General features: G+C 33.6%; 1 long non-coding RNA gene across 1 annotated transcript; it reads right to left on the reverse strand.

Moving 5' to 3' along the window:
• Positions 1-23,860: 23,860 nt before the first annotated feature.
• LOC146999354 (uncharacterized) lies at positions 23,861-41,796 on the reverse strand. Its single transcript, XR_015042729.1, has 2 exons — positions 41,642-41,796; positions 23,861-27,108 (listed from the first exon to the last, which is right to left on the reverse strand). It is a non-coding gene; the product is annotated as an uncharacterized LOC146999354 (long non-coding RNA).
• Between the last annotated feature and the right edge of the window lie 12,824 nt (positions 41,797-54,620).

Here is a 54,620-nt window from a genome sequence, read left to right on the forward strand (position 1 = left end):
CTCTAATGCAACCATCTATATAAGTGGCTTAAAAATTGCTTGAAGCCGCCGTTAGTGGTCGTATTAGTCTCGTTATATTTGCATTTTTGTGGCATTTAATAATTTCAGTTACATGTTCGCCTTATAAATTATAATATTGATTTTTCAAGGTCGTGTAACAACTTTCAATATAAATTAGAATAGTAATAATCTTTTACATTCCATTCGGATTATTGTATTCGTATGAAAGCCTTGAATCAATTGTTGATCATTATTTTGTACGTATGCTATTGCAAAAATTTAAAAATTCTTAATTATGATATTTTCCAATATTCGGGCTTTAAATGCCCAAGTTATTTAATTTTATGCCAAGATTTAAACTTTGTGCATTTACAGTAAGATCTTAATTATGGAACTTTTTAACATCTGAAGCTGGTTAAAACTGGTGTTGCAGTCTTAGTTCGTAAACCATTCTCGCGCTGGTATGTTTTATGCTTAATTTATAGCAATTTCCCTAAGTAACCAAATTTTAGATTTATATCATTTTAATTTTAAATTGTGAAAATAAACAAAAAGAAAGGAGAAAATTTTTCTTTCTTACATTAAAATTATTTTCTGTTTATCTTTTATGATAATTAAAACGTATTTTTCAATTTTCCTCAACTGTCAAATCTTGCTGTATTTCTAAATATCTTTAGATTATTTACAGTCCCAGCAATTTTAGAGTTTTTATGTTAATTATTAGAAGCGTTTGATGTAATCACGCACGTCGCCCATAAATTCGCAAATTTTGAATTTTCAAAATTATTGCAAGCACTTGAGCAGAAGATTCGTCTTTCTTAGCAATTTGCAAATTTTAAAATTCAAAAAATTCAACTCCATCATTCCAATTTTCAGACTCAATTAAAGGCACTGAAGTTATTTAACATTTAAGAACTCTCGGTGATTTAGAACTTCCCGGAATTGGTACAAGAAATGATTTCAAAAATGCTCTTCTACATCTATTATTAATTGTTCTATCCCTTGAATAGCTAGTATCTACTGCATTTTCTCCTCATTTTTGCTTTGGTTATTTGAATCATGGCAGAGCACGTGAACTGTCTGTCTAAGAGAAGGGATGCCTTCGTGGAGGTTTTCACGAAGTATGAGAAAGGGAAACTTGATCGTATTTACTTTGCACATGAAGAAATAACTACATTATCTTGCAACCAGTTTGTTTGCTGGGATTTGAGCCCCTGTCGAACTAAGTGTTAAGCGACCGCTGGAGCGCTGATGAGCTGCATTACGTATTATAGAAATGACTGTCAATCAAATGACTACGTATTAAACAACTACGTATTACGTATTAAACAAATGACTGTCAATCTTATTATATCATCGGTGTTTGGTAACTTTCCCTGTGAAAATAAAATTGCTAGAAATATGAGTGAAAAGACATGCAAATATTTTGAATTTGGATTCAATTTAATCCCCTTCATGTAACATATAATGCTGTAATTTACGTAATAGCCCTTTAAATTTTTGAATATATTAACACAAAAGGATCGCAAAAAATACGATGATGGGAACATCGTATAAATAAACCGACACTGTGCTACGGCAGTGCTACGGCATTCGACAAATATGTCTCGTTTATATACCAATCTCTGCAGAAGGAAGAAAATTATAGCCAATGCAGAAAATTTCTAAATTCAATTTCGCCAGATAAATTTTGCATAAAATGAAAAAACAATTTTCAGTACACATAAATAATTAATTGAATGAATGTAAATTTTTACTGCAGAATACATAAACTTATTTCCAGTTCAATGTAAAACTGTTCCCACGCAAAATTTATATTATAAGAAAAAGTTAAATGCCTGTTATGTCGAATATTTCTTTACTTCTATGTAGAGACATTCGATATTTTATGGAAGCAGGAGACTTGAAAAATGAGCAACGCCCTGGCCGGAAATCGAACCTAGGACCTCTGGAATACACGCCCAGCGTGCAGACCATTACACCACGAAAGCACGTCAAGAAGGCGGGAGCCTTCTTGGCGTGAATATTATCTTATAATTGTCCTTGACCTTATAACATAATTAAAATAAAATCAAGTCTAAAATTTATGTATATTTAGTACTAATTCTATATTTTGCATAATAACATTAAAAAAAAAAATACCTGACTACATTACTCCTGGACGGTTGTGTATAAGCCTATGGTTTGTTTGATCAAGTGCGACTCATTTGCAAAGTACTGAATGGTGTACTCGCTCACAAAACCTTGTGAATTTTGTGTTTCTTGAAAAATCGGCAATACTAAGTATGATTGCTAAATATTACATTCTTTTTAAGGGAAAATTATATAATAATATGAATATTTTCTCCTGGGATATACTTTTATCAATGATATGTTACTACTTTAGCTAAAGTCCTATAAATCAGTTCTAATTATTCTAAGGGGTGTATTCCATAATAATTTTTGCTTTTCATTGCTTATTTTTCCCTCTCTAGTGGTCTCCCGTTCTCTGGGCAGGTTTTATAGCAATCACTGAATATTTGCCGAAAAGTCTAAACTCGGTCTAAATATTTTGATCACCAAATGACATAAGATGATTAACAAAATGCCACTGATGAAAAAGAAATATGAAAATAATAATAAGCAGCATTTATGCGATGGCTTTGTCAAATAAATTTTGTTGTAGAAAACATTTCAGAATAACTTGAAATTTGATTGATTTTTCAGAAATCATTTTGTTCTACATATGATTTCTGAGAAGCGACATTGTATAACATTTCTTTTGATTCATGGAGTTCTCACTTATTTGTAAATTATACCTTTAATCAATGGGTCAACCAGCGGCCGAGCGGTAAAGTCGCTGAACACTGGGTAGTTCGGTCCGAGGTTCGAATCCCGCGAACGGGCTGGCTGCATGGGCGTTTTCGTGGAACTCCCCATGTGTAACGTGTATACGAGCCAGTTTCCCTTAGAAAGTCCTCCACGAAGGCATCCCTTCTCTTAGGCAGATAGCCCTCGAGGCTTTGCCATAACCACATACCTTTAATCAAATATTTACCTAATGCAACACTTTCGTATTTGTATTAAAATACAAAAGCGGGCAATGCTACGAAATCTGCTTATTAGGATTTATTTCATTCATAATAAATAAGTGCCACGAATGTTTTATCATTGAAAATATTCCACCATAAACGGCTAAAATTTTAAACCATGAAAATAGATAGGACTAGGATATTTTCAGCTAAGTTTCGCATCATGAATCTTGTCTTGCCAGTGAACGTTATTAATGATGCAACTTTACAAATATATGTTACCTTTAAAGCGTATAATTTAGTTGTTTCATAGAAAAACTTGATTTTTAATGAAATAACTAGCCAATCGGTTAAAGTGTATAATTTCACACTTTACCTACTTATACTATAATTAACAAATGACAGACCGGTAAAGTGAAAAATAAACAAATTGAGATTAAAATAAGTTCGTTATTTGATAAATTAACTAACGGTAAGCGGTGAAATTCTCTCCAAAAATATGTTTCACATTACGGATAGAATAATTTATAAATAATAAAGAAAAACGGAACATATAATATACTATTATTGCTACATTAGTTAGCGGCTTTCGCGTGCAATCTTTATTAACAATTCGTCATTTACTAACGCTTTAACACCATCTTTACTTACGATTAAGCATTTACTAACACTTTGACGAAGGGTGTTTTCTAATTCTTTAACGATTAGGAAATTGTTATTCTATAAAATTACTAGTTAAAGTTTAGAATTCAATAATTTTATGTACTTTATCTGAGGTAATTCATGGAATGCCTAGTTATTTTATGAAATAACGGATTCCACGCTTTAACGCTAACATTTATATATTCAAACATAACATCCATAAAATTCTCTTATTGCTCAGTTATGGGAATATTTCCTAACATCAGCTGAACGTGTGGGGAAAAGTTTGAAATGTGTTCAGTTGTGCTCATTTGTAGGTTCCGGAGGGGTGGGGGATTCATTACTGTCACCTGATGATCTCCAAGTAATGCACTTGAAATTAAAATGTTTCAGAAAGCTAGAACATAAAAGTGGTATATTCTGTCCCTTGAGAAGAGGCTTCCCTCTAACAGCCGATCAGTAATGAAAAGCATAATAGGCCACAGCAGGCTGTCTATTGTTACTAGCATTCAATCGATAACCGGTGGAACATCAGGTCTGTCTTTCATTACTTAAAAAGTGAAATTGGTTAGCCATGATGACAGCGCAGATTAAAGAATTTGTTTTAGCATAAGTTTCTTTAAACTTTTTTAAGCGAAATTCGCAGATTTTCTTCGAATGGGAATTCAGTTCGAGGTTTTCTTTTCTCGAAAACTGACGAAAATCATCTCATCACCCATTTAATTTGTATAAGCTAATCACTCTTATCATTCTATCAGCGTGTGGTTAGTAATTAAAATTACTAGGATTGTTATGAGAAACTACTTTTCTTAGAATATTCGAAATAAATGTTATTAAGAAGCTCACCTTCGATTTTAATGATTCATTTTACTACGCCATTGGGGTAAACAAAAATCTGAAAGTTTTCGGATTTTAAATTACGTTCAAAAGGGCGTTTTTTTAACGTTTTGTGTGTTACCTTTATTTATTAAATATCATGTTCTTTGCACTTAAACCATAAAATTCAGTTCAATAGCAATGTCGCAAAATAATTTTAAAATGAGCCGATCTTTAGAATTTGCGATACACAGTTCCGCACGCTGGAGATATGGTGTTTTTTTTTTTTTTTTTTTTTTTTTTTTTTTTTTTTTTTCCCATATAGTGTTGCCATTCCTAGCTTTTAAATCGTTGAGTTTGTTAATCAAAAATTCGTTAAAGCTTTACAAAATATGAAATAGATAATAAAACAAACTTCAAATTAGGGCTTCCAGATGCCCATAGTCGCAGGAGGATTACGTCTTTCAAAATTCGATGGCTTTATGTACCGTTGTTGCGAGAAATATACATACACTAGCAGCTTCGCTGCCAGCCTTCGTCTGGATTTTAAATGTACCGGAAAAGTGATTGAAGGGAACACCAAACGTTAAATTTAGAAACTGCGCAGAATTTTACTCTGCAGAACAACTTCATTAAAAAAATATTACGTATAACAAAATTACAATGAAATAAGCAATATCCCTTAGTACAAATATTAATTATCCTAATAAATAAATTAACCAACTTCCCGTTGCCTTTTCTCAACAAACGTCCAGTATCCAAGAGAAACATTAAATTTAAAAACTGCACAGATTTATCGCCGTCATTTTTCCAAGTGGCAACAGTGCTGATTTTCAACAGTCAGCATCAAGCAGTCCAGTATACAACTGAATGAAAAACTGTTGCCAAAACCACGTTTCTAAAAGAATGAAACTATTAAAAATGATGCGATAAAATTGAAAAGATAAAATTTAAAAAAATCTGATTCGAATTTTGAAAAAGTCGCTTCGAGGTACACTGGCTCTTGTCCAGATGCACCTATATGCCAAATTTCGTAGCCCTGGGTCTATTAGATTACGCGCAGCATGAACGAAAGACACAGACTCTTTCTTTTATTACATGTAGAGATTTTCAAGAGAAAAAAATCATAATGAAATAAGCTATATCCCTTAATACAAATATTAATTATTCTAATAAAAAAATTAACCAACTTTCCGTTGAAGGAAAAAAATCATGCAAAACTTTTCAATATCTTACAAACAGTGAAATAAGCAAAAACTAACATAAAAAAACTCAAAAAACAAAAAATTCCGCGCAGAATTTTACTCTGCAGAACAACTTTATCAAAAAAAATCAATAAAAATGTATTATATATATAAAAAAATGACAATGGAATATGCCAATCTCTTAAAAACAGCGACATAAGAAATAAGATGAAAAATTGTTGCCAAACCCATATTTCTAAAAGAATGAAACTATTCAAAATGATGCGATTTCATCAAAAATCTATCAACAACAATAAGAAAGGAAAATTGTTGCCAAAATCACATTTTTAAAGATGTGAGATGTGAGAAGTGTACTCGGAAGCTTCTTTTAAAAAATATTTTAAAAATACAAAATATTATCATTTTTCCAAAATTCATTTTGTAAAAGCAGTCGCAAGGATGAAAGTTTAACGTGTCCAAAAATCAAAGAAAAATATACCGTAAATTTTTTTAAATAAACTTTTTTTAAAAAAATCGCGTTGAAAAGGTGTTAAGCTCACTTTGTTAAATAAATTTGTAATTAATCGATTTATTGAAACACGAAATTTATTTTAAGTTTGTAAAATAGGTAAGTGCCTATGTTTCATGACGATTTGAAAATGGAGTGTGTAGAGTAAAATCTCGCTTTCCTATAGCCCATTATGTCTCAAAATGGCGCGATTTCGTCACAAAAAACATAAAATAAAAAATAAAAAAAAAAAATTAGAATTCGAATTTCGAAAAAATCGCTTCGAGGTGCACTGGCTCTTGTCTAGATGCACCTATGTACCAAATTTCGTAGCCATTATTGTCATGGGTCTATTAGCTTACGCGCAAGTGCGAACGAAGACACACAGACAGACTCTTTCTTTTATTATATGTAGAGATTTATGCAGATTTTTCATTAATTTATTTCTTCAAATATCTCTAACATTTGATGGCAACAGTTTGAAAAGTGAAACGGACATTTATAGTGATTCAACGCAAAATCGCAAAATAAAAAGTATAGTCCTTCAGGGACAAAGCCTCTTTGGACTTTAAGAAAAAAAAAAAAAAAAAAAAAAAAAAACTGAAATGTTTCAGATTTTAAATTACGTCCAAAGGGGCGTTTTTTTAACGTTTTGAGTGTTACCTTTATTTATTAAATATCATTTTCTTTGCACTTAAACTATAAAATTCAGTTCAAGAGCAATATCGCAAAGTAATGTTAAATTAAGCATATCTTTAGAATTTCCGATATACACAGTCTCGCGAGCTGGAGATAAAAGTATTTTTTTTCTATATAACGTTGCCATTTCTCGCTTTTAAAGCATTGAGTTTGTAAATCAAAAATTCGTTAAAGTTTTACAAAATATAAAATCTATAATAAAACAAATTCCAAATTTGGGATTTCAGATGCCCATATTCGCAGTAGGATTTCGTCATTCAAAATTCGATGGCTCTATGTACCATTGTTTTATCACAATGCGAGAAATAGACAATCATTTATGCAGATTTTTCATTATTTAATTTCTTCAAATATAATGCAGGACTCTAACATTTTGTGGCAACAATTTGAAAAGTGAACCGACGTGTATGAGTCCGACGCAAAATCGCAAAACGAAAACAATAGTCCTTCAGGGACAAAGCCCCTTTGGACTTTAAGAAAAAAAAAAAAAAAAATCTGAAATGTTTCAGATTTTAAATTACGTCCAAAGGGGCGTTTTTTTAACGTTTTGAGTGTTACCTTTATTTATTAAATATCATGGTCAAAAAAAAAAAAAAAAAAAAACTTTTATACTAGTATGTTTATTAGAAAATTGCGAGAGGTCTGCTTTAGGGGTGGGTTGCATCATGGGAGACTTTCTGAGGGAAGCTGGCTTGTATTCAAATTATACATAAGACAAAATCTTGAAAATATCTATATAACCAGCTCATTCGCAGGGATTGATTCAGACTGAACTACCAGAGTTCAGCTCTCGGTTACAGGTGGCTCACTTTTACAATTGGTAAATAAACGAAAAATGTTATCTCTGTGGACACATAATAGTTCCCTCTAATATTTAAAATCTTTCTTTCGTAACGACGAAAATGACGCCCACGATCGGTAATGTGTACGATCAAAACGACAGCTCGCACCCAGCAGCGGCCGAGAGGTAAAGTCGCTGAACACTGGTAGTTCGGTCCGAGGTTCGAATCCCGCGAACGGGCTGGTTGAATGGGCTTTTTCGTGTTTTTCGATACCACATACATTTTGCCTATATATAATCGGCATTTTCATAATATATATATATGTAATCGGCCTATATATAATCGGCATTTCATAAGTTAGACACGGTTGGCTAACCGTGTCTAACTAAGAAAATAATAATTTGATAAAATCAGCGATTTCCAGGGTAACTGCATAAGGTTAACAACGATGCAAATCGAAACCGGTTATTGAGCTGTTGTTTTGGTTTGGTTTATTTAATTACGGCAAAGAGCTTTAGGCAAAGCACACTACGGCTGTCTGCCTAAGGGGATGGATGCCTTCGTGGAGGACTTTCTAAGGGAAACTGGCTCGTATACACGTTACTCATGGGGAAAATCACGAAAACACCCATGCAGCTAGCCCGTTCGCGGGATTCGAACCTCGAACCGAACTACCAGTGTTCAGCGACTTTACCGCTCGACCGCTGGTGGACCTAATCATAGTAGGAAGATAATCACCAGAAGAAAAACCACTGTTCACATTCAGAAGTACATTATTCTATAAATGAAAATATATTAAGCCGATTCGATTGCGTGTATGCCCGTATCTATATTTATATATAGTAAAAATTATAATATAAAATAAATATAGTGTAAAATATGTTACCGTTAAAACGTATAATGCAGTTATTTCCTCGAATAAAGTGAGTATTTGACTGGGAAAAAACTAGCCAAGCCGGTTAAGCTAATTATTTTAAAATAACTATATTAATTTGTATAGAATATAGTATTCTATCAACTAACTAATGATAAATGCCGCACAGACGGTGTAGTGGTTAGGGGAGCCAGCTGCGATACCTAACGGCCTGGGTTCGAGTCCAAGGGAATGCATAGTTCTAATTGCCCGTCCCTTCATAGGAGGCAAAGGTGGCCCACTTATTAGCTGCATGCATAATAAAGTGACAACTACTTCTGGCTTTAGTCGAAGTCGGCTAAAGGCCCATCATTCATATTAAAAAAAAAAAAAAAAATCTGAAATGTTTCAGATTTTAAATTACGTCCAAAGGGGGCGGTTTTTTAACTTTTGTGTGTTACCTTTATTTATTAAATATCATGTTCTTTGCGCTTAAACCATAAAATTCAGTTCAATGGCAATGTCGCAAAATAATTTTAAAATGAGCATATCTTTAGAATTTCCGATACACAGTTCCGCGCGCTGGAGATAATTTTTTTTCGTATAGTCTTGCCATTCTTCGCTTTTAAATCGTTGAGTTTGTTAATCAAAAATTCATTAAAGTTTTACAAAATATGAAATTGATAATAAAACAAATTTCAAATTTGGGCTTCCAGATGCCCATATTCGCAGGAGGATTACGTCATTCATAATTCGATGGTTCTATGTACTGTTGTTTTATCACAATGCGAAAAATACACATACATTTATGCAGATTTTTCATTATTTAATTTCTTCAAATATAATTCAGGTCTCTAACATTTGGTGGCAACAGTTTGAAAAGTGATTCGCCATTTATAGGGATTCAACGTAAAGTCGCAAAACGAAAAGAATAGTCCTCTAGGAGCAAAGTCTCTTTAGCCCCACCTAATGATAAACCGTTAAAGTGAAAAAGAAATTGACACTAAAAAATATCTATCGTTTTATAAATTAACTGATGATAAATCCTTAGTGTTTAGAAAATTATATTTCATATTACGGATAGATTAAATAATAAAGGAATGCGTAGTATAATATTATTGCTAGATTCATTAAACCGTAATAAAATATAACAGACTATACTACGCCAATAGTTCTGTTTAAATTTTTACAGCTTATCAAATGATTAAGCTATTTAGTCCTGCAAACAAGCAGCTTTCGCGTGCCGTCTTTACTGACGATTCCTCATTTATCAACACTTTAATGTGACACAAACTGTTAACTTCCAGTTAGGGATGGATGAAATTTAGTTTTAAGGGCGGCAATCATTAATATAACAGAGAAGAAACATTTGCTCCCCATGGATTCTTTCCTTCCGGGTGATGTGGGTCGATTTCCTAAATGAAACGGATGAAGCAAACGCGGGAGAGAACATACCATTTTCCCTCAGGCAAGTTGGAAAAACCTCCCATCGAAATGACCTTGCTCGGCTGCAGCCAGCTCAACATCTTACCCTTAAAACCTCCCTCAAGAGAATCCGCTATAACCCTGCCGGTTAAATTAGAATTTGGCCGGTTTACCCAACTAAGATTGGCGACATTATTTGGCGAGATTTTAGAGTTCCTTTTTTTCCGTTCCTTATTTTCCAGGTGACATTTTTTCCGGTCCTTATTTTCCGGGGACATTCTTTCCGTTTCCCTTTTTTCCGAGTGTCATTTTTTCCGCACACCATGTACACTTATTGTAAGCAATTCTAGTATTATTCTGTTATTTCTAGCGAAATTAAAAATTGCAGCAAGAAGCAGTAGCTTTTGCTGTGATGGTTGTTTTGTTATTCAGCCCAGTTAATGTTCTCTTGCCTGTATGCAGCGTGGTGTGGGTGTGATGTGGCTATTCTCATTCTTGATTGTAAGGTAAAATTAAAATTTATAATCCATTATTTGCTTAAATGAATAGGTTTTCAATTGTAATTATTTATGTTAATTCATTTTTTTAAAGCAAACTGGTAAATGCGATCTTTTTTCCCTGAATTTCTGCATGTATAGGTTAGTAAAAACTACATTTGTAATTATTTAATTTCGGTACAAAATGTGTATTAAATGTATATAATTTGTGTGTATTATTAAATTTCAAAATGTAGTTGCAGATTAAATAATTACATGGTTCTGCTCGATTCAGGATAAGAAATGAATATGGTGTACTTCAAAGGTATTCTTTCAATGCTGTGCGCATAACTCTGTTTTCTTATTCAAACGTAATTGTATGGTGTGGCAGTGATATTGATGTGCCTTTTGTTGTTGTTGTTGCTTATGTACTTATTTACACAAATTTCTTATTACATTCTGTGAACAAATTTATAATTTTGTTGTTGTTATTGGATGAGCATTGGTGCTAAATGTCTAGCTGAACAAATTAATATTTTTCTTAATATCAGCAAATATTTCAGTTATGTGTTCATTTGGCAGCATTTACTGCAAACCAGTTTTAATGTTGCTTCTACTTAACCAGAAACATTAACATCGAAGTTGAGCCAAAGTATGTTTTGCCAAGAAGCTAATGTGTGCTATTTTTTATGAGATTCTGGCCATGTCTAACCATATGCTTTTGCAGTGCCTTTCTTATTTTTTTGTCTGCCATGGTCCATATGATTTGTTTTTAGGATTACAGTATTTTTAAATTGTTAAACTTGTACTCATCTTCAAACATGTCTTTTCACAACAGCAATATAATAAAACTAGATATTACGGTCCAGATTGGCGAGTTTTAAAAAAATTGCCAAGTCGCCAAATCGGTTGTTTTCATGTGTTTTAGAAAATCGCTAACTCATCGCCGGTTACAAATTTGAATTAATTTTGTAAACATGCAAAAATATCTAGAACAGGACTTTAAGAAAAACAATGAAAAATCACCGACTGCTTGGTGCGTTTTTAAGAATTACTTATCCTCGGTATCCATGTACACATCGACCAATTTTTTACTTGAAGAAACATCTTAGAATTGCACAACTGCAGAGTCGTAGGCGAGAAGTTGAGTATGCAGCTGAAATCACAGAATGAATGTCAGTTTGTGTTTGCTTCACTGTGTTTCAACAGTTCTTGTGTTAAGTTGGCATTAAGGTAAAAAATTACAAGAAGAAAGGTTCAATGTAACCTTTGTATGTATTTATGGGATTTTGTCTTTGTAAGTAAGACAATGATTACCACATCAACAAATACATTTTAAACTATAGGAAAGCTCGTTCTAATTAATTTATTGAAAAAAGTGGAAAATGAGGGAAATATTTTTAATAAATTTCAGCACTGTAAAGTGGGGTGGAAATATAGTAGTAATCCATCATTGGCAGGTCTTCGATAAAGCAACATGCATCATAATAATCATCTTTATGACTAAAGGTAAGAATCAGCCACAGTGCAAAAAAAAGTTGCCAGCTGGAATGTCCTCTGGAGCAGGATTTTTAATTTTCTTTTCTGTTTCAAGGGCAAACTTGCTAGCAAATTCCAATCTGTGTAATTATGGCATATATTAACCCATTAAATGCTGTGGTGCTCATTTGGTTATCATAACCAGTCAAAAGTCTTTAATTTGGACTCTTCAGCGATTTCGGATTATCGGTTTTTTTGTATTATAGCTCATCAGTTTAAATCTTTTAAGATGGCATGCAGAAATTATAAAATTAAAAATATGAAATAAAGAGCAATTATGATCTAAAGGGTATCAAAATTTACAAAAAAAAGTTTAATATTTATTTGTTTACTTTAATAAACTTTTCTTTCAACGTGCGCATGTGTAAAGCATACATTACGCATAGTTGAAATTAGAAAATTGCAACCAGAAAACTATTTCATGTGTATTCGTGATATTTATAATGATGAATTTGATTTAAATCATATCAAATACGGAGTACATCGAGATGAAATACTGCATTTAGTGAGGAATTATAAGCCAAATAAAATAAAAACATCTGCCTTGAAGATGAGGATAGTGCTGACAGATCAACTTCCAGTTCATTGTGCGCTGCAACGTACCCCCTCCTCTCTCGCAGAGCAGCGCGAAATTGATAAACAGATTTCGGAATGGTTAGAGAAACAAATCACCTCTCTGTTACTTTCTTCATGCCTTTAACCATTTTTTGCAGCAATTCCACTTTTTGTTTCATGGACATCAAAACATGCTTTCGCTTGTAAATCCTTTGATATCTCCAGAATCGGAAACTCTTTTTGACATAATCGAAAGTTCAAGCTTACTTTTTATAAAATTGCTCTAACAGTCTGCAAAAAATAATAAGCCGGATCCAATTAGAAGAATAAGGAACAACACGATCCGCAACATTAACTGAAATAGATAATTTTAGCTTAGCTTATACCGTCCATTATACATTCAACGCATATGCGCATGCGTTTAAGCATGTGCAGAAAGTTTGTAGCTTTGAGGTCCGGATTATAGACTTTTGACTGTACTTTAAGCCACCTAGTAACACTATCTAGCTATCTCGGAGGGGAAAAAAGGCAACATTCAACTCATCCACTGAATGTCATTTGTAGAAAACCTAAAGTGATCACTACCTATACGCTCTTATGCTGAGCTCATGTTCATTTCCACATTCCACTCTCCTCTTATCACAAAAGTGAAACGTGTGTTTTGAAAACGGATTAGACATAGTGGATTGAAGCTAATTTTGGTCATTGTGATTTTACTATATTATTAGTGAGTGTTGATTAAAGCGGTTATTTACTTCTATCAACAGTCCCTGCTAGACGGGACTTTCCTGAGAAACAAGTTTTTGGTAGCACTGGTTTAAATGGGAGGATTCTTAGAAAAAAAAGAATCCCACCTAGCTACAGAAACAATGTAGCGGCTATGTGATATTTCTTCAAACCTCGCCAAAAATGTTTCAGCTGAAATTCTGTCCGGGGTAGAAATGAACCAATCAGATGAAAGTTCTGCTTCTGAAGGATCACGTGGTCCCAATCTGAGCGATAATCAATTATTGTTTGGCGTTGTCTTTGTAGTAAGTGAAAATGGTAACCTAGCTACACGGGTTTCCTGGAAATGTGCGGGTTCTGAGAATTGTCCCTTTCGTCATCCAGTTCGGCATAGCCGAAAGATAATGTAATTTTAAAAATTAGATAATGCTTTTTTTTTTTTTTTTTTTTGGTCAGTGTAATTTGTATAGATGATGGACACAAATTCATAAAGCCGCATTTGGAGATTACAGTTGATACTGAGTAGAATTTCAACAAGCATTTTATGATTGCATTGTACAAGAAAAGCCTTGAGAAAAGCTTTGAAAGAATTTAAAGATAATATGGGATTCCCAGAACCTCTGTAATTCTGCCTTTGAAGATGATGGCAATGATTTTATAAACGTGGAGCTTCCTCCACAGCAGGTTGATGGAGTTTTCTGATGATGGACTAGAGGCAGAATGAGGCATTGCTAGGAGTGACAAGTGTTATTTAAGATTCTGTGCTTAGCAATGAATCATTATGGGCATTTCAATAGAGATTAAAAATTGTCTTCAGTTAGTCATTTATCTTCAGTAACATACGAGAGGATGCTGTAGACACACTAATGTTTGTGAAAAATGCAACACCATGAAGGAATTGTCGGAAATGCATGAAATTTATTCCGCATATTACCGGTAGTGATACAAGTAAATGATCACATTTACAAACAAAAAAAAACGAAAGTTGGAAAATCAGTACCTTGGGTTTCTGTCATGCTGAGCGAGAGCCTGTACACATCGTGGCATTGAATTGTATAGATTCTGAATGTAATCCTGGGGAATGGCTTTGACTTGATGTGAAAGTTCAGTTTCAGTGTGTGCCCCACTAGCTGTACATGCGAGTCGCTGACCGATGGCAATCCTGCGTAGAGGAACCCTTGCATGCAGTTCATGTTGCAGCAGACAGCGACGAACACTTGTAACCGTGCTCCAATATTGTACTAACATACGAGAGGATGCTGTACAATCCATCACAGCCATGCAGATGAGGTGTTTGTCATCCTGTGCTGTTGTGTGCCCCATTGCCAGGATTTCACCTTGTTTGGTTCTCGCTGTCCATTTCTTCCAAACATGCATCACTGTTGTGGCATTGTGCTGCGTGCGGGCTGTGATTGTTTGATATGAAAGTCCACCCTCTTGCATACAGACGATGTGGCCTCGTTCAAACTTGTTGGTATGGCATCCTCTGCTGTTGACGAGGCATACTGAGCACAAATTAAATGTTCACTGCAGACGAAGGATGATAAACAGATTTCATCACAACTTTACAGTCCTTTACAACTGCTAGTTCTCGTTTCATGCGTGTATAATCCCTTTGTAATTCTAATCATTTGTATGTCTTAACTCACTTTACATTTCATGTAAGTTTGGTTCAAAGTGCATAATTCCTTCATGGTTGTGATTTTCACAAACATTAGTGTATATTAGGTAGTCCTAACTAAAAAAGCATCTTGAAATAAAAGTATGCAGTTGTCCAGATCAAATGTTTATTTTACAGAAAAACATAAACAGCTTATGCATACATGCATTGTTTTTATAGGATTCTGATCATACCTGAATAATAATTTTTCACTAAGTTGTATTTTACAATAATTCTTTCAAATAAGTAACAGTTACTTATCCATTATTTTAATTAAAAGAATTTTGTATATATTTTTGTTCTTATCAACTAATGAAAGGGATGTATATGTATTAATTTTATAAAATTCATGTGAATGTATGCAAATAAATTGTTTATAAATGTCACATAAGTTTATACCTCCTTAAACCATTTTCATGTGAAACAGAAGCCTTATTCATAACAATATAATTAAACATACCAAGGTATAATTTTATTAAGACCCTGAGTTACATCAGTATGAACTTATGATGGAACTATTGGAACAATACTCATCATGAGTTGAGGATTACTTATAATTTGTCAGTAGGCATGTATGAAAATGGGTTTTGTAATTAATATTGAATGTATAACTTTTTCTTTTCATATAAATACAGAAGGATTTCATGTCTGCAGATAATGTATTACAAGAGGCTGTTGTGTGCCAGTGGACAAGCTGGTGAGAAGCTGAACACTAATAGCTTGAATCCTGGTGAATGGACTGCCTGCATAAGCGTCGTCATGATTTTTCCACGTGTAATATGAATGCAAGCCAGTTTGCCTTAAAGCATCCCTTCTTGGAAAATATCTTCTAATGTTTCATCACAAAAATCAGCCAAAAACTGTTTCTCATGATTTGAAAAATACGTATAAAGGAAGTCAAATTTAATTGATAAATTGTGCATGCTGAGATTGTATACTATATCATATACATTTTTTAAATATATTTTCTGTATCTCTAATGTTGAGAATTTTGATGTTTTAATTTAACCCTGAATAAAATGTTAAGTACTATAAGCAAAGTAAGCAGTTTTGTATTTGATGTCAGAACAATATTTTTTTAATTTTTTTATTTTATACTTGTATATTTTTGCTTATGATTGGAATTTTAGTACAAATTATTTTGGCATGATGTGGCCTGTTCTCATTTAAAATGCATTTTGTATTTTTTTTCTTCTGTTATTTGCATTATAATAGTTTGGCCATAACAACTATAGATGCTAAATCAACATGTATGGGAATAACTGTATTAAATTTTGAGAAAACCTTTAAGTGTCATTTATTATAAAGGTTGAGATGATTGTTTTTATAAATTCATTCATTCTTATCTATTTAAGAATTATCATTTAACATAAAAATATGAAAAAGAATAATATATTATAATACTAAATAAAATATACTTTTATATATATATATATCCAAGCTCACTATATGCGCACTCAAAGAGATACATTTCTTTTTTGTGATGTATGTGATGATAATTTACTGTTAAGTATCATAAATAGTTGTTCATAAATAGTGCTCATTTTTCATAATGCACCAAACAAACCTCACATAATTAATTTAATAAAATATTATTGCAGAGACATATTTTTGAAATTGACATTAGTCCTCTATCCGTCCGTCCCATAGGGATAACTATGGGGCAGATTCCTACTGTCATCTACAATATGCCCAAGCCCTTTGCCAATGACAGTTGCTTCTCAATACCCGTATTTTACAATTAAATTCATGAACCTGATCTGGCTTAGTTTCATATCAGGGGAATTAAAAAAGCAAACTAATTCATTACCTAAAACCATTTTTCTCCAACTAGCTGGATGATTATGTGATTGGTGTGCATGGATGGTAATGTGAAAGGATATGATTAGATTTCTTCTAGGTCATAACAGTTTTTAATAATGAAAAGCTCTTGTTCTTTTTTCTTTAAATTCTTTTTTTTTTTTTTTTTATTTCAATGCACACTTTTTTAAAAGCAAACTGAATTAACTGGATGATCACTACAAGTTTCTTGACATATTTAAAAGTAAAATATTGCATCTACATTCATTTTGAATAAATTGTTATTACTATAGTCTGCAATCATTGAGTTCATTTTAAGATTATTTGTCCTTTTTTTGTTTGTGGAATAGGCGGCTGTATTTTTTAGATTTTCTGTTTATTTAGCCAGTTTTCTATATAATGGCTAACATAAAATATAATTTATGTTAGCCATTATATAGAAATTTATGTGCCCTGTTTTAAAAATTATGTATATCTTAATTTAAGTTTGTCTCATGTCAGATGAACAATGCTGCTAGTCTGGTTGAGAAATTAAGAAAGTCTGACCATTCCATGAAAAATCTTTTAGAACAGCTCACTGATTAAAATACATATACACACCAATTAACTGTGCTCATCAAAAGTGCTGTATTATTTAATGCTTCTTCTGATGAGCAAAATTCAAAGCATTATTTCTCTTGTTTCCTGTGTATGAAGTTTGTAGCAAAATGGAATTATTATTTTTTTTAATTTCATTCAATGATATCACTATTTTTATATGTCTGATAATAATCTACTGCATAAGTAATATCTATATGCAAACATAAACCAAAATCTTGCTTTAGAAGAATACCCACCGGTGTCGGTTCTCGAATAGATAAGACCACAGAATACTGGTGATACAATTTAGGTTTGAATTCTATCAAATGGGTTAGCTACATCTCTGTTTTTACAGTTTTCCCTATGTTTAATACGAATACAAGTCAGTTTCATTCAAAAAGTGCTCAAAGAAGGGCATCTCTTCTTTTAAGCAGATAGCCCTCAAGAACTTTGCCATAAAAATTCAACAGCTGAGCATGTACTAAAAGATAACATAGTATACAGATGTGAATTTTATAACTTTCAAATGAAGTGGTCGATTTAAATTTAACATCTGGTGCTATAGCAATATATGAGACTTGGGTAAACAGCCAGTTGATATGGTCTAAAGAACAGGGTTTTTAATTTTATTTTCTTTTCGTATAGCAAACTAGCTTGCCTATGCATATATGCAAGTCTAATTTATTTTTTACAAAAGATTCATATTAAAATACATACACATATGACAAAGAAATGTATGCACATAAGCTATAACTAATAAATCAATTGAGCAATATGTGAACATAGATGCTAATGAATAAAGTGTCGTGTAGCAGGGTATGACTGCAAACCCTATAGTGGTGCTGCAAACAAAAATTAGTGTCTGATTCAAAGCAGGCATAAAAACTAGTATACAGTTTGTCCCCATATGACACAAAACAAAAAGTATGTAATCAGAAAAAATATCATGTAGACATTGATTTACCCAACTTATAAGCTTCGGTAAAGGCCTTATCATTCGCCTTAAATCTGTAGAATGATCAGCACCCTTCTGCTTTGGAAACAGCTCCAGAAAGACATGTTAACCTAATCCACACTACAGTAGAACATGTGCCTCTGAACCATTACCATCGAAACTGCAATTTCAGAGTCACTATGTACACTAATCTCGATATTAAAGCACTGGTAGCTCTATTTGAGATTGTGCTATTGTAGATGAGTGTAGAGCACCACAGAACGGTGATGTATAATATTAGGTTTATTTAGGAGCCAAAAAAAAAAAAAAATTAGAAATGACCTATCCTGGATCCTAATCTGGGATTAAAGACTGCCATCCAGAAGTGCTTCTAATTACATCATGAAAGCATGCGTTGAGAAAAAAGAAAATTCCGTACATTCTTCCCCATTTAAAAGGCAGTTGGGGAGGTGGGAACCTAATCGCCACCTGCTGGTGATGAAGAATTATCGTCTACCACATTTTAGTTTGGGAACCACTTGGTTAGTTGGTTGAGCCTTTAGGTATTTATTTGAAATAGAAAATATCAGCGAATGACCGCCCCAGGATTTGCATTCTGGACTTCCCTATTGCCAGCCGAACGTGCTTCTAATTAGAACACGAAGCCAAGCGGTAAGGAAAGAGAAAATTAGTGACTTAGTATCTTATTTTATTTTGGCTGCACACAGTTCCTATATGTAGCTAAGCGAATTTCCCGGTCAGTAGCATAAATCCCAACCTTCCTAGTGGACAGCGTGCTTCCGCTCCTGTAAAATATTGCGATTTAAGAAGTCATCCACGATAGCTGATCAGTTCTGCAATTATATAAATAATAAAATTTAAGAATGAAAGAGAGAAATTAATGTAACGTTAGTACAAAAAGAAGATGCAACAAAAAGATCAATTAGGAGATCACTTAGGGTCCGGTATTGTACAGCATGCACATATACGTAGCATGACATCTATGGGGTGTAGGAGAGGGTATAAAGCATGGTGTATGCTCAAAACATGAACGGAAGCTACTGCACGGTACATTCGGTTTTAACAACATCGATTTGTAGTCTCAGCGTGACAGTTCTATAGACAATATCTGGACGACTTTGTCTGGAAGTTTGAAAGAATGCCAAAGTGCGACTATACACATCATGTCAGTAGTTTGGATTACATTTCGAACAAAGGGAGCAGCTATCTGAATGTTTAGTAATGCTCATTGCCAAATTAGACTTTTATATGCCCGTAGCACTTCAAAGATTTTGCTGCCTCCACATACATCTATAGTATAACGCCTCTTTCTCGGGCTTGGATTAAGTGCACTAGGTATCTTCTAAAATCTGCAGTGAGAATTTTATTTTTGTGGACCCTTTGCACTCTTTCTTTGAATCTTTAAGCACCTTTTAGTAACGCCGCCTTTACCTGATGCCCTAAGCACGTGCTTACTTTCCTTAATGGCTAATCCAACTCTGGTAGTGGTTTTCCACAAACAACCACGCCAGGATATGAAGAACTGATATCTTCTCTTACAGATGATGAGTTGGGTTCAGTTTATTTAGTTATGGTGAAACATTCGAGGGCTACCTGTCTAAGGGAAGGGATGGCTTCGTGAAAGACTTTCTAAGGGAAATTGGACTGTATATAGGTTACACATATGGAAACCATGAAAACGCTTAGTTAGCAGCCAATCTGCTCGCCGGGATTCGAGCCCCGGCTCGAGTTTATCGGCTTTACTGCTCGGCCACTGGAGAGCCGTCTTTAGATGATGCGATATCTATGCTAATGACTCCCATCATCTGGTGGTGGTGACAGTGGGTGACATCCTAAGATGCATGCAATCTATTACTGGACATCCAATATCGCTAAAGACTTGGCTATAGTTTTCAGCGCCTAAAGACAACTGCAGATTTCATACACCCTTCTGTTTTCTAAGTATGGAAACTGTTTCATTCTAAAACTTTGTCAGTTTGGCATTTTTCGTGACACTACGCCCAGGGACAGTTGTCCACCCTCGCCCGTCTCTAGCTATAACACTGATATCACTACGAAACAATCTCATGGTGTTTTGATCGCTTTGCGGACTTTCATGCCTTCTCGTCGGAGGCAGTGTCTTCTGTAGTGTTGCAAACAAAAGATCTGAGTAGCTCCAGTGGAGTGGCGAGCATAACTGGCGCCCGGGGCAAAATACCTTTTTGGCGCCCCCCTTCCCGAATAAAACACAGTGATATGATGAAAATCTTGTTTGGAGACCATTTGGCGCCCCTCTGCGACGGCGCATCATACACCCCCTTTACGCCACTGAGTAGCTCAGCAATGGAGTTGAGCTTTAAGGATAGCAGCAGTCGCTGGCAAGACTAAACAGGGAAAGGGGGTGTCATCCAGTTTTCTAGGACAATAGATCAGCCGCTGCAATATTATATGAGGCGTTATCATCCCGGTTCAAGAATAAGATAACAGCTTTAATCTTCCGATATTTAGATTATCTAGCCATTCTGGAAGTCTAAATATCTAGATAAAGCAGAGATTACGCAGTCGACCCTCTGAGATCATCGAAAGGAAACAGTTTGCAAGTGCTCAAATTTTCGTTTGTGGAAGTGAAATGCTTGGTCGCTATATGAAGCTCCATACATCTGAAGAAGATTAATTCACTACTGACTGCAGTTGTGCTAATGTTCTTCTCCTCACGTGCATCTTTTCCAAGATTCTTCGCGAACAATAATGCTACACTTCATGGTATACCAACTGTCGCTAGCTTGTTAAGGAGTGAAGATATAGCACCTGTCTTAGCGTAGGCATTCTGAAGGCTGTCGTATGCTCCAACTTAATATATGGTGTATGGTCTGGGGACTTTTGACAGCCCATCGCTAGTGCCTTTCAATGCTTTCATAGCTGTAATCAGCCCTGCAAGAAGAATTGAACATAATTTCTCAGAAATTCGTGGACGATCTCGTACAGAGCATGAATACACAGTAGAGAGACTGCATCACAATTAAGTAGGATTATATCCCCTAGTGATAATTGCGTTTGTGTTACCTTTATCATATGGGCATTCACCTTCTGATTTGAGTAGAATACAGATGTATTTCGAATCTGCTTTTGTATCTTTTGCGTTCCTTTCTTAGTCAGTGTTGTCACATTTCTCACTGTCTAATACGTTGACGATGTTATACTATGCTTTGCACCATTCTAATTACTGCTTGCACATGAGACATAACATGCGAAAATCTATCTGTCTCAACCAATATACACCAATACCTGACAAAGAATCCAAGCACGATATTTCAGTAGGATAAAGAACGCCACTCATAGCTTATTGCCCAAGACTGGCTATGTCATTTACTGACACTTACACTACCTACCTGCTCCAAAAATATGTCCCTTGTTGAGTATAAACCTACCAGTAAATTTGGTGAATACTGTTAGTTCGACTGGTTTGAAATTCCAGCGAACGGACTGGTCGCATGGGAGTTTTTGATGTTTTCTCTTGCGGAATGTGAATGCCAGCTAGTTTTCTTCGAAAAGTCCATCATGAAGCCATCAAGAATCTTTGCTCTTCTTTAGACAAATAGCCCTCAAGTGCTTTTCTAAAATCAAACAAACCAAATCGAACCTTTACAAAGTGCTCCACAAAAGCATCCCTGTTCTTAGGCAGAAAGCCCTTGCGTGTTTTGCAGTGATCAAAATAATGTGACTTAAGCTCTATCTGGCCTGCGTAGGCTCAGTGCTTCGACGTCCTCAATATGAAACACATTATCTAGCAAGTGTGGAATGTTTGTCATAGGATTATACGAGTGCCTGTTCAATTTTATGCCTCAATGCATTGTGGTCAGTACTTAATTTCTAAAAGAAGAAGGACTATGAAAGGTCGTCAACAAAGATAAAAATAAAGAAAAAATAAAAATAAAATGTAAATTAATAAATAAAATTAGATAATTCAATTTAATTAATGAAAATAGTTCAGTAGAAAATTGAAATACCGGAGCTCATCTTAATTTAGACTCCAACAGGAATTATACTTTTGCTCAAATAGTGAGAAGTACTGGGACTGGATTTTAGGTGGATTAAAGACGTGACTATGACTTGAGATCGTACTGAAGATGATTGCACTGCATGCATATCCTTCTTTAATTGACCTGCTGCTCTGTTTTGATGAGCAGATCTCAAAACAAGAGAATAGATAAACAAGAGCTAAGTTCAGAATACAGAAAGCAAACGGAATTAACATTTTTTATGAAGAGCATTGCTTATAGATTATAGGTCACATAATATCATGATAAAAGGTGTTTATTACGCTAACCTGTTGACTCAACTTGTACTAGGCCCACCAGCGGCCGAGAGGTAAATCCGCTGAATGCTAGTAATTCGCTCAGAGTTTTATCTTGATGAATAGGCTGGCTCCAGAGGAGATTTTGCTGTTTTCCTCATGTATAAAGTGAATCAGAGCCAGTTTTCCTTATATTGTTCCTTTGAAAAGGCATATCTTCTCTTAGACAGATAGTTCTCACATTTTTTTGACGTAATAATCCAATACAATTTCTATTAACTATAAAACTGTGTAGCAAACTCAGCAGTAAAATTCCGCTATGCATAAAAACGCTGCAGCACACAAGACTAAAATTTGCCAGATTGCTGTTCCAGGAATAATAATTTCAGCTTATACCCTATGCACAATGTTCACTAGACCTTGTCATCATTCTTTTTTGTTTCAAAAACAGAAGAAGTATTTGTATATTTCATACTGCAGTCTGATGATGATTTGAATGATGTTCAGGAATGATCTGAAGGCTGTGATAAAAAATATTTTTATATTGGAATTCAATGCGTAATTGATTGCTGTACTAAATGCAAATGTAAAAGTCTACATAGGAAACTGAAAATGGAATTTTAGACATTTATCTTCTACAAATTTATTATGCTTAAACTTACTGAATATCTCTATATATGGAATAAAATTAAGCAGAGAGAAGGAATATTTCACAAATGGCATGACATGACAAAACTAAAATGTACATAGGCTGTACAATGAAATTTTCTACCATTATGAAGATGTAAGACACAGAGCTCTTAAGTTGTCTGAATAATTTAAAAATAATACACTTGTTATGAATCCAGGTAAACATTGAAATTTAAAATGGAAGTTAGATTTTGAATGTTGATCATAAGTTTCAAGGCTATTAAGTTAAAATGCAGAAAACTTTTCAAAAGAGAAATTAAAAAACTGAAAACAGCAAATTACAGAATAAATGTATTCAAAAAAAAAAAAAAAAAAAAAAAAAAAAAAAATCACAGGAGTTCACCAGACAAACCAATGAAGAAAAATAATAATTGAACTAAGGAAGTAGCTGTTATTTTGGAAACAAATGAACAAAAACTTTTCATTTGAAAAATAATAAAAAAATATAGAGAGATTTTAAATCATTAGTGAAAAGATCATTAAAAATGCCAGTGTGGTAACTGTATTAGAAATCTCAGCTCTTCTACATATAAATCCATTAGTAACTTTAAATAAATAAATAAAGGTAATACAAGACATTCTGATGAAGTCATACATGTGTGCTGATTCATTGCAGTTAGCAATATTTCTTGAAATGTGTTGGTCCTGAAATCAGTTTCTCATTTATTTCAAGGTTTTGAAAAAAAGTATCAAATTGGTTAAAATTTATTCAAAGGGGTTAAAACAAAAAGAGCGGCATTTATCTCATGTACATATTTTAATTCTTTTAGAACTTGTATTTTAGAACCATCAAAAATTGTTTTCAGATTTTTTCATTAAATAGCTTCACAAAACTCACTTCATTCTCTGACAACTGAAAGTATTAAATTATATTGCTTGTATTATTTGTTACTGTACTAAAAACGGTCTGCCTTAATAGATGTTGTGTATCATTTATTTTTAGATTATTATATTAGATTAAGTTTATTCTTATAGGAAAAAAAAAGTAATAATGTATATATGTGCAAGATAAGTTGATAAAAAGGTTAATTGTTTTGATTGTTTACTTAAAACATCCAACAGAAGTCATACACTTAAAATTTATATGTATAAATTGATTCATATATTTGCATTAAACTGAATATTTTTATTACATTATCTTAGAATAATAATGTACTTATGTAGAATTTACTAATATTTTACTCTATATACATACAAATATATTGCATTATTTCAGACTTCCATATTTACATATTTAGATAAAAAAGGCCAAGCATTTTTAGATGTCACATCTGTAAATAGTATAAAGCAAAACTCTTACAGGAAAAAAAAAAAAAAAAAAAAAGGAAAAGAAAAGGACATTTGAAGTACAGTTCTTATACTAGAAATTCGGTGCTTTAAACCTATAAGTTCTTTTGATAAAGTTAATGATAAGACATAGTGCTGCCATTTATTTTTAAATAGAATATATAAATATGTCATCTATTACTTGAATATAATATATATATATTAATATATAAATATCCTTGAATATAATGTATAATTATCTTCAGGAAAATATTCATAACATAATAATTTTTCTAACCAAAATAATCATCTGTTAACATACTTCAATACCATAAAATATATTTGGAGGTAAAATGACTTTCCTGTATAAAGTTTTATTTCTGAGCTTATGAGGACAGGATATGATAATAAAACAAATACTGCATAAGTCATTTGTAAGCGATTATTTTCTATATTCAGAAGTCACATATATTTATAAAAAATACCTTAGAATTATCTTTATTATAATTTTGTACATATCACCCTCCTTCTTTTCAATATTAAATATAAGAGAGTCAATTGTGTTTTTAATAAATCATCAGGTACACTATCAAAAGGTAAAAAATTTTCACGTCTTTATATTAAAATTTGAGTTCTTCTAAGAGTTTAAAACAAACTCACACACAAAAGTTTGCTGTAGAAACCAAAATTATGATAAAAAATTTCTAAACTTTTCTTTTAAGGAGCTGGGTGGTTTGTTTACATTCTTTTTCAGCAAGACATTTTTCGAGACCAGACTCAAAAATGTATGTATGCATGTATATCTGTGCACACACACACAAACGTATGTACACACATATACATATGCTACATGAACACCTACATCGGTACATACAAGCATATGCACATACATTTCTAATTCATCTCCTGAACACACTCTTTATGTATATAAATGCTTCTGTATGCAATTTTATAGAAATATTTAGCTACGCATGACAGAAAAATTACACAAGGTTTTAAGACGATTTTTCAATTTCCTTTCGTAAGAATGTGATTTTACTGCTTGCATGCGTGATTTATTTAAATCTGTTGATAAGAATTTCAAGAAATTTTGATTATTTGTGTAAACTCCGCATCAGTATAAAATGATCAAACATTAGCAATTTAAAACAAGAATAATATTCAGATATATTCAAAGTTCTTTATTTTATATAATGTTTTAGATATCTATCAAAGAATGATAGTAATTAGTCATCAAACGAAATAAAAAATAACTTTTTCTTGACATTCTAGCACTACACGGAAAAGCAATTCACCCTTCCGATAATCAACACAAATGTAAATAAACATCTCTTTACGACTGGTCGGAATGCACAGAAATCACGAAGGTGTCTCTGCGCAACTAGTCGTACGTTTAGCATTTTTACCAAGGAGGTTAGAATAGAAGGAGGGAGGGTTCGCAGTTTCCTCCACTATCGGGGAATGAAACTCCGCCGAACAAGCGGCGTCCATGTTTGTGACTTCAAAACATTGCATTACGGCAGTGACATGTACGTGTTTCTAAGCTGTTCCGTGCATTTATTTTCCAGTAAAAATATCTTAAATTTATAATGAAATCCTTCGCTATTGTTGAATTTTTGTTTTAAAGTAATAAAGATGATTGTTTAAAAGGATTTTGTTTTAAAGTAATAAAGTTGAATTACAGAAATACACCTATATAAGTTTTTGGATACATCTTTCCACATGTTCAATTGTGTAAATATTTTACTTAATTTTATCACTATACTGCCCAGAAATTTGTAAGTTTATGCAAAAAATTTTTAACAACAGAACAGTTTATCTTAACTTAAAAAATGAATAATAATATATAAAGAAAAGCATTGCTTTATTTAACACCTTTACAATTAATAAAAATAGTAACAATTGATTTCTTACTTTCCATGAAAGTTATAAAACGAATTAACTAAAACGTTCAAATTACACAATTTAAATCCTACCATATAGCATTGTATCTTAAGGAACGAAGATACCAGCTATAAACAGAAGCATTAAACTGTATTTAATATATTTTGATTATAGTTATATTAAATAACCTATTTTAAGTCTTTTTTTTTTCACATCTGGAAAGAAAACCACATGACATTGTGATATTTTTTGACATAGTTGTCATATTACATAAAAAAGAAAATTAATACTTACGTGTGAAAAATAATGCCCGGAATTTTTTTCGAGAATCTATTTGTGCATCCATATGCAATACAAGCCGACATGCTTCAAAAAGAAAAGAAAAAATGTTGCAATGACAGATATCCTTGCACAAGTCACGGTGATAACAGGAAGATGGCCGACAAGCTTCACCGTTTGAGTTGAACTTTCCCTCCTTCTATTCTATATTCTAACCTCCTTGATTTTTACCATGTTTCAGCTAAACGTCCGACGTCGTACAGGTAGACACAGCCCAAAGCTATCAGCTAGTCGTCATCGATGGGGAAAGGAGACTCTTGGCCATCCGAAAAGCATGTTCTTAAAACGTACTCGCTGTACCTCCTGCTGTGAGAGCTGCTTCGCTGCTATTGGTTAGAAGAATTTAGACGTAACATAGAGCTTTCGACGTCATTTGTTTTGTCACGTGGTAAAGCCTCTCGTACTCCAGCCGTACTTGTTCGGATTAGAGCAGTTATGTTTTAATCCTTTAAAAAAATCAGTTAAGTCAGAGGTGATTTTATGTACAACTGAATTAATTCATATGTTAATATATATTTTCACTTTATGCAATACACACTTGAGAAATACCGGATCATTACAAAGGAAGGAAAATGGGTTATTTGCTTGAGAGGGTTATATCCATATAGCATTTTGCTAATGGAATGTTGGAAAAACAATATTTAACATAGTTTATTAATCTTTTATCGTGATACAACCACATTTTTAAGAACAAGATTACAAAGTTTACAATTATACACCTAAATTTATCTCAGTTTTCACTCTGAGATGGAATCTCAGGAAAAATATTGTTAATGATGGACTAGATCAAAGTAGTCATATAGAGAAAGCACACGTGGGATCTTTGCCTTTACTGAATAACATTTGCCAGTCAATTTACAGCAAAATATATATGCCCTGCCTACTGTCCATTAAATTAAATATAACCTTTGAATCGCTCTTAATATTCTTGTTTTAAAAGTAACTTGTCAGTTAATTTTATCAGTAACTTTTAGTATGCATTAGGTAGTAAGGAATATACTTTTTAGACACATAAACATTGCTTGGATTATCCTAAATTTTCATTTATATTTTAAAATACACAGTGTCATTTCCATTATCTATTTCTACTTCATTACTTTTTTTTTTTTTTTTTTTAAAGATGGGGATGATCTAGTGTGACAAATTGCATTTTGAATGTATTTTAAATTTACCATTAATATTTTAAACTACATTTTGCACCAATATTTATGTTTGCTCTCCCATTAAGGGAAACAAATATAATAATATAAGTTATTAAATTAAAATTCCTGTGTTTAATTCCATCTTTAACAACAGCCATAAAATATATGGAATTTACATTCTTACCACAGCTCATTGGCAACTTTGAAGAGCATTTGCAAACTTGTTGGTGAGTTAGGAGAGGGATGTTTGTTTGCATATCTTTAAATTTATTTCAACAATGCATCCACCACCACCTATTGTTTTACATTTTTCTTCTTCAATACAAGACACGCACAATTTTAGGCTTTTTTTCACCGTTGTTTTCCCTATAAATCTTTTTAATAAAAAAAAAAAAAAAAAAAAAAAAAACAGAAAATTGCAAAATTTTGGCACCAGAATCCTAAAATGAGAAAGGAAAGAGAGGCATGTGATGCCTTTTATGTTGAATGCATGCAGAAAGCAACATCGCCAAAGATTTTACCAGAAATTGCAGTATGTGGTCCATCGCAATGCTGAAGTACTGAAATTCCCATAGGAGGGATCATAATCTTCAACCACACTGGTGAAAATATCTGGAGAAGTGCTGTCTGGGAGAATGCTATGTGTATACTTGGGTTGCCACATAAATGATTTTTAGTGACATGTGTAACCACATAAATTTTTCTTAGCAACATGGTTTAGACCATCAATACTTTTTCACAGCATTCTGGTAAGGTTCAGAAAATTAGAAAGTACCAAAATTCATCATTTTAGAATTATTTTGAGTAAGTTATACACTTTGTGAACTGTGATGAACAAAAATTAATAAGCTGTGCTTCCCTCAAACCAATTTCCTTTCTTCCACATAATGATTTATTTGCATATATCAGAACTTTACTATTGCAATATGTTTTTGGAATGATTATTATTTCAATCTATGAGATTTTTATTTTACCACCAAAGAAAACACACAGACATCATTGCTGGGAAATAACTACCTCTAAAAATCTGACATGTATTAATAATAAATACATACCTTTGTCACAATTTGAATTATCATTTTTAAAGCACATATGCTTTATATTTAATTATGTTAAAAAAAAAAAAAAGCACTATCCTACTTGATCTGGTTTTCCTACCTGAGCTGGTGAATGAACTCACTAGTTTGACTCATTGATTAAGATAACATAATCTGTATGTATGGCTGTTACAGTTATATTATTCTTCAGTTCAGAACTAACTAAGTGCTACATAGCAAAACGTTAAAGTAGTTTTTTTTTAAGTGACCATTGTTTCAGCTAACTTTGGTAGAAAAAATAAGCAGCCCTTAGATGCTTTGCCATGTTCAAGTAACCTAACCAAACCCTCGTTAGAACATTATAAGTGACTACAGCTATAGTTGTGCATAGAACTTTGCAAATAGAAGGATAAATAATATAAATGAATTTTTTCCAGATGAATCTTAATACATCAACACCATCAAGGATCACATCCATGGTCTGCATCAAAAAAATGCCACGTTATGTCATGCATTATGCATCCCCATACAGGTCTGAAACCAAGTGTAATCGTATGGTCCATTACATTCCAGTTGCCTTCACGTTTAATGCTTGCAGTTGCTTCACGTTTAATGCTAATTTCACATTAAATGCATTATGTCAATCATTATGCATCCCCATACAGGTATGAAACCAAGTGTAATCGTATGGTCCATTACATTCCAGTTGCCTTCACGTTTAATGCTCGTCGGTGGCCAGGGCAACCTGTATGAGTGCAATGGGCAGCAAGACATAGGAGCGTCAAAATTTTTAGAATTTTGGCAGGAACTGGAAGGCATAATTTGCAAGCAGCAGTTATTCTATTTAGGTGATAAAATTTCTAGCTCTGGCTTCTCTAGCAACCAAGCAGTAAAGTAGTTGAATACTGATAATTCGACCTGGGTTTACATTCTAGCGAACAGGTTGGCTGCACGTGTGTTTTCATAGTTTTCTGCATATATGAAATATGTATAAGCTAACTTCTCTTTGAAAGTACCTCTACCCTTAGCCAAGTTACTATACTGTAATCAAATAAATTAAACACACCCCCAAAAAAACAGCCTCCATGTTTAATGTGCAGTTGAACAGGCGCCATTGTTTAGGGCTACTGTAAATGATTTATCAGATTTAAAAATTCTAATATCAAAAATATTACGCATATTATAATGATTGAATCCAAGTAAAGAATGAGAAATTATCCAAATTTTCTTTACGTACAACAAATGTTTTGCTGTGTATGTTATGTGAGCACCAGCTGCATTATGTACAAAAATACCATGTGAACACCAGGTGCATTTTGTACATAACATATTAACAGTACATTATGTACAAAAATGCACTCCTTAATATTTGCCCAATCGAAGACTTCAAATGTGATAGATGATGCAGTATGGAAACTCGTACAAAAATGACATGTGTACAAAATTTTATTTACAAAATTTATTTATTTACACGCTGGCAGCATGAGATACTGATATAGTTCATTATCAAGAATAATGTATACATGAAATAAAATTACTGAATTTCACAAAACAATATTATCACTATTAAGCACACATACACATAAGTGCCATCTTGATACATTACCTACATGACATAAATCCATGTGTAGCATTCCCATTCCAGATTAATCAGAAGATGATTAATAGTATAATAATAAGATAATAATAAATTCCACACAAAGTTTTGAAAATAACAGCATTAGATGCAGAAAGATTTCAGAATTAAATAAGCAGAATGAGGAATTTCAGAACTGAGTTCGATGAGGTATATACACAATTTTAAACCTATATGCATATAAAGTTAGGCAAAAAAACAAGCTTATTAAGTATAGACCTTAAATATACAGCAGCTAGACATTTTTTACACATATACAACATTAATCAGAATGACATGTGTACAAAATTTTATGGCTGGCAGCGTGAGATACTGATATAGTTCATTATCAAGAATAATGTATACATGAAATAAAATGACAGGTATATACAAAATTTCAAACCTATATGCATATAAAGTTAGGCAAAAAAAAAAAAAAAAAAAAAAAAAAACAAGCTTATTAAGTATAGCCCTTACATATACAGCAGCTAGACATTTTTACACACATACAACATTAATCAGAATGACATGTGTACAAAATTTTATGGCTGGCAGCGTGAGATACTGATATAGTTTATTATCAAGAAAAATGTATACATGAAATAAAATTACTGAATTTCACAAAACAATATTATCACTATTAAGCACACATATACGTGAGTGCCATCTTGATACATTACCTACATGTAACTAGCTGACATAAATCCATGGAGTATTATTCCCATTCCAGATTAATCAGAAGAAAGTTACAAACAAAGTTTTGAAAATAACAGCATTAGATGCACAAAGATTTCAGAATTAAATAAGCAGAATGAGGAATTTCAGAACTGAGTTCAATGATGTATATACACAATTTTAAACCTATATGCATATAAAGTTACGCAAAAAACCCAAGCTCGTTAAGTATAGCCATTAAATATACAGCAGCTAGCCATAAAATACACTTTTTGTTAATAACGAACCACGTTACAAATAGTGAGCGTATAGCAAAATTGTAGCAGAATGCGAGCGCCACCTAGTGATTAATTTTGCGAAAGCCACTGAAAACTGGGAACCGGAATTTCGTTCAGTCTGGCAGGCCTTGAGTATAAGTTGGCCTTGTATAAAGACTAGGTCGCCGCTTTTTCGGATGCATGTTCCTAAAACGTACTCGCCGTACCCCCTGCTGTGACAATGCTGAATCACTATTGGCTGACCGACTTGCTACGTTAAAAACGTCACTTGTTTGGTCACGTGACAAGCCGATTGCATGGATTCTGAACTGTTGTGAAAGTGTAATTTGTAGTTTGCTGTATAAGACGTAATAAATTTTGTATGCATATACAATTCTGAATTAATAATAAACCGCTAAAAGGTACAGCTGGTAAAGAATATAGAACACAAACCTTTTCAGACATAACGCTTGAAGTATTTTATTTGGACGGCATAAGATATGTTTACTAGGAAGACAAATTTCGGCAAACAAAATATATAATTATGCAAAAGAAATTTCGTTACCGGAGCATAAAAGTATTTATTATTGTACTTTAGATTTTCAAATATCAGAGGTTGTGATATAATGTAAGAGAATTTTGATTTAACATTAGGGATTCAATTTTGAGGGAGTTGGAGCTTGGCATGAAGGAATTTTTTATTTTTTATTTTTCAAGAAAACAAGATTGGTTTTGTATTTTTGAAAATTTTTGACAGAAGAACAGTTTAATCTTTTAATATTTCATTGGTATGTTAATATTTTCTGGAACTAAAATTAAAAAATGGAGGACTGTTAATATTTGCAGTAATAACCGATATTCTGAAAAAGAATATAGTTTTCGATTATTTAAAAATATAGAGCAACTTCTGATGATGTCTGTCTTTTAAAAAGGTACAAAAAGGCAAACTAGAACACTACTTTGTCATTGTCACAAGTAATGTATCAAAAAACATTGTTCCAGTTTTGGATGTGGGTATTCAGTTGCATACTAATTTATGTGAATCACAGGAAAAAAAAAAAAAGCATTCAAAAACTTGGAAACAGTCATTATGGTATTTCTAGGCAAAGTTTGGCATGGTGAATTAATAATTTCAAAAAGTTGTGTAGTGGATTTGTCATTCGGAAAGCACTTTGCAAGGTTAGAATGTGCTCAGAATATCATGGTATGCCTTGAATAATAAGAAGAAATGCTTACCAGCAAGGGTCAGAATTCAATAGAGCCAGGATTGTTGCCTATAGAGTGTGTGGATTATCATTCTGTGATATCGCCCGTTGCACTAGTCGACATCCAACCACTGTTAAGCGAATATGGCATGTATGGAATGCTGAGGATTATACTGAACGGCATGCAGGATCTCATTGCCATCCCATGATTAATACCCGAAAGGACAGGCATATTGTGAGGTCAGCCCTCCAAATTTACAACCACATCACAGACCATTAGTCAGAAAACGGGCATATTTGCAGCATGCCCAGTATCTGCTCGTACGGTGTGTCAACATTTGCATCAGCATGGACTGTCAGCACAGTGTCCATTACTTTAGCTTTCCTTAACAATGCAGCACAGAGAAAGATGGCTACTGTGGTGTGTCCAACAACAAAGCTGGATATAGGAGGGGTACAATGTTGTCTTTTCAGACGAGTCCCGTTTCTGTGTGCATTATTCTGATGGTCGTATAAGTGTCTAGAGGCTCCAAGGAGACCACACGTCGCCTGGTTGCATTCAGTATCAGCATAGGAACCCTAATGTGATGGTATAGGCAGCCACTGAGCACATGGCACACACATCTTTAGTTCGGATCGATGGTAATTTGAATGCCAGATCGGTACATTTGTGACATCTTACATCCAGGAGTTGTGCCCTATCTTTGAGGCCTGCCAAATGCAATCTTCCAACAGGATAATTCAAGACCACATGTTGCACATTGTGTTCTGACCTTCCTCGGTATGCAGTGCATTTGATTGCTGCCCTGGCCTGTACGGTCTCCAGATCTGTCACCCATTGAAAATACCTGCTCGTGGTTTGCTGAGGACTGGCCTAGCAACCCTCTCCATCTCATACGATTGATGAAGTGTGGCATGGACTTGAATCAGAATGGAATGAGATGCCGATTTCTGTCATTCAAGTGAAATTCTACTCAGTGCCTAACTGGATAAGGGCCGTTTTTAGCTGCCAGGTGGAGCAGTTGTTTCGACTGATTTCGCACCCTTGTAAACCCCCAAGCTGCTTACAAATTTAATCATTTTGTCTTCATGCCATACTATTTATGCACAACAAATATTTTTTTATTTGCTTTCCTTCATGCTATAGTAATTTTAATGGCTATTAGTGTATTATTGATTAACAGTTATCTAAGAGACTTCAAGAATAAGTACTTTACATAGTTTATAAAACTATTGCATATTTCTGTATAAAAAATTATTGATGCAGGATAGATAGCGCCTAAAGACTTCATGCAGCCATCAATGGAGTTAACAACACATTCATATTAGATGATTTTCTTTTATACTTTTCCCAACCACCAGTAGATTGCAAATAAAAAAAAAAAGTGACTTACAATTACAACATAGCCAAACTGTCCTGAAGTAAACATTAACAATATATACAAAGCCAAAATAATTATATTCACATAATATGTGCATGACACTTTGTTACTAATAAATATCAGAGTGTCTTGGATCAAATTAATATTTGAATATATATTAATTAGGGATATCTTTGAAGATATAATTAATAGCATCATTACAACAAGGTAAAGTATAGTAAAACCACCCACTACTAGACAGTTACAGGATTGCTATATATGTGTACAGTGGTTCTCTGCTTTGAAATCAGGAACTCTCTATTTAATGGGGTATATCTGATAATGTGAAGTGTGCATTGCTGGAGGCTCGACTTACATTATCATCATGTTGGGAAAATATTTTGCATCATGACATAATTTATGTGCATGATAAGATACATAAAACTGTTTTGAGTGATATCAGCTGTAAATTTAGAAAGACACTTGGTACACTCCCTTATTAAAGTGGCTTTTCGATAGGTCTTAGGCATTGTTTAAGATTACATAAAGCAGTCAAGTTGATTCATGATGAATTACTAACTCTATCTCAGATTTTATTATACTTATGAAAGCTACAGATCGTGTTTAATAAAAAACACCAGAAATAATCACTGTCTTATTGACTAGCCATTTAGTCGCTTGCATACCGTTTGCCATTGTGCATAATGATATAAAACTAATGCCTTAGTAGCACTGCTCAGTCAACATCATGATATTCATGAAATTTTCTAAGGGATAAATCAAACAAAAATGTAAGCAAAATTCTTCTAAAAGATTATCTTCCCTAGAAAATACCAGCCAGATTTAAGACAAAAATACAGCATGTCTTCTGAGAAGAATATAATTACTTACAAAATCATGTTTCCAACACTAATAAAGCACCTAATTATATATTAAAATTTCAAAAGATCTACACAATTGATATTCAACTAAGTCTTGTATATCTATTATTTGGCTTCATAAAGTAATATGTTGTCTAAAATGAAGTAGTCATATAAAAACAATATATTTTTCTTAATGATGGTTATGTAAAATTTCTTAATAGAATGGTTTTTCTGAGTAAATGAATTAGAGTTTAAAACAATAAATATAATAGTGCTATAATAAAGCTTCGTAGGACTAAGGCTGGATTTCCTGCTAATTTATAATTTAGATTTTTTTTCTGCTTTGTGAAACTTTTCTCTTCTTCATAACATCATGCTTTTAATGTACCTTTAAAAGCTAATTAATTAATTTTGACAAGTATTTTGCTTGAGAGATGCTCTCATGGAAGCTACTAAATGATATTTGTCTCATACCTGCTTTTCTGATTAGAAAATACATGAAAGACCAAGCCAGCCATGACCTGCCTGAGATCAGTGTACAAATGTTTTGTGTCTTTAAATATGAAGCTAGGTTAAGTGATGTATGTTTAGTAAAACTCGTAATCTTTATAATAAAATATATCATAAATATATTATACCTACATAAATATGTATCTCAGAACATTTGCTTAGATACAGCTAGGATAACTTCTCTTGTTAATGTTATTTTGCACAGATTTTTTAATCAAAATTGTCTCTAAAGTAATGTGCTATAGATTTGTTTTGAGATTTAGAATGATGTCAGACAAAACTGGACAAACTGTATATTTTCCTAGATCCAAATTTTCCAACTTAATGGAAATAATGCTTATTCATCACATGAAGTAAAATTCTGAGAAGGAAAAAAAAACTTCTGAAAGCATTTTAATGAAAAATTAATAACAAACAGCAATACCGGTTTCTAGGAAATGATGATTTAAGTGAAAGAAATATTAATTAGAAAATATATAAACTGACGTTTAACATGTATGTTACAAAAGTGCATAAAAGATAAGTTAAGTAAAATGTGTTTCATCAAAGAGTAAAATCTTCTATTAATGATTTACTATGAATAAATTATGGAACTACTCTGATATGCACCATCAAGGCGGCAAATTTCTCGCCAAATATTTTTGGCAAGAAACTCCACGCTGCCATATTGCTGTCTAAATTTTATGTCTACATTTCGAACTTTAAGCCTAAAATGTCTCCAAAAACACGGTTTTCGCGAATGCAAAAACCACGTTTTGAACACACAATTTAAGCTAAAAATCCGAAACAAAAACAAAAAATTTAGATAGCAAAACTGTGAAGTTTCTAACCAAAATTATTTTACAAGAGTCCATGTACACAGCGATACGTTTTAATTTAAAAAAACATCTACGAATGGCACAATCTAGGCAACGAACGAATTTATGAACTACGCACACCTCGCTTTAATAAATTAACATAACAATAAATTTCAAAGAATACCATTTACACAGCATCCTGTTTCAACTTAAAAAAACATCTACGAATTGCACAATTTAGGCAACAAATGAATTTACGAACTACGCGCACCTCACTTTAATAAATTAACATAACAACAATAAATTTCAAAGAATACCATGTACACAGCGTTCTGTTTCAACTTTAAAAAACATCTACGAATTGCAGAATTCAGATGGTACGCACTAATCAACAAAATAACTAAAATAAATTTCAAACAATTCAAAAAAACAACAATAACGACAGGAATTCATACTAAAAAAAAACAATGAACATTACATTCTACAAAATAAGAACAAGAATAAAATAAAATGCACTTACCATTAATGCTTTTTCGAAGAGCAGATATACCAATTTCATATCGCCTTTAACATGCCGCCACGTAATCACTAGTATCGTATTTATATGACAGCCAGACACACTATCCAGAAAATTCATACTATGGTTCACAAATAAATAAAATAACAAATAATCACAAATCCCTACTTCTATCACGCACAACCACTAAAAATAATCTCCCATACCTTCTTTCCACACATCCAAATACCCATTGCCCCTCAACAGGATGACCACGATGATATTTCCTTATGCCGAACTTCAATTCAACAACTTTCACCATTAAATCTTTCCCCCTTAGCTTCTCAGACACAAAGCATGACGGGAACCAACGAACTCCAGCGAAAGACTTTTCAACGTCAACAGGGTTGCCATACAACACGCAATCGCGCCAAAAACCAGCGCAGAACACATATCGCTACATTTGGTGAAATTAGGGCATATATCAGAGTTGTACCTAAATTATTAGTAGTTATGTGTACATTTGAGAAAGAGTATGAAAATCATCAGTACAGCGAATATGTTCTACTGATATTATCACTTAACGCAGTTACCATTTGACTGTTAATAGACAAAAATATAAAAATTTCCTCAATTTATTTGCAGAATGAGTGTGGATGAATCTAAACAACATAGGAACATTTCTTTAGATCAGGGGTTTTCAACCATGGTATACAAAGAAGCAAAGTATTTTTAACTATTAAATTAAAAAATTAAAACCCAACATCCTGATTGAGTTTTTTTTCTAACACTCATAAATTTATGTGATTTGAGCTTTGTTCAGGAGTGATGGTGATATTAAAGGTTTTCAATTTTTGTTTAGATGGTACGCGTTAGTCAAAAGGTTGAGAACCGTTGCTTTAGATTAAATATTAGAAGAAAATGATAATTGCAGTTTGTCTAATTTGTAGATTTCCACAATGATTTAATATTTTGGGGGGTTAACATTAATATAAATAACTGTTGTAATCTTAAAACACTGATGGCCCTTAAAAGCATAACATTATTGAAGACGGGAGATAAAGCCATATTTATTATACAAATAAATTTTAATACATGGTTTAACTGTACATGTGTAAGCAAATCAGTTAGACTTAAAGTACATGGTTTAAAAAACAGTTAAACTTGGAGTATACCACCTCGTACAGCCATTGCATGAAGATAAACAGATACTGGATGTGCACCTAGAATATGTGAGAAAAGTAGATTTCAGTTATTACCAGTTTTCAGCTGATGTAGCCATCGGTAGACTGTGGTACGTTAGTTTTTTTATAATCATAGGCCTGATATATTCAGTAGATAACAGATCTGATGAAATCATAGATCAAGGGATTAATAGATCAATAAAAAAAATCGTGGGAATTTAGGATTTGTTTTCTGTTATGTACCATACATTCCTTGTTGATCACTAGTTCTAGACAACCTCTAAAGATAGACAGCAGTGAGCTTCAAAAACCTCAGAGTAATAATAAATGATTCATCAGATTTTAAAAACACTGCCTTTTCATAAATGGTATACATACAATAATCAGTTTTTGGAAATGAACTAGAAACTAAAAAATTACCTCGCATGCTACATACATTTTATGAACATTGATCACATAGCACACTTCCAAATGGCTATTGATTTCACATTTTTTGTACGAGTTTCCATACTGCATCATCTATCACATTTGAAGTCTTCGATTGGGCAAATATTAAGGAGTGCATTTTTGTACATAATGTACTGTTAATATGTTATGTACAAAATGCACCTGGTGTTCACATGGTATTTTTGTACATAATGCAGCTGGTGCTCACATAACATACACAGCAAAACATTTGTTGTACGTAAAGAAAATTTGGATAATTTCTCATTCTTTACTTGGATTCAATCATTATAATATGCATAATATTTTTGATATTAGAATTTTTAAATTGATAAATCATTTACAGTAGCCCTAAACAATGGCGCCTGTTCAACTGCACATTAAACATGGAGGCTGTTTTTTTGGGGGGGTGTTTAATTTATTTGATTACAGTATAGTAACTTGGCTAAGGGTAGAGGTACTTTCAAAGAGAAGTTAGCTTATACATATTTCATATATGCAGAAAACTATGAAAACACACGTGCAGCCAACCTGTTCGCTAGAACGTAAACCCAGGTCGAATTATCAGTATTCAACTACTTTACTGCTTGGTTGCTAGAGAAGCCAGAGCTAGAAATTTTATCACCTAAATAGAATAACTGCTGCTTGCAAATTATGCCTTCCAGTTCCTGCCAAAATTCTAAAAATTTTGACGCTCCTATGTCTTGCTGCCCATTGCACTCATACAGGTTGCCCTGGCCACCGACGAGCATTAAACGTGAAGGCAACTGGAATGTAATGGACCATACGATTACACTTGGTTTCATACCTGTATGGGGATGCATAATGATTGACATAATGCATTTAACGTGAAATTAGCATTAAACGTGAAGGCAACTGGAATGTAATGGACCATACGATTACACTTGATTTCAGACCTGTATGGGGATGCATAATGCATGACATAACGTGGCATTTTTTTGATGCAGACCATGGATGTGATCCTTGATGGTGTTGATGTATTAAGATTCATCTGGAAAAAATTCATTTATATTATTTATCCTTCTATTTGCAAAGTTCTATGCACAACTATAGCTGTAGTCACTTATAATGTTCTAACGAGGGTTTGGTTAGGTTACTTGAACATGGCAAAGCATCTAAGGGCTGCTTATTTTTTCTACCAAAGTTAGCTGAAACAATGGTCACTTAAAAAGAACTACTTTAACGTTTTGCTATGTAGCACTTACTTAGTTCTGAACTGAAGAATAATATAACTGTAACAGCCATACATACAGATTATGTTATCTTAATCAATGAGTCAAACTAGTGAGTTCATTCACCAGCTCAGGTAGGAAAACCAGATCAAGTAGGATAGTGCTTCTTTTTTTTTTTAACATAATTAAATATAAAGCATATGTGCTTTAAAAATGATAATTCAAATTGTGACAAAGGTATGTATTTATTATTAATACATGTCAGATTTTTAGAGGTAGTTATTTCCCAGCAATGATGTCTGTGTGTTTTCTTTGGTGGTAAAATAAAAATCTCATAGATTGAAATAATAATCATTCCAAAAACATATTGCAATAGTAAAGTTCTGATATATGCAAATAAATCATTATGTGGAAGAAAGGAAATTGGTTTGAGGGAAGCACAGCTTATTAATTTTTGTTCATCACAGTTCACAAAGTGTATAACTTACTCAAAATAATTCTAAAATGATGAATTTTGGTACTTTCTAATTTTCTGAACCTCACCAGAATGCTGTGAAAAAGTATTGATGGTCTAAACCATGTTGCTAAGAAAAATTTATGTGGTTACACATGTCACTAAAAATCATTTATGTGGCAACCCAAGTATACACATAGCATTCTCCCAGACAGCACTTCTCCAGATATTTTCACCAGTGTGATTGAAGATTATGATCCCTCCTATGGGAATTTCAGTACTTCAGCATTGCGATGGACCACATACTGCAATTTCTGGTAAAATCTTTGGCGATGTTGCTTTCTGCATGCATTCAACATAAAAGGCATCACATGCCTCTCTTTCCTTTCTCATTTTAGGATTCTGGTGCCAAAATTTTGCAATTTTCTGTTTTTTTTTTTTTTTTTTTTTATTAAAAAGATTTATAGGGAAAACAACGGTGAAAAAAAGCCTAAAATTGTGCGTGTCTTGTATTGAAGAAGAAAAATGTAAAACAATAGGTGGTGGTGGATGCATTGTTGAAATAAATTTAAAGATATGCAAACAAACATCCCTCTCCTAACTCACCAACAAGTTTGCAAATGCTCTTCAAAGTTGCCAATGAGCTGTGGTAAGAATGTAAATTCCATATATTTTATGGCTGTTGTTAAAGATGGAATTAAACACAGGAATTTTAATTTAATAACTTATATTATTATATTTGTTTCCCTTAATGGGAGAGCAAACATAAATATTGGTGCAAAATGTAGTTTAAAATATTAATGGTAAATTTAAAATACATTCAAAATGCAATTTGTCACACTAGATCATCCCCATCTTTAAAAAAAAAAAAAAAAAAAAAAAAAAAAAGTAATGAAGTAGAAATAGATAATGGAAATGACACTGTGTATTTTAAAATATAAATGAAAATTTAGGATAATCCAAGCAATGTTTATGTGTCTAAAAAGTATATTCCTTACTACCTAATGCATACCAAAAGTTACTGATAAAATTAACTGACAAGTTACTTTTAAAACAAGAATATTAAGAGCGATTCAAAGGTTATATTTAATTTAATGGACAGTAGGCAAGGCATATATATTTTGCTGTAAATTGACTGGCAAATGTTATTCAGTAAAGGCAAAGATCCCACGTGTGCTTTCTCTATATGACTACTTTGATCTAGTCCATCATTAACAATATTTTTCCTGAGATTCCATCTCAGAGTGAAAACGGAGATAAATTTAGGGTGAGTGAGTGAGTGAGTGAGTGATTATGGCGCAAAACCAGAGATGATTATGACGCGCCAAACAAAAGATAAGATGATTACAATTGATGACATTAAAATTCAATAAATAAAAACAAGTAGATAAATGTACCAAATCCAGAGGATGAAGTCATATAAACACAGGTTAAAAGCACATATTAAAATTCAAGAGACAGTCTTCAAAACAAATTACATTTGGTAATAAAAGCCAATATCTTTTAAATAATAAAATAAATTAGAATTGACCTCTCTTCCGATTAAACGGTCGAGAGGTAAGTCACAGCTATTAAAATATTTCTGGCGAAGACTATTAAAACATGGACACTCAATTAAAATATGACGAACAGATAAACAAACATTACAGTTAAAACAAACAGGCTCATTTTCAGCTTTTAAAAGGTAGTTATGTGTCACTCTAGTGTGACCAATTCTGAGGCGAGTCAAAAGAACTTCCTCCTTACGATTTTTGGTTAATTCCCAGTGCTCAATTCTAGGTTTTACATGTCTTAATTTATTTTGAAGCTGAACATCCCAAAGTTGTTGCCATTTTTTTCGAATCTTTTGTTTCACAACACAACAAATGTCTGCAAAAGGGATGAGACGACTGGACAGTTCAACAGCACATTTTGCTGTGATATCTGCCAGCTCATTCCCTTTTATTCCCACATGCCCGGGAACCCAGCAGTACAGGATATCATACCCACGATTCATTAAGTTTATATGTATTTTGAGAATATCCACTATTACTGGATTTTGAGTATTAGGAAAAGCTTCTATTGATTTAAGAGCACTATACGAATCTGTATAAATTATAAACTTTTTGTAGCAGAGCCTTGAGATGTATAAAAGACTATAATATATCGCAGTTAATTCGGATGTTAAGACAGAGAAAGCATTGTGCAAGCGTCTGCCCTCCATGTGGTCTTTAATTACATATGCCATCCCCACATGATCTTTTGACTTGGACCCATCTGTATAAACTGGAAGATAACTGCTATATTTGTTCCTGTGCTCAGCGAAGAGTTGTCTGTATATAATCTCGTTAGTGCTTGCCTTCACATGATACTTAAAAACATCAAGAAGCTGAATCCGTGCATTTTCCCAAGGTGGGATTTCAAAATTCTGTACTGCTTGGGGGTGCATATCAGAGAGGGAAAGTTCCTCAATGACAGGGCGAACTCTTAAAAGAAATGTAGGAACACAAGATGGACGTGTTTCAAATAACGCGTTACTCACATCATCAAGTAAGCACAGCTTATTGGGATGTTCAGGTTGGGATAGTATATTAAAATATTGCAAAAGGGACAATTGTTCACGCCTCAGATAAAGTGATGGTTCATTACAGTCAACATACAGGCTCTGGACAGGAGAAGTCCTGAAGGCTCCTGAACATATCCTCAAACCTTGATGGTGAACAGGATCCAGTTTTAACAAAACAGATGACCGAGCGGATCCATAAACAACTGAGCCATAGTCCAGTCTAGAGCGGATAAGCGCTCTGTAAATGCGAAGCATGGAGCAACGCTCTGCACCCCAGGAGGTGTTCGCCAACACTTTTAACATATTTAGTGTTTTGAGACACTTCTTTCTCAGGTTTAAAACATGAGAAAGGAAAGTCAATTTCTGGTCGAACGTTACTCCTAAAAATTTTACTTCGGGCGCAACTGGAATAATTGTACCATTTAGATATAACTCAGGTTCAGGATGGAGACCTCGCTTCCTACAAAAGTGCACGCACACAGTTTTCTGTTTCGAAAAAGTAAATCCCTGTTTGTCTGACCATTCTTGGATCTTATTCAGAGCCATCTGCAATTGCCTCTCTATGTATCTCATGTCTGCTCCTCGACAGCTAATCTGTAAATCATCTACATATAGTGATCCTAAGATGGTGTGAGGAAGTTCTTTTAATACAGAATTTATTTTTAAACTGAACAGCGTTACACTAAGCACACAGCCTTGAGGCACACCCTCTTCCTGTTGAAAAACATCCGAAAAAACAGAGCCAATCCTTACTTGAAAAGTTCTAGCGTTCAAGAAATTCTGTATGAAAATTGGTAGGTTGCCGCGCAAGCCACTCTCGTGAAGATCCCGGAGTATACCGTATCTCCATGCCTTATCATAAGCTTTCTCAATGTCGAAGAATATTGAGACAAGGTGACTTCTTCTGACAAAGGCTTTCCGAATAGATGTCTCTAATAGAAGCATATTGTCTACGGTCGTTCTCCCCTGTCGAAAACCGCTCTGATAAGGCGATATAATATTATTCTTTTCCAAGAAGTAGACTAGGCGGCTGTTTACCATCTTTTCAAACAGTTTGCAAACACAACTGGTAAGGGCAATTGGCCGATAGTTCGAGGGATTCCTCGGGTCTTTCCCTGGCTTCGCAATAGGAATGACAACAGCTCTCCTCCATGCACTGGGAAATGTACGCTCCTTCCACACTCTATTGTAAAGTGTGAGAAGGGCACTCAGTGACTTATAGGACAGATGCTTTAGCATTTCATAATACACGCCATCCAGACCCGGACAAGACCTATGTGTCTGCAACAAAGCTCTCTTTAATTCAACCATAGTAAAGTCTCTATTGTACGGCTCAAAGTTGGAAGAGTTGAAAGCGATGGGATTTTTCTCAGAGCGTTGCTTGATAGAAAGAAATGCAGGTGAGTAATTTCGGCTGGAAGAAACGGCAGCAAATGTCTCACCAATTGTATTTGCAATTTCTTCTATGGAGCTAATCACTCGGCCATCTTTTTCCAGAAAGGAAAGTGAGTGGTCTTTATACATTCCGCATGCTTTTCGAACTCTTTCCCAAACCCGCTTACTAGGCGTAGAGGATGTTATTGAGGACACATATGAAATCCAGGAATCCCTCTGGCTCTGCCTTCTTACTTTCCGTGCATTTGCTTTGGATCTTTTAAAAGCTATGAGGTTTCGCAGAGTAGGATATCTACGAAAAATACCCCATGCTTTTTTCTGTTTTTTCAGTGCTTCATGACAGTCGCGATTCCACCATGGTTTTGAATATTTTAGTAGTTTTCCTGATGTTCTAGGAATGGAGAGCATAGCTGCCTGAATAATAGTATTAGTAACAGCTTCAACAGCGTCATCGATATGCGCATCTTCTACCATTTCATCTGTGAGCTCTGCAATGGAAGAGAAGAGTTCCCAGTCTGCCCTGTCCAGTATGAATCGAGGGGATCTCGACATGGGGTTTGCTCCTCTTCGTGCAAGAGACACAAAAATGGGATAATGATCGCTGTTGTACAGGTCATTTCCGACACTAAAAGTGCAAAATGGCAACAGAGATGGTGAACAGATGGCAAGATCGAGAGCGTGGAATGTCCTTGAAGGCTCATGGAAGTATGTATCTTGCCCATTATTTAGGAGACAAAGGCTGTGATCTTCGATCATCTGCTCAATTTGTCTTCCTCGGCAATTTGTATCTTTGCTACCCCAGAGTGGACTATGGCCGTTAAAATCTCCTATTATAATATAATGCTCAGGCAGCTGCTCTATTAGATTATTTAAATCTTGCTGATAAATGTGCTCATTTGGAGGCAAATACAAAGAAACAAATGAAACAACAATATCAAAATTTATTTGAGTAGCGACAACTTGGAGGGATGTCGTCAAAGGAAGTACATTTGAGGGATAATCCAGTGAGGAGAGGAGACCTACTCCTCCACTGGCACGCTCACCTGCAAGGTTATCCTTCCTGACGAAAGAAAACCTCCGAAGTTTTGCATGGTGTTCTGGTTTCAGATTTGTTTCCTGTATTGCGAAGCACACAGGATGGTACACATTTATTATAGATTTGATGTCAAGCAAATTTCGGTGGAAACCGCGACAGTTCCATGACACGAGGGTGGCCATTATGAATGGTTTTTGTTTTTCCTGTGCTGTTCTTTTGTTTTTCGTGGAAGTAGATGCCTGGGAAATTCCAGACCCTCTTCCACTTCCATAAAGTCTGAATCCGCAGATTCAGAAATCATGTCATCAAGAGAGCTATTGCTGCGACTTCTATTTTTATTTGATATTTTTTGTGTGGCAGTTTTCGGCTTACTTTGAATAATTGTTTCTTTCTTTTGTACTATATGAGTTGCATTTTCTTTTTTCTTGTTGGATGTAGACGGTTGGGTTTTATTTGGTAGGGTCTGTGTGCCTATTGATGTTTGGGTGGCGACTGTACGATATCATTTAACAGCACTGGCGTATGATGAATTTGGTCGAAGCTGTGTGCTCTGGACTAGTCTTCTGGCTTCGGCGTAAGAGATGTTCCTAGTAACTTTTGCAGTCTGGATTTCTTTTTCCGATTTCCATTTTGGGCACAAGCGAGAAAATGCTGGGTGGTCACCCTTGCAATTTATACATAAAGGCGCAGCGGTACAATTATCAGAATCGTGGCCAATCTGTGAGCATCGGGCGCATGTGAGGCTGCCACGACAAGACGTCTTAGAATGGCCGAAACGCTGGCATTGGAAACATCGCATAGGGTTTGGAATATAAGGTCTTACAGGAATATTTAGATATCCGGCCTTAATATTCTTAGGCAGATCAGGCGTGTTGAAGGTAAGGATCACGTGTTTCGTGTCTATCAACTTACCTTCTTTACGCATCTTGATCCGCCTTACACCGCAGACATTTTGTTCGGATAACTCAGAAGCGATCTCTTCTTCAGAAACATACAGAAGGTCGAATTCTGAGATTACACCACGACAATAGTTCAGTGACTTATGGGGTGTTACAGTGACATTCGCTTGCCCAAGTTTAGTAATCTGAAGTAAAGAAGCAGACTGGGTGGCTGAGTGTGTATCAATAAGCAAGTCTCCGGAGCGGAGACGCTTTATGTTTCTCGACTCACCAATACAAGACTGGATGTATTTGTTTATTACGAAAGGAGACATCTTATGCATTTCGCCAGAAGGACTAGAGATTACTAGGAAACGGGGACTATTGTTATGATTTTTTTTATTTGCATCTGTCCGTAATTTTTTTGCAGAATTTTCAGAACTAGGTTGAGCGACAGGTTGAGTGACTGGTTTAGTAGGAGACGTTTCAGAACTAGGTTGAATGATTGGTTTATTAGTAGATGTTTCAGAACTAGGTTGAGTGACTGGTTTAGTAGGAGATGTTTCAGAACTAGGTTGAATGATTGGTTTAGTAGTAGATGTTTCAGAACTAGGTTGAGAGACTGGAGTGACTTCAAAGTTTTTTAATAAAAAAATATGTGTATTTGCCATATTGAAAATAGAAAAGATTCGGGTCTGACGGCCCCGCCCACCACGGAGCCCAACAAGGGAACACAGATTCCTGTGTTAGGGCTAGCCGGACCTATACGCAAACTGAAGCCCCACAGTCGGCTTTCCCGAAAGCAGGTACTCCCGAGAGCTTGACCCCAAGCCACTGACACAAGGACTAGTGACCAGCCGATTGACACCCGTGAGGACGACTAAGGTGCCTCCCGTTTAGCTGAAGCAGAGGCCAAAGCAGTGTGTTGGGGACAGTACCTCGCCCCTCAACTACCAGGACCCTCCTTTCCAGCGACACGGGTCTCCACGCACGGCAAACACGTGGGCAGTTTTCTCGCCACTTGAAAACTAGAAACAAGGTCTGTTCTAGCCTCTCGTGACGAGCCCCAAACTCCGTAGAGAGAAACCACAAGGGAGAAGGGAAGGGAAAAAGATCCAGCCAAGAGGAGAGGAGACGGAAAAGAGGATAGATCACTGGGGCTCCAGGATCGTGACACCCGTCTCACCAAGAAGATGATCCCCTGAAGGGCTAGGGTACCTCGGGATTGCCACACCCGTACTCACAAAAGTGAGCCCCCTGAGGGAGATAAATTTAGGTGTATAATTGTAAACTTTGTAATCTTGTTCTTAAAAATGTGGTTGTATCACGATAAAAGATTAATAAACTATGTTAAATATTGTTTTTCCAACATTCCATTAGCAAAATGCTATATGGATATAACCCTCTCAAGCAAATAACCCATTTTCCTTCCTTTGTAATGATCCGGTATTTCTCAAGTGTGTATTGCATAAAGTGAAAATATATATTAACATATGAATTAATTCAGTTGTACATAAAATCACCCCTGACTTAACTGATTTTTTTAAAGGATTAAAACATAACTGCTCTAATCCGAACAAGTATGGCTGGAGTACGAGAAGCTTTACCAAAGAATCTGTAAGGATTCTCCTTAGAGATTCTTTGGCTTTACCACGTGACAAAACAAATGACGTCGAAAGCTCTATGTTACGTCTAAATTCTTCTAACCAATAGCAGCGAAGCAGCTCTCACAGCAGGAGGTACAGCGAGTACGTTTTAGGAACATGCGTCCCAGTTCAAAACATCAAGCCAAATAATTATTGCCAGAAACAAAAAAAAGTACCCAGAATTAAAATGAAATTTTTTAGCACAATTTTACACACAAACAGGTAAAAAAAAAAAAAAAAAACACGGATAACAACATTGTTTACCTTTAAGTTGAGCTTTTTAAATGGCACTTCCGGTCTTTCTACTTTCACTTCCAGTGCAGTTAATTGGCTATATTTTCTCTTCTAATTATCACAAACGTAAAAATGAACCATTTTCGGAATCCTACAAAACTGACCTTTCAAATTGGTCAATTAACAAAAAAAATCGAATTTTTTCGCCGAAATCGTTTTTTTAACGTAGGCAGATACCTTAATATATTCTTTTCTGTGCTAACATGAATTTAATACAAATTTATTTTCGTATATCACGTTTAACCAGTTAGTTTTACATCTACATGCTTATTATCTGTGAATTTTTACTACCATATGCTTTATGTATTGTTTTGTTTGCTAACTTGAATTTAAAAATCACGTTTACGGCTCGGCTTATCGTCGATTCCGCGAGCTTGGTGAGTAAAAATGCAACGGCGCCAACGAGTTCTTTCCCGAAGCGCCAACTGGTTCTCTGAGGATGAAAACCCTTATTTTTCTATCTAAATAACTATGTACATTTTTCACAACTAAATAGATTGCCACTGATACTAGCATGCATCTCTTTCTGTAAGTTTGAATGGCATGAAAGTAACTTCCTTAGTTTACTATTTGTATGCAATATCTTTAGTATATTCAAATCATATGTTTCACCAACAGTTCAAGGCTTATTCAACAAAATAATCTTGGAAATAAATCATTATACATTTTTTTCACTTTGATATAAGCAGATCTATTCCATTCACTTCACTATTTCGTATGATAATCATAATTATACTTATTACAATTTGTTGTTGTGTAAAAGCTCTAACCTTAGTTTTCTCACCTCTCAACATACACGAGTAGTACGAATGCTTTTTATATTTAATTTCCTTTCAAAATGCATGAGTACCGAACACTTCTATACGCTAACTTTCAAGTAGAAATTGACACACGATAATTGTTTTAAAATACATAAATGTTCATAAAAATTTCTATTTTTATAAGCATTTATTTATTTTATCATAGCTAAACATGTCAGGAAGAAAGATAAAATTCGCGGGTAGCTAAAACAAAGAACCTCTATGTACATACAATAAATATTTTTTGTCTAAAATCTACAAGAACTATCACATATTCTTTGCTTTGCCCAAGGGGTGAGACTAAATTTCAACTTGGCAGGAAATTTTGATTGGTTGGCTCTGGTGACGTCATTTTAACGTATTTAAACTCCGCCTCTCATGTGGTTTACAATCAAAACTCATCATGCGCCATGTTTGGTCATGACCAAAGATGGGTTCTTCTCTTGCTTTACCAAGATATCCGTATAGCCAGGGCTTAAATTGCGTCGGAGCCCACCGGAGGCTGGCTCAGATACTTATTAGTTTTAGGAAAAATTCATAATTTTAGCCGGAGCCCTAAATAAGAAGGCTTTGGCACTTCTTTTATGTAACTGAACAATAATTTCAGTAGAAACCTGGTCTTGGAAGCTTTATTTTTAATAATAAAATTATATTAAAAATTGCTTATTAAATTCTAATTTATCACTTTGCATTTTATTAAATTTTAATTATTTAATTACTTTAACCATTAATTTTTTTAATAATGAATTATTTAATTTTTTAATTGTTAATGATTTTATTAGTCATCTTATTCTCTTATTTATTCTTGTTCCTCTTTCCTGAAGGTCTTCTATAGGGCTCTGGTACTTCTAATTTTTGAAATTAAACCCTGTGTATAGCTGACCGTTTTGTTTTTCTAATATGCTTCCTTAGGAATTATGACAGCCATATACTGGTAAAATGCCTTAGACCATTTACCAAAGCAAAGATCCGAAATGGTTTATATGGTAAATAAGAGAGTTCGTAAGGAAGGTTATATTGTAAGAATGTCGTTTGGTATGAAAACTTCAGTTTTCATAAAGGAAATTGGATAAAATGCAGATATTTTTTCCCCATGAGAGAAAAGTCCTAAAACTACTTCAACTGTTTTATTTTGTAAATGAAGATAAAATAGCGCCTGATATGCGTATGTACTAAAGAGGACTTCAATTATTTAGTGAAATAAATAAGGACAAAATACAAAATTTGAAATTGTAGTTTAAAATAGGTTTTTATTTGATTAAAGCACTCGAGAGCTAACTGCCTACAGGGAAGAATGCCTTCCTGGAGAACTTTCTAAGGGAAACTGGCTCATATACACGTTACACATGAGGAAAAACACGAAAACGCCTATGCAGCCATCCCAAATCATGTTTAGAATAAAAATTAATTTGTTATTTACTATCATTTGCGATTATTAGTGGTAAATATGTATTGAAATCCATTTAGAGCAAGATCTGCAAAGAAATGAATGCGGAAGAATCTAAATTCTCAGAAGAGATATGCAATTATCTGATTATAATCAGTAGAATGTGCTTTGAGTTAATCCATATTATGTAACGTTATCAAGTGGCTAAAAGTATAAAACACTGGTAATTAATTCTCCTTTCCTTGATTTGTAGTAGTTGAATGAAATGATCATAAGGTAATTTCATGACAAAGAAGCACTTAAAAGTCTCATGCCTGAAATCTGTTTGAATGTTTAGTCATAAGGGTACAAGATCTCAAAATATATGTTAGAATGTGTCCACGGTCAAAAAAGGGTTGGAGTAACTCCTATACATTTTGTGTTCATTAAATAATCTTGTACAAATGATTAGGTAAAGGTTTTTAAGTCTTTTGCCATTAGTTGATCCATTAGCATGCTAATATAGTCTAACTTCATGCTTATTTTTACCCTATGTATCAATGATTTCTTATTATATACAGATAATATTAAGTTTTGGTCGTTATTCATACTGTCAATAAATCAATATGAAGAATACATTTGTGATTTAAATTAAAAACGATTAGTTCAGTGTTTACAGATTCATGTGATGTAATGAAAGTTTATAATAAAATTAAGAATATTCTGTGGTTTATTTTCTTAAATGAAACTTTGTTTTTCCTCTGGAAAAAAATCCAAATAGCTTTATGTAAGAATCATTAAAGAGATCTTCATCAATAACAATGTGTTAATTAATGGAAACTATATAATTGTGTCTATATCAATAATATTTTCCTTTGAAATCTGTGTATAAGCCTTAGTAATCTCAAGGTGTGAGATTTATAATGTTGTAATATTCTGAAAAGTCACTTTAATATGTATGCAAGTTTCATGAAAAATTAAAAGCTGTATAATTTGCATCCATACATAAAAGCAAGAACTATGTATACATAAATTCTACAGTTTTACTGTGTGGAGCAAATCAACAAAAGCATTATCAAAGCATCACTATTAACAGTTTCATCACAAAACAACTACATTGCAGAGCATGTTTCCAAAGTATATCAATTTTTTAAAGTACTGATTCTACTGAAAATGTATTGTTTACAAGATAAATAAATAGCTCTTGCATGCTTCGCCACTTCATAAAATTTTTAAAGATTTTATTTTTATTTCTGTTATTGGTTGTCATATATCTGCATACTTTTGCAGCCCAATGATTTATTTACTGTATGAAATTTATTAATCAATTCTCTTGGAATAATTTAAGTTTTCACTATTCATAAATTGTTATTGTAATGACTAGCGATTCAAAAATGCTCAATAACAAAATACAGTAGCATTTTCAAAAACACTAAGATTTACACTTATATGAATTTAAGAATTTTAAAGCACTTATTATATTTTTGTGGCATTTTTAATCATTTATTTAGAGAAATACCAGCACACTCTCATTTGTCAGCAGATACTAAATTATGATTTTCCTTTGTAATAATCAAGTGCAATTGTTATTCCTGTTATGTTCTCTATCTGCATATGATGTTACTATCTATATTTGACTGAATCTGTAACTGCATATTTCATGCTGAAACTTTTCTTTTGCACATATTGTTGTGATACGTCCTAATAAACACATTATATGTCGATGTTTTGTAAAATGATGTTGCTAACTGTACTGTATGTGTACCATCAACTGGAGAACTTTACACTAATAATTTAGTAGTGAAATACTGCGACAGAATATGCAGATCAAAAATTGATTAATAAATTACTTGTGTAACTAGCAAGGATGAAGTAGTGACAAGATTAAGAGCCTTTTAAATTTATATACTGTTTTTAATTCATCATATTTTAATTTATAAACTATTTAGAGATTATTTTATATACAATATATTTACATGATGAGATATCAATATGAATGATCAAAAGAATCATGAATTATAAGAGTTTCATTATTTCCAATGGCATGTATAGCAGCTTTCTTGTATGAAGTTGTTGCAATATTTTCAGTACTGCATGGACGTTTTCTTTTCTTTCTCGTAAAAAAGAAATTCTTTTGTTTCTCTGCTTTTTTATTTGTAGGTTCATAGTTCACCATTTTCAATTTCGGCTTTTCGTTCTTTAATTTTGTAATCACTTTATTCAGTGTGTTTTCAATATCTCCCAAAGTTATATTATTTACTGTTGTTGATGTTACAAGTTTTGATATGATACTCAGTTGATCTATAATATGGTGCTTGGTTCCTGATTTTTTAAATTTTTGTGCTGATAGATCAAGAAAGGATTTTACATCATTTGATTCTTTAGTTTTAGCTGGCTGTTCTCTATTAGGTAATCTTGTCTTTAAAATTATTGCATGTATATGTTTACAGACACTTCCTTTAATCGTGGCATCTGTGCATGTGCATACAAATGCATCGTTACAAATTTTGCACCATTTACAAACAATGTTACAATTAATGCATTGTGTATGTATTTGAGTAACAGTATATTCAAGAGTAGGGTCACTTTCTGAAATCACATGCCAAGAAAACTCATTGATTTCTGTGATATTATTAGCTGGAAAATTTATTGCTCTGTTGTGTCGTAAATTTGTTTGGTTGATCTTTGATGTGTTTGTCCCTTTTGTTGTTTTGATAAATCTCTGGAACCATTTATCTTGCACCATATTAATAAGCTTCGCAACGCACCTATCAACCCTCTTGTTTTTCAATCCATCAAGATAAGAATATTTTAAAACTCGATGCAGTGCTTCAAGATGATTGTTAGTTGTGATGTTACATCTTTTTCTATAACATTTAGCCCACAACTCACATCTGTTTGCATAATTTGAAGCAAAATAATTAGCAAACTTGTCTGTATCTCTATCAGCAAAGAGTTTGCTGAGGAAATCAGATATCAGTGCTTCAAATTCTTTTATATCATGACATTCAGATACTACATTTAAAAATTTCAAAACTTCCTTTCGTTTTGAGGGGATAATTGAATTTGCTGCTTGCAGCCATGCCTTTTTAACGTGCCAGGTGCATAGAATCCTAAATTTGGCATCACACATTACTGATGTCCATGCAGTATAATATACTGGTGCATCATCACTCATAAAGCAGTTTACAGACAGCAGTCCAACTTTGTCCCTAATACACTGAAAAAATTTTTGCATTGAACCTAAATTTACTCTATTGCTTAGGCAAAAAGCAGCAGGAAATCCTGAATTAAACTCGTCTATGACTAAAACTGTCGATAATTGAAAATCGTAAGCATTAGTCCCATGTGTGCTATCGGATCCAAACTTTAAAAGCATATGCTTTTGAACGTTTGTCATTATGATGATGCAGAAGTCACTAATTTCCAAGTGCTGATCTGCTGCTTCTCCTTGGAATTTTACAAAAAGAACTGGATTATCATCTAAACATTTCATTTTTTCTATCCAGATCCTTAAACTGACAGCATCAGTTGGATGATATTGTTCATCATTACCAATACAGTAAGAATTAGAAATGTTATGTATGTCTTTTTTTGTCAATAAATGCTCCCTGTAAATGTCTTCTTTAATACTATTCCTTGTGGAATCTAATATTTTCTGTGGTGGAATGCCTTCATTTAACTTACCTGAAAATATTGCATTTATATGATAATGTTGTATAATAATGTCTGTTTTATATTGAATTTCACAATCAAGTTCATAAAGAAACTTACCTGCAATCACTTCTCGCAAATCTTTTGTTAATGGCAAATGTTCTAGATCTACTGTGTGTCCCACGTGTGTTTGGAAATATAAAATCTTAATTATGCCATTACTGGTAACTTCAATAGTAGATGGACAGTGCCCCTCTATTTTGCAGGTACCTTGTGATTTTATAGCTCTTACACCTTTACTTTTAGAATTATAAAATCCAGATCGATTACAAAGGAAGTAACTCTTTTTCCCACCTTCTTTAAGAGTTATTGTACTTCTCAAAAAGTAAGAAATTTTTTCTCTTCGTTCTTCCTCACTTTTCCATTGTAAGAAATCTAAATTTGAAGGGTAAACATTAGCCTACATACAATATAAAAGCCCATTATAATTGTGAACTAGTGAATCTTTAAAACAAAATTACTAATTTAAAACTAACCAAAATCTTATTTTGCACTGATTGTAAATAGATACTGGTCACTTTAGCAGAATATTTTTTCTCTTCAAGAAGAGGAACCTATGTCTAATTGCTCTCAAAACTGATAGTTTTATTTAAAATCTACACTGAAATAAAGTTGCCTAATTTTAAGTCAGAGGCGTAGCTAGAGGGGGCATCTGTCCCCGGGCGCAGAATCCAAGGGGCGCCAAACTGATGTTACGACATTTTAGAATTAAATGTTTTTCATCCTTGGCAAGCAGTAGAGGGGCATGAAACCTTTAGTTGTCCCTGGGCGCTGAAAACCCTAGCTACGACTCTGTTTTAAGTTATACATTGGCATATTTTTCTTCCTGACAGTTACTAGTACTCGTGTTCCAGCTAAACAAGACTTAAAACATATTCCCCAAAGTTGTATAATAATGCAAGAAATTTATTCTTAAGAGACAAATTGTCATCAGACATTTTCCATAACATGAGTGTCATCTGGCCTATGTCTAAAGTAAAAAAACATTGTAGCCTGTTTCTTGATAACTGATACAATGTGTATAGGTTATTAAAATTTTAAGACATCGAAT

Source organism: Stegodyphus dumicola, chromosome 1 (genome assembly GCF_044657685.1).
Source record: "Stegodyphus dumicola isolate Sdum_Otavi_A_Nest chromosome 1, ASM4465768v1".
NCBI classification, from domain to species: Eukaryota; Metazoa; Arthropoda; class Arachnida; order Araneae; family Eresidae; genus Stegodyphus; species Stegodyphus dumicola.